This window comes from Amblyomma maculatum, unplaced genomic scaffold, assembly GCF_055883805.1.
Source record: "Amblyomma maculatum isolate TAMU_Amacu unplaced genomic scaffold, ASM5588380v1 scaffold_13, whole genome shotgun sequence".
NCBI lineage: Eukaryota > Metazoa > Arthropoda > Arachnida > Ixodida > Ixodidae > Amblyomma > Amblyomma maculatum.
The window spans coordinates 6,977,221-7,049,309 of record NW_028146738.1 but is presented as its reverse complement, the minus strand read 5'-3'; the positions used below and the strand labels follow the sequence as shown (position 1 = coordinate 7,049,309).

The 72,089-nt window shown below is 45.3% G+C and overlaps 1 protein-coding gene across 1 annotated transcript; it reads left to right on the top strand.

The window, feature by feature from the left end:
* The first annotated feature begins 15,125 nt into the window (after positions 1 to 15,125).
* LOC146172150 (uncharacterized) lies at positions 15,126 to 71,209 on the top strand. The gene is made up of 14 exons (XM_084585985.1): positions 15,126 to 15,148; positions 16,922 to 16,999; positions 17,542 to 17,809; positions 18,845 to 19,090; positions 20,835 to 20,914; positions 21,722 to 21,806; positions 26,514 to 26,598; positions 35,277 to 35,371; positions 38,726 to 38,787; positions 40,223 to 40,341; positions 41,480 to 41,553; positions 55,861 to 55,957; positions 68,258 to 68,431; positions 71,184 to 71,209. Exons 1-14 carry the CDS (start codon positions 15,126 to 15,128, stop codon positions 71,207 to 71,209), a joined length of 1,512 nt encoding a protein of 503 aa, XP_084442111.1.
* The last annotated feature ends 880 nt before the right edge of the window (positions 71,210 to 72,089 follow it).

Here is a 72,089-nt window from a genome sequence, read left to right as displayed (position 1 = left end):
GAGAGGCGTGTCTGTTGCGGGTATGGCAGCTGCCAATGGGCAGCGTTTCACCAGTGTGTGTTATTCCGGGGTAAGCAGTCGCGTGTCGCTCGCGCGTCCTCAACTTCGGAATCTCTCCCCTCGCATCAGTCACTCTTCTCAGCCAGCCTTCACGGACAGCAGACGTTCACGCGCGGTGCTTCCTGAATCTCGGCTCCGAGCTGTTCGCCACATCGTGAAGGTGCTTGTGCTCACCTCCGCGTCTTAGCTGGCGCTCGCTTTCAAGCACGTTTAGCTCTCTCTTTCTCTCCCCCTATAATCCTACCACATACCTTCCGGCCGCAGAGAAAAGTGCATTGTAAAGAGGTGCATTGTGCCTGTTATCGTTCATTTCTGAAGATGGTTTAAGACAAGCTGAAAACGCGGCTGCGTAGCGCGTTTGCCTCGCATCGCAATGAATGATGCCGGGCCATCAGGCACTGCGGCGCGGGTTCGCCGTGCTTGACGTGCTGAAGTACAACGGCTAAGCAGTGCTACGCGCACCTACTTCGCATTTGAAGAACTATGCAAATCGGCCGTAATTTTTTTTTGGTTGGATAGCACGCTGAAAGCCTTCTAGCATATATGCGTGGACAACAAAAAAATGCGCTCAATTGTGTGCATGTTCCTTTTTTTTTTTTCAAAACCCCCTCAGCCCTGCAGGGCACCAAAAAAAGGGGCAGTATAGCTTTTTTTCAAGTAGCATTGTGTTCGAAACGCACTACTATCACATAAGCCTACCATGAAGCCGATTAAAGTAGCGATTCCAAGGTAGATCTTATGGTAGCGAAACTTCCATAGAAACTTAGCCTTCCTCTGCCTGGCAAACCAATGAAGCCGAACTCATATGGAGAAGGAAGGAAAACGATTCATCATATACAGCACCGTGGCACAATGCCAAGAATGTTCTACTTTTTCATCAAAGATGATCAAAGAAAGAAAGGGCTCGACCGATATTGTTTATAGACACGTCTCTCAAAAAAGCTGTAGAAAGGCATTCACAGGAAAAAAAAGCAAAAACATGTTCCCATTACGTTCCAATGCCTCTAACCATGAACACCAGTGCCTTATCGCAAAGATACCACCCTTGCATGGTAGAGTATTCCACCAGGCCTTGAAACGTATCGAAAGGTGTGTTTCAGGACTTTTTCTGAGTGTACATCTCGTCAAACATTAGAGTACATGCACGCCTGGGTGCCGAAAACGCAGCTCTTTGCTTATACTAGTTCAAATAATTAAGGAAAAACTTATTTTCAAGAGAACACACCTTCAACCAGAGTTGCAGTGTCCTGACTTATGTTCTCATGAAATCAAATTATCTATTGCCCTTTTAGAATGATAGTGAAGTTCCCTGGTAAATGCTTTGTTGCAGCTGCTGCAAACGCAACCACAGCGTTTAACGCAGCTGAGCTTGAACCAATGCAGCAACTACATGACGCTATATACGTGCTTATATCATTTACTATCTTGGTCAAGGTCCTCTGGTGACGACGTTGTGCGCAATGCTGAAGTTTCTGGAGGCGCTCTTGAAGCAGCTGGCACTTCTTTCGAGGCTGGAGATGTTCCTCGTGGCAGAACGGGGGCCAGTACAGGAAGCTGCAATATGCATTAGAAGCAAGTGAAAGAAATACGTGCCAGACTGCATAACATCTGAGGTGAAAACCGAGTAGACACAATGACCGATAACGTAAGAAGTTGGGCGAGATGGTAGGTTTTCATGCTGAACGAGCGCGAAAGAATAAACACGAAAGAGAAGACAGCCCAACACAAATATTTGCGTTGTACTGTTTTCTTCTCCGTGTTTGTTCTTTCATGCTCGTTTTGCATGAATACATTCACTGAACCTCTCCGCTACCCGTATATCGCATGCATAGTACGCATTTTTCAGGCCGGTAATAATCAACCTTGTAAGCTCATGAATAAGAGCAATAATAGGAAAGTGAACATTAAAAAACACTATTGAACACTTCTATTACTATTCGATGTTGACAATTCACTTAGAACTCATGCACTTTATTTAAAGTTCTATTCGTGCAGTGGCGAGTGCAATGACGGCCTACAAGAGATCAAATTCGAAGGCAGGCTAGCCCCCGCCGCAAGAGGCGGTGACCTACCTGTCCCAGCCCCATCAGGGCCAGGATCAGCCCCTTTCACCTCCTTCCACTCCCCCCCCCCCCAACGAAGCCAGGCCATTCGAGCAGAGCATGCCGCCACTTGCAGCGACGGAACGTCTCTCCTGAAAAACGCTCACGCAACACCGTCCGAGAAGCTTTGCATGATATAAGCTTTACCGCAGCCAACACAATGACGCGTGCCTACGTCTGACACAGTAGAAATTACGTTCATTTTGTGTGCTGCTTCCAAATGGCAAGAAGACGACGTGACGATACGTTTCCTCCATCCGTGTGACGATACAATGAAGACACCGTTGAACCGCTATCTTCCCTTACGCCAGCCCATCATGTTCTGTAAGATTTCCACCGGGTATACAAGAGCAAGAAAGGCCGCTAAAAAATGTGATGCACTAAAATTTGTCCACAATAACAATGTCGCGTCCTTTTAAAGATATCTAGCAGCTAAAGTTTATTCAAATATGAACGTAAAAATGTTATTTGGTTTGTTACTCAGCAGTTAAAATTTTTACAACCTCATTCGAAGTCCTTCAAAGCGATTGATGTCGCTGGCAATGGGTTTCTGTCCCCGTTTTGTTCAAGTTGCGCGACCATGCGATGGGCCTTGGCGATTCCACGGCATTTCAAATTTGCTGGGTTTCACAAAAAGATGCAAATCCCTGAAAAAAAAGACCAAGATCTAAGGATAAATATCTAGAGTTGGTATTACTGCTGACCATTTTCTTACCAAGGTAGATCCCATGGTTGCGAAACTTCCGTAGACCTCATGAGGACAAACTGAGGGAGACATGAGTTTTTTTTTCACCGCCACGCCCTCTGCGAATGGTTCTAAATATTATAAAAAATCAAACAAAAAGCATGACGTCACTTTGACGCATGCTTGGCGCGTATTTCGATTTTCTTTTCTTCTCGTAGACACGAAAGACAAGGTCCAAGACGACGAAGACTGAACGATACTCGGCCAAGTCGGCGAAAGAAAAATCGGCCCTGAAACTGTTAAGGAAATTTAGTTTAGCAGAAAATTTGACAGCCAATTTAAGGCAACTCTTGGTGTTGAACAGTGTCTATTCTTAGCCGACTTGGCCAAGCATGTCATTGCGCACGACGCTTTCAACTCAGAGCTAATGCGAATAGAATAGACATAAGAACTGCAGAGACATACGAAGAGTAAGATGATGACAAAAATTAAAATATCTTCAAAATAAATATAAGCATGCGGTGTAGAAAGTGCAGCGAGATGCGGCAGCTGACATGACAGAGATAAATGATAATGAATGAATAAAGCCTTTATTTGATTGAAGGGATGACTCTCGGCCGCGGTTTGGGTAATTGGGAATTAGGAGGGGTGGGAGTGTAGCTTATCACTTCTTTACGGTTCTTCAAGCTGTTTCTCGTTGTTAAAAGATAACCACATTAAAAGCTCAGAAAAGGATCAAGATCGGCTTCTAAAAGCTAGGCCTTCCAGACTTGCAGTGACTGGTAGGTTAAGCTCCTGCCTGGATTGAGGTATGATATGTCGAGCGGCTTTGTGAATGCATTTTTGCGAGGCAGGGAAGCGCAAAAGCTTATAAGCTTCTAAATGAGCTCAAGATATGCTACCATCCACGTTGGATAGCAAACGGCGGCGAAGAAAGGAAAACAAAGGCGTAAGGGAGGGCGCGACGCGAGCCTCACTCACCAGTGGCCAAGGGTCTGCATGCCCCAGGTTGTTTTCACGCAGAGCATTTTAGCAAACATTGGTATGGGCCTGGCTTCTATATCTCCTATTGGTTTCTCAAGGTCTTTTGTGGATATAAATTATGGTTCTATATTTACATCTAATGTGAAGCACTTACCCTCAAGTCTAATATCCAGTCTCCTATGTGAACACCTTGAAAAGTTCCCTGATCACACTGTAATATCCACTAATGCGTCTGTGATTGCGCACAAAGCAGCGATTAGAATTTTTTCAGTCTCTTTCCTGGAGTTTTTCGGTGTGTGTCCCGGATTACACACCGAAGTTTCTAGCAGAGTTTATGGCAATTGGGCTAGCACTACTAAAAATTCCCTGCAGTCAATCAAAAATAATTTTTCCATCAGAGTCTCTTTCTGTTTTGTTGTCAGTGGAGCCAGCACGGGATGCTCTGTTGAGCCGCTCACTAAAATATTTCATACCGGGGTGGGTGAAAGAAATACGCTTCATCTAAATCCTTGGTCACAGCGGTATTTTCCAGAACGAAGCGGCAGATTTCCTGGATAAATCAGCTCTTGATGCATCTGTTTCATGTACCATCCCTAATATCACCGTTTTTGGAATGTCCCGCTTCCAGCGATATCAATACCTAGCCACTTCATGCAATGATCCTTTGCTACCTACAGCCGAATACCAACATCTCATATACTCATGGAAAGTTCGAGCATGTAAATCACGGCAGTGTGAGGTAACGATGACTCTCCTGAGATGCAGCCTTCCTCGCCTAAATCTTTATTTATTAAATGCAGGATCAGCCCCACAAACCTTTGTGAGGCTTACGGTGAGATTGAAACCATTGGTCACTTCCCTCTCGCTTGCCGAAGGTTTTCACATCAGAGGAGGGTGCATTTAGAAACTCCAATAGCACGCTTGGGATTTAGGTTGTCGGTCCCGCTTCTAGTCTCCTTCGGTGCGAGTGCGAAAGGATTGGCGTTGCCTGAAACTTGTCAGTACTTACATAACTACATCACAGTACGGACAGATTCCCTTGCTAATTATATTCCAAATTTACAAAATTCCAAATTTTTGCTTCATATTTTTTCTTTCAATAACTTTTTTGATCTTAAATCTTATGTTTTTGGTTAGTTGTTAATTACTTTATTACACTAATTCAATTTGTGTAGGACATTTGGCAGTCCACACTGAGCCCTGGCCAATCCACCTTGTGGGTATGTGCCAAATATCAAGGCAGAAGAAGAAGAGCCTACAGCGTTCTCCGCTTCAACGCGGCGTCATATGATTGGTCGGCTGCTGCTTAGCGGCGCTTGATGAGACGCGTGCGATGCGGATAGTACCCGCATTGTTGACCACGTGACCGCGCCTCCGAGACCTTGTTCCACGTAGGCTTTCAGAATCTAGTCAGCGTTCGTCTACCTCGAGAAAGCCCGATTTCTGCCGTCGAAGCCCTGCTAGGACCGGGTGAGTTATTTCCCATTCATCCCCCACGCTTGTGCTTCTCCTCCGGAATGTTATGAAACGTGGTCACGCTGAGCGCCGCAATCGAAAAGTAAAGAACACTGCTTTGGCGCTTAGTCAGGGGCCTGCTTCCTTGCTGTTCTCGGCCGTGGCTGCTTTGGTCGTCTGACACATATTTCATTGGACGAGAGGCATGCATGAGCGCCTCAAGCTCTTATTTTTGTCCTTGCTGCCGTGTAGAATCGCAGAAAAAGTATTGAACTCATTGTTTCGATTTGCTGTGAGCTGACGTTGCATTGGCGAATGCAGCACGCCATGTCTACCGCTGCGGCGAAGCGGGGAAAAAGAAAGAAGATGAAGCCCAGATTGTCGTTCGGCTCATCCAGCGGTGCCCCCAGTAACCTGCCCTCGTGAGTATGGCCGGCCGAGCGTTCTGGCAGTTTTCTCTTACGTTTGTCACTACACTCCAGTTAGGACATTCCGTTACTTCGCATGCTGTCATTTGTTTACAGAGAGCATGCGAGATAGCGTGTGGATTTTATACTGCTTGCCAAATTTTCGTTCACCCTGTTCTCCAAAAGACATGCTGCCGTCGTTTGAAAAGCTGGGGAAAGAGGTGATAAATCCGCTTATAGGAGATATTCACCGAGGCCGTACTACCTGATTGCGTGAGCTTCGTCCCGCCTCGTCCTCCATGTAGAAGGTCGCCGGTGGCATCGACACGCATCGTCTCGCGCAGTATCAGGTTCGCTGTCAGGTGCCCCGCATATATTGGAAGTGGTCCGTAAAGTTTTATCAAGCTGTTAAATACGTCCACAACCACTTATCGTTGTGGAGCCCTTTATGCAGATGAAGTCTGCTGAGGTATTTTATTGCTCCGGGACATAGCACTACATTTTCGGTGTTGCAACTAGGCATTCACCCGTGCAACAGCTTGACAGCAAAAGTGGCCGGCTACCCATTGCACGCAAATCGACTTGCAGCTCATTAAACCCGTTGTTAGCTGTTACTAAGGCAGAACAAATCTTGAATAGACAGCGAGCACATTAAATGCCCCAATTCCAAAACTGGCATTGCCGCGAAACGCACATTTCTAGTGGCGGAGGTTTGCAAACTGCTGATGGAAGCTTGCACAGCCATTGTTCCAATAGTGAAGCCAATCAATTCAATAGCTTAATTTAGATTACAGAAGGTAGAGCAAAAAAAATTTATTCACGCGCTCGCAGCAGAAACGGCACACCCAGACAGCATGTTCAACAAATTCAGTATCGGCAACGTTGCTCTGCTTGAAATGCACATAACCCACGAAACCTAGGTTTGTAACCACGCTATGTGCAGCGACAACGCTTGATACAGTTGTAACATGTCAAGTCAGAGGAGGTGGCAGCGTTAGCTAAGCGAACAGACACATCGCAATTTGCTCACCTCTAAAAATAGCACGCCAGGCATCGACATCCTCATGTACGTGTGGCTCCTGGCCTCGCTCACTTGCCAAAAATTTAAACTTTCATGGCTTAGTCTGTTTTAATTTCTTCACCTGTCGCAGAGCTTAAGACCGCATTTCAGAAGGCAGGCACCGATGTCGGAGAATGCAACGCGAATAAGTGGTCTTCTAGTACGCGGCGCACCTCGACGAAGTTACCGCGGTCGCATGAGCCGTTGTTTTCAAAAAGTCAGAAATTTCGTCGAGACTGTCTTTTTTCTTGTTCCACGAAGTCCTCGGGTGTATCCACTCTCTCACGTGGTTTTCGCTGGTGCAAGCAGAAATTCCGTCTAGACGCGAAAGGTCTACCCCACGGATCACTAGTTGAATACTGCGGATGGGTGCGGCTTCCGCACACACGACCACGCATACGGCGAATGCTGCGCCGGCTGCTAGCGCCTCTGGCGGATGACGTCACGTGCATACCGTCTATAATTGGACTCGATTTCAGCATGCAGCTTGTCGCTGTCGTAAACTCGTTTGATAAAAATGCGCAAGCTTACGAAAAGTTGTCAGTTAGCGCCTGTCCTGTCTACATCTGTGTTAGTTGTCCCCGACTTTTTTGCGCTCTGTCTTCAAGATTCCGCCCCTAGGTTCGTCGACTACGCCACAACTGTCGTTACTTCCTTTGCATGAAAAAACCCTTACTGCAGACTGTTCGTGTAATTTCAGTACACGACAGGAGTCATTTGATAGCTAACGCACACCTAATGGTGGTTGTACAGCTCTGCCATTGGCTTGATTAAGAGCGGCACTTATGGACTTCGTATCTTGAGGATTGTCGATAACACGAGCCTAAAACATGCAAAGGAGTTGAGACTGTATATATAGCGGACTGCCGCAGGAACATAAGCCCACTTTGCACCGTGACTCAGATGGTCTGAACTATTTGAACTGCAATTCCGGCCTTGAGTGACGTATAAACAAACTTTAATTCAATTAAAAATGCTAAGGCTCAAACAATAACTTATTGGGAACAGCTGTTTGATCGATAAACTGAAAAGTTTGAGTGGCTTGCATGGTATGTTGCTTTGGAACTGCATGTCTGAGCAAGCAGTGGTAAAGAGAAATAATGCACTGGCTTTCAGCACAGTGTTGGTTCCTCAGCATTAAGGTTGTTGGGGTTGATGTACAATAAGATATTACGTTCGCATGTTGGGTATCGATCGCAGAATTATATTAAATTTTGCTTCAAGCTGTACGAGCAAACCCTGCTGATGGACCAGATTACCGCAAGACGAATACTTCTGTGGTCGAACACTTCGCCTCCGATCGTCAGAGTGTTCGGATCGCATACTCGATAACCTGTTCTATTCTGTCTTGCCACTGGATGAGCACCACCCAGAGGCCACGTTGCTTGCATCAGTATGTACGTCGGTTGCGGCATCTTCATTGAAATGGGTCAGTATTGGGGGTCTGTGTAAACGACTTCGAAGCTCCTGGAAGGCTTGGTCTTGATCGCCTCCCCACAGAAAGGTTTTGTCTTCTCTGGTTAGCGCTGTCAGCGGTTCAGCTATCAAGGAAAAATCGCGAACGAAGCGTCGGTAGTAAGAACAAAGACCCAGAAATCGCTGAAGTATCTTTTTGTTGATGGGGTGTGGAAAACTTGACACTGTGGTAGTCTTGTCCGGATCAGGGAGGACGCTCTGTGCAGTAACAACATGGCCGAGAAAACGTAGTTCCTTGAAAGTGAAGTGGCATTTCTCAGGCTTGATCGTTAGTTGGGCGCTTTTGAGTGCTTGAAGCACAATGCGCAACCGGTTCAGGTGTTGCTCGAAAGTAGGCGAGAAAATAACATCACCTAAGTACACCAAGCACGACTGCCACTTCATTCCTGACAAAACCGTGTCCATCACACGTTGGAACGTGGCCGGCGCAGTGCAAAGACCAAACGGAAGCACTTTAAACTCGTATACACCATCGGGCGTCACAAATGCAGTCTTCTCTCTGTCTTTGTGATCCACCTCGATCGGCCAGTATCCACTTTTTTGAGGTCTAATAAGGAGAAGTACCTGGCGTTGCGTAGTCGGTCGAGGGCTTCATCGATCCTGGGGAGCGGATAGACGTCCTATTTGGTCACGATATTTAGCTTTCGGCAATCGGCGCAGAATCTCAACATGCGACTTTTCTTTTTGACAAGGACCACTGCCGACGCCCATGGGCTCGTCGAAGGCTGGATCACAAAATCCGCAAGCATTTCATCCACTTGCCTTTTTATCGGCTTCACGTTCCTACCCGGTACGGGCGCTGGCATACCGGCAACGTGGACTCATCGGTGATGATGCGGTGCTTGGCGACAGGAGTACAGCCGACCTTGGAGCCCGTGGCTAACCAGTCTGCGAAATCGGTCTGAAGAGCCGAGGAAAGATTCCTCTGATCAGGCGTCAAGTCCGGGCTAATTTTAACGGTTTGAAGAGCCTGACAAGATGCGGCTTCTTCTTGAGGATTGGCCCCGGTGGTACATAAATGAGGCAAGGCAGTAACGTCATGAAGGAAGGGAACGGCCCTCTCCTTGGCGAGGTGCCGCATCTCCTTAGCCAAAATTAGTCAAGAGGACAGTAGCAGAACCGCTCTGGAGTTGCACTAGTCTTCGAGCAATGGCCAATTCCTTCTCGAGTAGAAGCGGGAGGTTGCCCATCCGCGATGCCCTCGTAATCGTGAAATGAGTAATGCCTCATAAAAGCCAGGACACTAGACGGTGCCGATACCCTCACGTCATCGTCAACTAAAAGCAAGGCGTTCAGTCCCGGATCCTCGTGCTGAATCCGCGCCACGGCCCATTTGGTCGAAAATGTCACACACGCTTCTTTCAAGTCAATGACAGTGCCGTGGGTGTGCAGAAAGTCTAGGCCAAGAATCAAGTCTTTCGAACCCTCAGGAAGTACGACGAATTCTTCGACATACAAAAAAAACACGGATGCTGACCCGCGCTGTGCACTTGCCTGCAGGGGCAATCAAGTGACTTCCCGCTGTGTGATTTTTCGGGCCGGACCAATGCGTCAAAACTTTACCATATTGTCGAGGGAGACCATGACTCATTACTGAATAATTGGCACCAGTGTCGAGTAACGCGGTGGCATGAACTCCTTTGTTATGCACAAATCGGAGGTAGTATCTCGGATGCTGTCGCAACATGTCCCAAGTGAAATGTTGTTGTACCGATCGAAGGTAGCACGTCGGATGCTGTCGCTACCTGCCAACAGAAAACTCTCGTCCGATCGGTCTGACGATGACGGAGGATCTTCACATTTCCCGACATCAGCGACCCTGCCTACGAAGGCTGCTGGTATTAGTTTTCCCGGCGCGGGCTTGGAGAGCGACGTCTGGAATGGTTGGGGCTTGGTGATCGGTAGCTTGTCGGGGACGTAGACCGACGCTTTTGGTAACCGGACGTGCTGGGATACTGTGGCGCTGTAAGTTTGCTAGCGATCTCAGCAGGCCGTTTGTGATTCCGAGGGCAGGGATCGTTCGGTGCAAAACCCCGCATGTCGACAAGGAGGTACGGGCACGTCCGGTGGAGGTGACCTGCTTCATCACAATGATAGCGGAGGGGCCGATGGTTCCGGGTCCGCTATGCTCGATTTTTACGCGGTCGCTGGTAGGATGGCAGAGGGGAATAGCGAGGCCCCATTCGGCTTCATGCAAGTCTCCCATGCGAGGACCCTGCGGCTCTATTGCTGGAGTCGCGGCATTGACACCATGGTCCGGCGGGGGAGGAGACTTATGTAGGACGGACGCGTATGTAGGTCTCACGTCTAACTGATGGGGAACGTCAGGCACTTGCTCAGTTGCCATGTGAACCTCGTCTCGGACGACTTCCGCCAGTGAAGGAAAAGATGTGTTGGCAGGTATCCGGAAGGCTTCAAGTTCCTCTCGCACGACAAAACGGGTGAGGTTGCGTAATGAGCCCATGTCTCTGCCAAAATGCATAGGGAGTGCGTCGGATGCAATGCTTTTGACGTCGCGGTGGTATTGACGGACTCGGTGTGGCAGCGTTGTCTCCATGGTGGTAGCCTCGCTGAGAAACTCCGCTACAGTGCGCGATGGGCTGCGCACCGGTCCCGCGAAAAGGTCTTGCTTAACGTCCCGTATCAGGTGGCGCAGCTTCTTCTCTTCCGGTATTTGCGGATATGCGCGCTTGAAGAGGCGTGTCATGTCCTCAAAGAACATACGCACGCTCTCATTCTGGCGCTGACTGCGGGAGTGTAGCGCATCTTTTGCTCGCTCCCGGCGGTCGGCACTAGAAAAAGTGGCCTTCAAGTTACGACAGAAGGCTTCCCAAGATGGAAAATAAAGCCTCATGGTTTTCAAACCTTGTCCGCGCAGACGCTTAAAGAGTGAAGTACACGTTCTGGAGCATACGCTTATCGGTCCACCCGTTGTAACGAGCGACTGGCTCGTAGGTCTCAAGCCAGTCCTCGGCGTGCTCGAACACATCGCCATGAAAAGACGGAGGTGTTCGCGGCTGATAGGATGTGCTTGGGAAGCCTCCTCTCAGATGTCATTGCAGCATGTTGTACAGCCGTCTGAGGCTGCGTCGTCCTGGTAGTGGCCGGAAAGGTCCCGAATGCAGGGGGCTCTCCACTTAGGTGGCGGCCGATGCGGTGATATACCGGTGTAAGCTCCGTAGTGATAGGTTGTTTACGCAGGACTGGATCGATAGCCGGCAAAGCCTCCACCTGACTTGTAACAGAGCATTACACAGAAGGCACCGAGGAACAGAAACACCGACTACCAGTTAGGTCAGCACGGGACTGAGCAGTCTCTTTTTGTCGTCGTTTCCCAATCGCCCGTACAATTCTCCGTCGTCTTTGAATGGCATGTGTCAATATTGCTGACGTTAGTTCATTAAAACTATAGGGGCCATATTGATGCCTGAGCCAACCATAACAAAAATTCCGTAATAAAGCTAAAGAAACCATGAATAACGGTTGTATAAGTAGAAAGCGAATATTTGCAATTGGCATTCACAGATTTGATCTAAATGCTGCATATTCTGTCACTTGAACAGAGCGATGCTGTTACTGCTGTCTCTCCACCTTTGAGAACAGTGAAAACTGCTGGATCGTTCGAGAAGGCCGATTTTCCCCCTAACCTTCAGAGTAAAAGAGATAGTCTAGCTGTATGTAGTGGTTGTTTCTGATCTCTGATATTATTAGATATGGAAGAGGAGCGTTCGTGCAGAATGCTTGCTTCTGCTTGTATGAATGGTCTGAGTAACCCATTTTCATGAATTGTTCTTTACAGGATTTAAATTGCAAGAATGCGCCTTATCCTGCTTGGCAATATTTGAGTGGTATAATAATAATAATAATAATAATAATAATAATAATAATAATAATAATAATAATAATAATAATAATAATAATAATAATAATAATAATAATAATAATAATAATAATAATAATAAATTTGAATTCGTTCACAGGAAGGGAAAGGCGCAGTATCAGTCACAATTGCTCTGTGGACACCTGAACCGCGCCGTATGGAAAAAGAGGAAAGTGGGAGTGAAAGTAGAAAGAAAGAAAGGGGAGCCGTAGTCGAGGGCTACAGAGTAATTTTGACCACCTGGGGATCTTTAACGTGCGCTGACATCGCACAGCACACGGACGAACTTCGTAGTGGTCACCAGCGATTATCATCTAGTAATGAAAGAAAGCAGCGGTTTAATTTTGTGCCACGGTTTGCGCAGTTCAACAAATATATTTATGATTCGTAGATTAACAAGGGGCAAAATGCACTTTTTGTACGGCACTCTGGTGTGCAGTTTAGGATATCACGTGATCACGCTAACCACCGATGCGGATGCGCAATTTTTTTTTTTTTTAATTTACCGTTTGTGAACATACTGTAGCTAAATTTACTATAAACCGCATATATTAACAGGCGTATTTGATTTATATTTAGCGTTACGTCGGTTTAATTGGTTTTATTTTGTCCGGTTTTGTTTCAAGATGTAGCGCCGCGCTTTTCATAGCGTCCTCCGAAGGAAACTCTAAAAAGAGATCGCCAGCGCCTTGTGTCTGCTATGCAACTCCATTTGAATAAAAGTCTCAACTCGCTAAAAGAGCGCTTAGGTAAGAGTTTTCGCTTGCTCGTGTGACACGGGTATTAGACACGCTCCAGTGTTATTTGGCAGCCTGCTATATCTTGCCCAGTCACGATCATGTCATCGATGTAACATCTGGCATGCGGGATGCCGCAAAGCACTTTGTCCATCATGGACTTGAATACTACCAGGGCACTAGCCACACCTGTAAGGTAGGCGCTGACATTCAAACAACCCCAGGCTAGTGTTTACATCAAAAATGATCTGGAACCTGGAGTAAGCGGCAATTGCTGGTACGCCGAAGAAATGTCTAGTGAACAGAATAATTTTCCTCCTTTCAAAGCAGTGTACATATCCTCGGGCCTGAGTAGTGGGTAACGATCTGTTTTCAATGAAGTGTTTACGGTTATCTTATAGTCTCCATATAACCTGGTACTGTCATCTTCTTTTAAGAATGACTAACGGTGTAGCCCAACCGCGGCGCATTACTGGCTGCATCATGCCTGTTTCCACTTGCTCCAACAATTTTCTAAACCTTTTCTGCAATGCAAAGGGTACAGGTCTAGCGCGGCAAAATACAGGAACTGTACCACGTTTCAGAACAATTTTTGGTTGCAACTTGTATATTGTTCCTAATTTCTCAGAGAACACCGAAGGGTACTTTTGTTTAAGTGCCACCTGTCCAATTTCCAGGCAGTCAAGTCTGAGATGTTCCAGGCAATTTCGGCCAGGTAGTGCTGGTAACCTCTTTTTGTTTCCCTTAACAACAACGACAGGTAGCGCCATGCTATTATCCTTGTACTGAACAGCTACGTCACACTGCCCTTTTAGTTGTATCTGTTCCCTTGTATACGTGCGAAGCGACATTTTGCATGGTTCGCCTCTTACGCGCGAAAAGTGGGACTGGTACACTAGCTCTGGAACGATTGTGATGGCTGCTTCAGTGCCAACCTGCATATTAAGGGCATGCCCCTCAATGTTAATGCCCCCTTCATAACATGATCGGGTTGAGTTAACCAAATGATACAGTTCATGCTCAGAGTCTTCGTCGAAATATTTGAGCAAGTGGGTGCTTTTAAATTTTGCCCTAACTATGCGGCACCTTTTTTTTCAAGTGGCCTACTTTTGAATACTCATGACAACCGAGTTTTTGTAACAGAAAACGTCCGATGACTGTGCCCTGCCGCACCTATCACACCTCCCGCTCTTGCCGCCTCGCCTTCTCTTGGGCTTAGGTTGCCTCGGCTAGGGATGCTGTAGAACTTTCACTACGAGCACTAATGCCTCGTGTTCTCTTGACCGCATTTGCCCACTGTCTCGCACCGCTAGTTCTCTGTCAAGGGCGATTGGGCATGCGCTTTGAAATGCCATGTTTCGCTCCGAGTACAGAGCACGCCGAGTCTCTTCATCCCGTGTGCCGTCAACCAGCCTGTCTCGGAGGGCATCTTGTAAGAAGTCGCCGTAGTCGCACTTCCTGGCTAAGTGATCGACTACTGTCAAGAAGACGGGGAGGCACTTTTCGTTGGTTATCTCAATTGCCGTTAAAAAATGCTTTGAGCGCTTTAAGTACGACTCGAAGTTTTGCGTGTTGGGGTCGTATTCTGACATCTTCCCCACTGACGGCATGTTTAAAGAAGCCCCAAAGTTCGTTGGGATGCCATGGGCGATGCTGCCCTCTGAACGCTGAACGAAGGTCAAGACGATGCTTGCATCCGTGAGCGTCTGCAGGCTGCGGGGTAACATGAGGGAGACGGTCTTCCACCCCGCCGCCACTGCGCGGGAGCAGCGTTCTCGCTAGCGAACCGCGGAGGGAACAAAAGGACAAGGAAGGGTACGACACAGCGTTAACTCCAGTCCCATTTATTGCACATAAAAAACATACAGAGCATGACGGCTAGCTATACATCAACAAGGATTTCCTTGGAAGGGCAAGGCTACGTAAGAAACAAGGACTTCTGACTCACCGGCTGGGGAATGGGGGTGCGACTTTGGCTGCGGACATTTGCATGCGCCGTAAATATGGCGGCCGGGATCTCCCATCCGCGCCGTGTTCTTCGGACAAAGCCATACCACGGCGTCTGCCGCGGGAGGCGGCGAGAGCGCGCGGTATTTACTCGTCGCTTCGCGGTTGGAAACCAGAAGACGGGCGGTCGTGCACGACGGGTCATCGCGTGTGTGCTGCATACTCCGTGCCCGCTATCCTCTCCAAGCGAGAGACAACTGCTCGCGTTGCCGGCTAGATCCAGAAGCTCTCTGTGGGCTTCTCGCGTACACTTCTTGGTGGTGCACCCAACGATGGTCTCCTCCCCCAAGGGGAGGTATTTACCTTCTCTTCCAGCCGGCGCTTCCACGACGCTCGTTGTGGTGGGGGTGATTGGCCACGGCGGAGAGGGACACAACTGGTTTTCCACAAGGCGGTAGTCGTACCCCGAGAGCACCACTACTTCGTTCCTTTTTCCTGTAACGCAGAACGAAAGCCAAGGCGATGCTCTCCTCCTGAAACACTGAACGAAGGCACCGCTCGCTTGCTCGCTCCATCCGCCGTCTGCTTGTCCCATCCTCGTCGCCAGTTGTTATAACGTCAACAGCGAGTCATGCCAGTGAATGAACTGCTTTATGCAGTGCTGGCATCCATATACTCATGTGTGAAGTCACATTAGTCGGACCCAGCGACGCAGTGTTTTAGCCGTCGTGCTGCATTATCACATAGGTCAATATCGAGCCCTCCACAATGGCACCTCTCATATTCAATCCATGAAACTCTATCAATTTGTACTGCTTTCTATTCCCAGCTTATTTGAAAATATGGTTAGATTCGGTGAACTGTGTTGGCATGTACAGGTTTGTTGGCATGTGTTTGACAAACTGCAATTCAATACAGTGTATGAGCAGTGTGTTGATGAAAAAAGGATGACATGCTTGATTTCAGGCTTTCTACTGTTGCTCGTAGTCCTGAACACCAGGACATTTACTAAGTTTTGGTGTAGGCAGAGAGTAGGGGCGTGCGAATAATAAAATTCTCAGATACGAATTGAGTACAGATATGGGGCGAAAAAATTCCCTCGATTATCGAATCAAATATCTGATGAATGAAAAAAAAATCAAAATAGCAAGCATTGCTAGTCCTCTTTATATCATAGTTGACATTTGTATCCAAAATAAAATTAAACTAGATTCCTACAGAAGCATATGGCGCACTGAAAAATCTTGCATCCGAGTTTTAGAGGATTTCTTATTCAGTTTCTTTTAGTATAGTATGAACCAGCATGAAGCCGGGTCGAGTTTTCATATTGCTGCTGGATGCAGTGAACTCTCATTACTGCTACCACGGGACCAGAAACAATGCCCTAATTAACCGAAAATTCGAATTTTCAAATGGGCCTAAAAAAGAACAGCTTGAGGTGCATAACAGTAACTTTGTGTGATGAATAGGTTTTGCGCTTGAGGTGAAATTTCAGTAAGAACAATGTTTTTTCTTGGTGTCATGGATGGCTTTGATTTGCATGCATTTTTTGGGAGGCCTTCGTAAGGTCCCTCTTCACAAAACTGCATTGTCGCATGTTGAGGATGCTTAGCAGCAGTCAACGCGGTCAGGTATTGCAGTAAGGCTTCGTACTGTGAGCGATACAGTGTCTTAATTCGAAGATCACGAGTATCAGTTTTTTGACTGCAAGTATGAATCGAACAACAAACATATTTGATTGGTACTTGAAATATTCAATATTCGCACCCATAATAGTACGGTTCAAGCTCCAAGAATTGGTTGTGGCTGTTTATTGAATAGGCTGATTTTTATTCAGTGGCTCATTATTGATGTGAAATTGCATAGGGTGGAATATCTGTACACATTGAGTTAACGTTGTCGCTTGTTCTCGGTGTGCGCCTTGCGAACATTGAAAATTGTGCTCTTCAGAATGGTACTGGAATATTCATGAACAGCTCGCACGTATTGTCGTAAAACAGCACAGTGGGGCGTCTAGCATAGTTTTTCCAATGCAGGCCAGAATGCAGGTTATAAAAACGAGTTCTGTTCTTGATGTTCCGTTGCTGAAGTGCCTGGAGTTGTGTAATAGGCACGGTCTTTCTTGCAGTGTGGAAGATGTACCAGCAGTAGATGAAGAGCCAGAGTTGCAGGCTCTAACCGATGCGGATGTGGATGATATTGTCAGGTAAGACAGGATCTTCCGCTCAATCTGCTTGTCCTTTCATCGCAGGAACCTTGGCGAGGTTAATCAGGTTCTGTGTCTTCTCTTGACTGCAATTTAAAACGTGGCCATGCTTTTTTACCTGTTAATGCGTTCTGGGAAGGAACAAGAAACAACCAAAATAAATAAACGAGCATGGAGGGTGCATTGGCTAAAGACATCCACCATGCGTTTCACAAGTTCCTTCTGCAACTGCATGAACTCTGCCATGTCTCTACTGGGGAGTTTGCAAGTTTCGTGACTGGACAGTGGTAGCATATAGAGTTGCATGAATTGGAGTTGTAACGGGGGTGATGTATTGCAGCGTGTTCATGTAGATTTGCTCATTGTATGTTGTTTTGACCAACGGACATTGAAAACTGCCGATCGCTACTTTATAGTCTTTAGGTGTGAGCACACGGCAGCTATGTCATTCAAATACGAGTTGGCAAGGGCTTGCTGTGTAGTATACGAGCGCATTACAAGTATGCAGCCTGACCGTATGCGGCTTCATATTGCTGCTGCAGACGGCTACGGGACTTCCTGCAGGAAACCGGGCCGTCCCAGGAGGATGACTTGCTGAAGGTCCTGAGCCCCCAGGAGGCGCGGCAGGTGCTGTCAGAGTACAGCACGCTGGCCAACTTTGTGGACCGATATCCGGGATTCCGACAGGTGCACGAGGAACCCCTCTCCTTCCTCTACTACCAAGACCATGAGGACGACACCGATGACTGCACCATCCCCACTGCTGCTCCAGGGGGCGCCCACAACGGGCTGGAATTGTCTGCGCGCAAGGTATGGGTGCATGTGTTCTTGCTGGGTCTGGGTGATGGAGTTGTCGGGATGTCATAAATTAGTGCTAAGGGATAGGCACATGAGGACCTTGGTTCGAGAATTCTTTCTGCCTACATGGAAACATTTTGCAAAAAAGATCTGGGCAGAACCTGCAGCCGACTTAGCATGCCAGAATGTGTTCAGTTTCTGTTCAGTATGGGACACACTGTGATTGGATGGACGCAGAGAACTCAGTAGTGACTACACACTAATCACTACGAGGTGGTGGCTAGGGTGGAGCTAAGCTTTTGGCGGTGTCATTTTGATGTCATTTTCTTGTCGGTAATCTTGTACCTGAACAGAATGACATGCACTTGAGAACAGTATTTTCAACTTTTATCCATCCTTCCATCCACACCACTGGGAAATTGCTGTCAACTTGGCCGCATAAATTCAATAAATAGGCCACATTTACTGGATTAACACTAAATTTATCGGGAAGGCTCATGTAACCAAAGCAAAATAATGAACCTGTAACGAAAACTGGATTAGTTTTGGCAGGGAGGAATTGATCCGCAGAAACAACTGTGACAGATACGTACACTTGTTTATGAGACGTTACATGTCATGGAAAACAAATGTCGCCCTTACGTAAGGGTCACTTTCCAAATTTAGAAACCATTGGTGTCACACACACACACACTCACACAAAAAAGCTGTTTCATGTGCGCATAATGTCTGCTGCGTAATGTGATGCACCACCTCGCCGCAATGGTTAGGGCGCTCAACTGCTGTGCCCTAGGATGCCGGATCGAATCCTGGCCATAGTGGCCGCTTTTCGATGGAGGCGAGGTGCCCGTTTCTGTGCGATGTCAGTGCACGTTAAAGAGCGCCAGATGGTCAAAATTCTTGAGCCCTCCACTACGTCGAGTCTCTCATAACTCGAGTCATATTGGAATGTTGACACCCCTAAACCAAACCAAACCATTATGGTAGTGGTTGGAGGCTTCGTAGTTCGGGTGCAGTCTGACGGTAGTGCACTGGTGTGCCGGAAAGATTGACCAGGAGCTGAAGCAGCCCGTGGAGGCAGGTGATGGCGGATATCAAGGTGCGCGGGCCAGTCCGTGCAGCCGCACCTCGTACGAGTTTGCTGAGGAGGATGGCGTCAAGGAAAAGGAAGTCTGTGTCAAGGATAGTTGCAGCCAGACGCCATACCAACCTCGCTGCCTGTCGCGAGCCATGCAGGCTGTGCAGCTGACATGCGATGCCGCGACCCAGACCTACATTGCGGACCCTGCCCAGGTAACTACATCAGCGAAGAAAAAGTATGCTCATATTGATATTGTACAGCGAGGCTTTTCTGCAGGCTAGGCGAGCTTTCTTCCGGACAAGTGCGATGTGCTTTAGCTTATTCCATTAACACTTCTTTTGGGCGAGTTGGTTCATTTTTGGAAAACTTGTTTTGTTTTGGTTTGTATATTGGTTTGTATCCTGGCTTATGTTTCAGACATTTAGAAGCGTTAAATCTTTACCTAAGGCTAATTTTCAGTGGCTGAATTTCTTCAAACATGAAACTTGCAACCAACGCAAAGTAATGAACCTTTAACTAAAACTGGTTTAATTTTGGTGGGGACAGATCGATCCGTGCTTTTTGGATTTCAAGGTGGTCATGTGGTCACGTTAGTTCAATCTTAAAAAGGCGGATCAGCTGAGTGTACTATGCTAACGGGAGGACCAGAATTACATTTGCAAGCTAAGAGAATTCGCGGGATAAATGTGATTACCTTATGAGCCCACAATAGCTTGCGAGATGGTGTGCGATTGCTTTTGTACGTCCAAGGATGGTCGTGCCGCAGGACAAGCGCTGCCGCTGCTTTGGGTTGGAGGCGTTTCGATGTCGGTGCCTCCGCCACATACTTCTTGACCATGGATGGGCTGGATAGGTGTGAAAAGTGCGCGAACTGGTGTCTCTGGTCTGGCTCTGCCTTGTCTAAGCGCCGAGAGAATGACATCCATGGCTGCATTGCACTCAAGCCGCTCTCTGCAGGGACACGCTTCGGCGGTTCACAAGTCTCTTCGTGCTGATAGTTTGGGGTTGGGGCGCTGCTGCATATCAAGCCGGGGATGACCATAACTTTTTGAGTCTACAATAGATCATATCTTCATTGGTCTGTGGCAGAACGGAGATCGGTCATTGTTACCTACACCCCAAATTCTAGTATTAACTAGGCTGGTCCAGGCTAGCGCACTGGACACTTGGTCAAATTTACCTACGAGATTTCAGATGTTCTTCGAACTGTTCAGAACTTCTCATTATTGAAGTTGTGCTTGCACATATTCAGGGTTATTTACAGCCACATTTTCTCTCTTAAATACTACGGCTACTGATCCTACTATGCTACTGTGGCAGCATTGATGGACGAGGAGCGAATAGGTATGCCAAGCACACGTACCGATGTGAGCTCTTAAATATGCCAGCATTTACCGAACACTTTACACGACCAGATATCACCATAAATGCAGCCTAAAAAAGCGGCGCAAAGTTGAGTTCGACTGCCTCTTTGGTAGCGGTTTAAGCACTTCCCTCTAAGCATAATGGTGCAGAAAGGATGTGTCGGGCCTTAAGACCTTGCTGGTTTACCATACTCTCTGGGGACAAAACAGCTAAATGTGTTAATTTTCTTATCAGCCTTCCGGACCACCTTCTAAGTTCTTTTTTTGGGGACCTCTGTTTTTCGTGCGAAAACAAAATGTTCAGGGTCCTGACATGCAAGTGTCGAAACACGTGACGCAACTTGTACTACAAATTCATCATTTGTGGAAAGAAGCATTACGTGGCAATGCAGAACTCTACACTGCGCCGACATTGCCACGATTACCAGAATGCATTTCACTGGCTGTGGCATAGCGCAGCTCCCGGTGAAATATCTTTTAGTACTATATCATGATCCAAAGCTGTTCAATTGGGGAAAATCCTCCTCTGGTATCCTAAATAACATTTTTGGCCATTAACTGGGATGTTTTGCCAACGTTTCTTCTCGTGCAGCTGGAGCTGATACTGAAGGTCCAAAACGATGAAATCTCTAAGCTCCAAGACAGGCTGGCGGTTCTGCAGGAAGATCATGCGTGAGTGTCCATTGAGCGTGCTGAATAGTTCCATTGCAGAGCAATTTTCTCACCTCTGCTTGAATAGTATGGTGTTGTGTTTTCACTACCAAAACCCTTCAGTACGATACCTGTAGTAGTATAATGTAGCAGCTTTCATAACCTATTGAAAGTGGTATGAAATGCCACCTAAACGGATGCCACTGTGGTCTTCGTACGAATTTCCACAAATTCTTCCAGCTATAGTACCCGCCGTGGTGCCGCAGTGGTTAAGGACTGCAGTGTCCAAGGATGCGGTATCGAATCTCGACCGTGACAACTGCTGTGCGATGTGGGTGCATGTTTAGGAACCCCGGATGGTCGAAATTTCTGGAGGCCTGCACTGTGGCATCTCTCATAGCCTGAGTGGCTTTGGGGCATTAAGCACCATAAATCAAACTGAACCATCAAGCTGTAGTAGGAATAGTAGTAGTAACATTAGAATACATTTATTTGGCAATAAATTATTAAATATTGGCCAAGTATGTTGATAGCCTGGATAACTAATCGAAGGATGGGTCGAGGAGTGGGTACATAAGTGGGTTTGAAAAGTGAACTGCCAAAGAAATGTAAATATGTGCTGAACAGTTTGGTTAGTAAACATATGCTAAAATGTTTCGTTTGGTACTTTGCCAGTATTTATTTAGCATGAAAGTGATATCTGTCGCTGCGGCAACATAAGCAGCTTCCGGTTGTTTGAAAATGCTCATTAACCACCGGTGGGACACGGCAAGGAATTTGACTTGGCTTCCAGGTCGTCATTGATGGATATTGTTTTTTCCTTTGCAGCCGCGAGTTGAAGAAGCTTCATCTCCAGCTTAAAGAGCTAAAAAACAAGCCACTAGTAACAAAGTCACCATCACTACAGAATGAGGTCAGTCTTGTTTCTTCTCTCTTTCATTCTAATCTTTTTGTCGTCTTGGGAGTAGGCAATCTGTGTGTCATCTGTTCTGCCAGGCGTCCTTTAACTAGGTCATTTGCTGGCAGTGGTGCTTACGTTTAAAATGTGCTTGCTATCTGAGGTCATAGAGTGTGAGGGTTCTGACTTGGCTCGGACACTCCTCTCAGAGCCGAGAGCCAGGCCGCTAGCTCAGACCACAGTCGTCGTGAAGAACGGCACGCCGAGGCACAGCCAGTCGGCCAAGCCATTTATTGGGAGTGCCCAGTTTCCATCGTCGGTCACAGCAGCATCCGTGCACTCCGGCGATGCGGCGTTGTCTCTGGCGCAGACGCTGTCCGCCGAGATGCGAGGGGAAGGGGAAGAAGGGGCCGCCTGGCACGCTACGCCAGTTCTCTCATTCCCGCCCTCTCCACCACAGCCCTGGGGGAAGGAGGCCAGAAGGGAAAAGATGAGGGGTCCCTGGGAAATAGAGAGAGGGTGTTCCCCGCTCTGGTGCAGGCGAGGGGAGTGTTGAATTCCCACACCCTTCCTCTCTTAATGGTGACCTCTACCTGGGCGCTGTTTTCCCCTTTGAAGCTGCACGGCTGATCCCTCAGCAGATCCATGTCGCAGGACAGGAGTTGGGACTCGGGTTGGTAAGCTCTGTCTCTGGCACCGCGGCAAAAGCGAGGACAACCACCCTCCCGTTGGGCTGGTTCTGCGTGCAGACCGCACATTCGACTAGTTCTGCTGAAATCTCCGCCGCCGCTGTTACGGCGGGAGACAAGGGGCAAAGTACCCTGACCCACCATCTGTCGGGCCGTCGGTATGCCCACAGTGCGCTGCTCGCACACGGTCACGCCAAATTAGGGCAGCAGGCTCCGTTCCCTCCATCCACCAGGCGCCTTGCAGAGCTCCGTGTACAGGAATCACGCCGGCCTGCGTATCTACACGGGTTGAGTTCTTCTCCAGCCAGGGTTTAACGGGCATGCTCCAAATCCCAGACGGCAGAGGGAGAGGTCATTGTGCACTGGCATCTCCTCAGCCCTCCCGTTCGTGAATTATTTGTTTGAGCTCGAATGCAAGCTGTTCCAATAACGTTTGTACACTTGTGCAGCCACGGGGCGCGCCGTCTAAACATCGCCATCGCCGTCCGAACTCAAACGGTGTGGCCCGTACGTGCGCCCGGAGTGCCGGTGTCATAAATAAGGCCAGTGGGCGCGCACGGTTCGTATGAACATGCTCAGCACAGGCTTCGCGTGAAGGAACGTCGGCGGCTTGAAAATCGACACCTGCCGGGTAACTTTAAGTAAGACCTCCCGTGCTCTTCCGGTTGATATTCGGCTACTCCGCCTACCTTCAGCACTGCAACCTCGCGGAAAGGACTGTTTTTCCTTATATCCGCTAGCGCACGAACTCGAGGGTCTGGTGCTTGTCTGTCGCGAGCTCAAGTTGCACAAGCAGCTGATGGCACCGGTGCTGTTCTGTGCGTGATCTCACGCTATAAGCATTCTGCTTTCTTTCAGCGATCGCGCTTACTGAGGGTGTTTTAATCATGCCCACAGAGTAGCTGTGCGCGGGGTCTCACATGCACAGCATTTGACAATCCTTCAGTGATTTCGCTGGCTGTGGCTGCTATAGAGCCGCGGTTTGCGTGATTGCACGTGTGCGCCATTTTCCGGCGGTCGCAGCGAGTGCGCTGGCTTCGGGAGTTGCAGCGATGCCCGTAGAGACTTCTCTGGGGTTTGCTAGCTGACGCTCCATTCAGCGCGTGCAGTTTCCACTTGAACAGTCACTTTAAGTGTAAGATGCTGTTGGCATGGGTCCATCGATTCCGCCTGACCTTGGGATTTTCAGCTTGCAGCCACGCAACAATCTCAGCAACCTCTAACGGTCGCACCCATCTGAGCGCACTTCCTAGAGCGGCTTTGTATTCAGATTTCGGCGCACGCTCCTTTACGCGAAGCTTGTGCCGAGCGCATCCAGAATGACCGAGCCTGCCGATTGGCCTTATTTACGCCAAAGGCTTTGCGGGCGCAGGTAAAGGCCATGCCGTTTGAGTTCAGGTGACGAGAGCGGGAAAGGCGATGTTTAAACAGTGCGCCTCGTGGCTGCGCCAGAATACAAAGATTCTTGGAGCTGCTCGCATTCGAGCTCGAACGAATACCCGGACTCCAGAACGCCAGTTCAACCTTAGCTGGAGGAGAACCCGGAAGAATGCGGCCCGTGTAGATAAGAAGCCGGCGGGGTTCCTGTACACGGAGCTTTTCAAGATGCCTGGTGCATTGAGAGAGGAAGCGTGCTGCCCTTATTTACAACCTGCGGGGTGTCGGCGCGGCAGGGGGAGACCAGCGCACTGCGGACGTACCAGCGGCACGTGACAGTATGGTATGCCAGTGGACTTCGCCCCCTCTTCATCCCCGTGACTGCAGCGGCGATGTGATGGCTGCCATCCTCGATTTGGACGCGGCGCCAGAGACAGAGCTTACCAACCCGAGTGCCGACTCCCGTACGGCGGGATGGACCTGTTGAAGGACCACTGCCGTACGTCTTCAAAGGGGGAGAAACAGCGCCCAGGTGGAGATAACAATTAAGAGAGGAATGGTGCGAGAATTCAACATTCCCTCGCCCGCATGACGCGGCAATCCCCCACCTTATCTATCTCTCTTTCACGGGGACGCCTCATGTTTCCCCTGATGGCCTACTTCCCCCGGAGCTGTGGCGGAGACGGGGGGAGTGAGAGGACTGGCGTAGCGCATCAGACGGCTCCTTGTTCCCTCTTACCTCCCATCTCGGCAGACGGCATCTGCATCCGGAGAGACGACGCCGGAGCGCACGAATGCTGCTATGGCTGAGGACAAAAATTGGGCACTCCCAGTAAACAGCTTGGCCCACTGGCTGTGCCTAGGTGTTTCGTTCTTCCCTATCGCCGACGTGGTCAGAGCCCCAGTCCCGTGAGAACACTCACACGTCAATGCCGAATAGCTTGTGCGTCTTGAGGCAGGCGTAAGTTGCCGCTATACTGTACCGTGTGCCGAGACAGTGAACAAAAGGCTGGCAATAATTCTATTTTTTGAGACAGCTATGCTTTTTCTCTTGCACCGCAACTTTTAAAATTGGTGTAGCAATATCACGGTATTATCATGAACATAATATCATTTTAAAGGACACTAGTATTGGGAGACAACGTGGAAAATATTGACTTATTCTGGTTCTGGATCTTACCGCACAAATTTTCTTCAGCCTAATTTTTTTATCTCCGCAGGATGTTGTGTTTATGCTTGCATAATGTCTTAATTGTAGTCAAATTAGTGACAGAGTGAAGGTGTGAGAAAGTGGTTCAAAAATGTAGATACAATTTTCGTGTAGATGTAAGCCAGTTGTTCGCTACTCGCGGTCGCCAATACTGTTTAGGGTACATTTGAGGCTGTTTTGGGGATAATTTTTTGGTATGCAATTGAGAAGTTCCTGATAGATTTCAAATCTATTTCTTGAAATTTTATTTTTTGAAGTTTTTAGTGATTTTATATGCGCCTTAACTCTTTCTTTGTCATTGGCACCCCCTTTTTTGTTCTCCGCTCTGCATTAAAAAACACGGTGAACATATTGTTCTAGATTTCTCTGCGCTAGCTTCGAACTTGTGCAGCTTTCGAAAGTGGTTGTAATTTTTTGGCCAAGCATCTACGAGTGTTGTTCGGTTATCAGTTGTAACTTAGGTTTATCATTTCCTCACTATGGATGCTACGTAAAATCTAGTTGGTCTCCACTTCAAATTGCGTATTTCGGCGATATACGTGGCAAGCTTGGTCTGTAGATAACATAAAAATTTCGTCTCGCTACCACCGTCACTCCCACATAACCAGTTTCGAAGCTTTGAACTTGAGGCCCACAGCGCAGTTGTTGCCTCTGCATAAATGATATGCTGCCTCCTTGAACGCTGTGCTGAACAAGCGCCGAATGCTTTTTGGACTGGAGAACTCGTGACTAAGCATGTAGCCAGTCGTAAAGTCAAACGTGTGAACATGGAATGACCGCGAACTCAACGAATGATCCATGTCTGCTGCTCCATCAACCATCAACACTCCCTGGAAGTGCCGCCGTGTCACGTGACCAGACGTGACTGACGTGCAAAAAGGGAGCTTCGCCGCGATTCTAACAGTGGCTCTTCCGTAAACTATCGACACTCCCGCAGCTGCAGTTCGTGCTGTGTAATTAAAGTTAAAGAAATATTCTTCCCGACAACAGGATAAGCACGCACAGTAACTGAATGTTGTACTTGCTTTGGCTAACTGTGCCACTCTTTGGTTTCGATTGTAAGTCGACTCCCCAGCTTCGAATTTACGAACTTTAAAAAAGTGTCGCCTTACAATTGTTTAAATACAGTATAGGCCGCTTAAAGTGACAAAAGTTTGTGTCTGGCCCCTTTGTTTTCAAGCTCTACCTACCACTCTGTCAAGAAGCACTGAGAACAGTGCTCTTTTTGTGTGCAATCGTATGTTGCCGCTGTTTATTACCCAGCATGTAGGGGACACTAACATGCTGACTTGCAGTTGTCTATGTGACCTCGTGTCTTAAGCGAACCGAAAATGAACTGCCGTTCTCGTTTGACGAGCTGGAAATAAAATCCAAAACACCAAAAGGACTGAAGGTTAAAACTTCGTGCCGAGCTACGTGCCGTAGGAGCTGGTTCATTTTTCACAGGCCGACCAGAAGGTGAATAACCACTTCATGGATGAAGAGGAAGGAGCGGATGAAGACGAGATGCATAGGGGAGCTGTCGCTATCAGTAAAATGTCCCTGTCCGCGCCTACTTCCATCAATATCCCGCTATCGATGGTTTCACGATTCGAATTTTCCCGTTTTAAAAGCTCTCCTTGACAAGTACCGTCCTCCTATGGGAAGTACAGGAACTCTTTCAGTTTTTCCATCGAGCCGCGCACGTTCAGATGATCTCCGGGGTCGGGTGATCGGCGCTCCTTGTTTTCATCATGGCGTCGACGTCGTGCGCTCCTGCTGAATGGAAACGGGTGTTTCCGCGACGTTGACGCCTTTCGCGGAAACGCCCGTTTGCGCGCAGCAGGAGCGCACAACGTTAACAGCAGCAGTGATGACTCAGAAGATGAATTCAGCTTTTCAGACTATAGGACAGGCAGTGAAACTACGTCAGAACTACCCGGAACATCGACAGCCAGACCTCGACAAGTTTTGAGTTCGCTCCCCAAAAATGCCCGCTTTTGTTGAGCACTGATAAGAAGAGATCAATGTTCTGAAGGTCAGAACTGTTATCTGCAGAGTGACGTCTTTTGAGTTGTATTACTTGGAGCCAGTAGCGCAGGGAGTCGTGTTGTCCGCTAGAGGACAGCCAGTGGTTGAAATCGACACTACTGTTTTCTTTCCCAACACAGCAAATACTGTACACAGAAAGCTAGTATTTGCTGCAATTTTGCATTGGCCCTGTTGTAAAAAAACATATATCTTCGTTTTATTTGTATCAAGAAACTAATCGTTTTGTGTGTTTGCTTTTACTACGATTTTCGCGGATAGTTTTTTTTAATCACTTATTCAATAAGTATAATGATTGTCACTAATAACCCATTGTAAAGAATAATTTCTCCTCTACAATTTGATACTAAACGCTCCTGTACCTAGCATTTTTGTTAAGGAAAAAATATTAATGACACCACCCCAAAACCACCATTTTTCCCGCGGACAGCAAAGTATTAAGGAAGCAGAAGACTCTGGAGATGGGGGGGAAGGCCAATGCCAGCTGCCACCCGGTCGACCGTCATCCCCATCGCCGCTGCTGCGTGGGAAATCTCCTCCAGTTCGTGCTGAACCCGAAAATTTGAAGAAGGAAGTTGTGTCCGTCTGGCCCAACCTGAAGCCCCGCTCGGAAAACAACGTCGGGAGGCCAGGTGGGCTCCAGTCTCTATTGTGACAGTGTTGTGAAGTGGCATTCAGGCTTCAGTCTAGTAGCTTCGAATAAACGTAGCTGCCTTGGGAAGGTTGTGAAAATCGGCTTGCCCACAGGGTATAAATTTGAGGGTTTTGCAGGTGCCGAAATTTTCGAATACGAATGTAGCAATTAAAATACACGATTCCCTGGTTGCTATGTTCGACATTTCGACAAACTGTGGTTATGTATGATATGTCATTACTCAAGCCCAAGGAGCCGTGAAAGTACACATAGGCGAGAACCCGAGAATCAGGTCGGCTTCCAGCATTGATATCACAGTCCAACCCATATCGCCTCTCGAGCCAACAGCCGCTTCGTTGTTGTTATCCCTAAGCGTGGTAGCCACGCAGTGCTACGCACGTGGCAATAAGTTTTGTGATCAACCAGACATATGCAAATGAGCGCTCACAACGTTGCAAAACTGGTCAGCGGCGATCAGCCTTTCCAGTTTCTTTCCTGCAGTGCCTAGGTGCAACTTCAGCGAGCCAACATATGAGGCACCCGTTCCCGTGGAAACAAGAGTTTATGCGGAGAAACGCGGCGGCTTCTTTTGCGGTTTCTTAGTGACATAGGGGTGAAACATTTGATAATTACAACTACATTGAAAGCTCAATTCGAAATAGCACCATGGCTGGTGCGCCAGCTGGCGGCGCCGGAGTGTAGGGGTTGGTGTCAGCGGCTGCATCTGCCTGCTCTTTTCTTCCGCGCAAGTGCCGAAGCTTGCAACTAAATACTCGTTAATTTGACCCATGTTAATTCAGAAGCACGGATAAGTATTTATTTGTGCGGTCCCAGCCGGACGCCCATGAATGGTTATGGCATCGGATGGGCGCCACAGGATTTCAAATGAAAAACCAAGTCACTACGCAGGAAAAACATTCTTTTTTTTTTGTAAGTCATTCTTCCACCCATAAGTCATTAACAAAAGCACGCGGTCAGTCACACTCATGACCCTGGCTTTAGGCTCCGTTCGCTTCAAAAGTCGTTTGCACTGTCACGCATTCCAATGGTTGTTTGGCAGTGGAGGTTGCCAGCTTCAGACGCCACACGATGAAGTGAAAACGAAGCCTGTACAACCGGACGAGCACTGGCATTCTGCCCTGCCAAGTTGCCTCCCCCCACCCCTTCGCTTCCTCTTTCCCGATAGAGCTGGTGTGAAAAGATAAACACCCCATGATGTTATCGCTGTGCAGCATCTTAGTGAACTGCCAAGTAATGTGCGGTGGAATGAGACGGTGACAGTACAAAACGGGCACGCTAACGAACGGTTGCTTTTTTTTAAAGTTCTCAGTGGCTAAAGTGGGGGTGGGTTCATTATGCAGGACGCTCGCTACGCGAGTAAATACGGTGTAATTTACCGCAATGCAAAAACGGTTCTTGTTAGTTGCTTCTTTTATTTTTTTCGGGGAAGCACCCCCATAAGATAACCGGGTCCTTTTGGGGAGAGGAGACCACTATTATTGTGATGCACTGCAATGTGGGTAGCGGAAGCCTCTGAGTGTTCCCGACAGTGTGCACAATGCGAAGCACTTCGAGGGGAAATACTGGGATGCGAGCAGTTCCCTACTGTAAACAACGTTTTTTTTCCTTCTAACTTGAGGAAAGAATTAACGAGGATTTACGTATATGGCAGAGATATGACAGCTCCACTCTTTTTCTGCAGGTCCATGTTGTAAAATGAGCCGGTATGCCAAATCCCGTGTAAAATTATTCCTGGATAATTTAGTAAAGTGTACATGAGCGATTTAAAAAAAAAAGTGACAATATTCGCTTTTTTTTTTTCATTTTTCACTGAATGTTTTCTTCCGTATTCGTATTTCATTTGTGTTTGGAAATTTAGATATTTGCGCACAGTAACATATATTTGAACGTACCTAACATCTTTGCACATCTTTTAGGGGCATTTGTGTTACGGTTACCTAGTTCCTTGCCAGGAACGTGGCATGCAGTTCAACTAAGGATCATTCCATGCTAGCTGATCCACACTTTGGGCTTTGCCATTTTCAATTTCTTCTTTAAAAATCATGGCCTATTGTGTAACTGTGACCGATTATTCCAGTTTCTTTTTGGCGAAAAAATATTTTTACGTCTGTTAACTTTGCAAGCAGTAGCCGAATGCAACCATAATTTGTAAAAATTACATATTAGGCACAATTATGAGATGAATCATTTTCCTCTCAAGTAGAGCACATTGTGCTTTCATGTGTAATGAATAGAACGTTTTTCTTATTTTTGTTGATACATTATAAGGTGCAGAAAAGAATGCAGTTTCAACTTTTATATATTCTTGCAGTAATTTCAGTTATTTGGTCAAGTTGTTGAGGGTGTTGTAGTAAAAATGTGAGATGGTAAGTCTGCATAGTACAATTCGAGGACGTTTATTTCTGAAAGTTTAAATCAGAAAAGTTCTGTTTAGGAAAATAATTTTGAAACTTGTGTCCTTGCAGTCAACCATGGCGTTGCTCCGTGCTAGCTTTTCATTGCAGCACACTTGCTGTCGGCTTCAAATTTGCGCAGAACCAGCACTCCTCTAATTAAATAAATTGGTGCGCTAGGTTTGGGCACTGCCAGCTTCAGCAACAAAGAAGTTTGCTAAGGTTATTTATACAAAATATAAAATGGTAGCGTGGCAGAGGATCTGGATATACCCTGCATGCTTTTTACACGTCCTCTATGACACTGGTCTCTGAATTTATAATAGTTCTGTAGGCATAGTATTTTCAGAAATTGGGAGGAAAAAAATTTTTAGGAACGAGGTCAGGGCGAAAAAGTCGCAAAAGTTTCTTCTACCCGGAAGAAAACACTCTGTCTAAATAAAGATGAAATTTTTTTAATAAAAGAAGTTTACAGTTATGGTTAAAAAAATATTTTTAACACTGTTTTGTGCAAATATGTTTTGTTACCGCTTGTAAACTTAAAATGGCAACCACCACGGCTTGGAAAACATTTTAAAAGAACGTGGGATAGCATTTGTCATGGTGACAGAAAAGACCACAATGTGCAGTCTGGATCAGTTGTTATGGAATGACTCTATATTGAAATGGCTAGGCTTAATGACTCCCAGAGTGATGGTATGCAACATGTTGCCTTGATGTCAACATTATCTGCATGTGTATCAAACAATAGCTGTACGTATGTCTTGGTGATATAGAAACCTTTAGGTTTGCGGTCGCAGCTCACAGATTTATATAAGCGATTGTAAACAGTGCCAGCCGGCTGGCAAATTTTATGAACTCATATTTACCGGATTTGTACCGTCAGGATTTTGCTCTCTTCCTGCTACAGTAAAATCTTGTTACAAGAGACATGATTACAAGAGACACTCGGTTATGAGACATACTTAAAAATGCTTTGGTTGGTTTTCTTATGTTTGCCATGGTAACATCGCATACAAGAGACGTGATTACTAGAGACACTTGGCTTACTAAATACAAATATTGTGGGCACCTAGAGTAAATTCGTAACTCTTTAGAAAACGCATAACCCAGACACACTCGCACGACGTGGCCGACTTCGTACTAACTCGCATGTTCTTCACATCTCATAACCTTGGCTCGATTTCATTACATGCTGTTCGGCAGGAGGATTTCGCACCTCGCATGGTTGCTACTATTGTCTCACTGCTCCGAAATTTCCGTCATTCTGCTTCTATAGTGTCATTCGCACTCCTGCACTGATGTTTTAGTTGAATTTACGGTTGCTTGGATTTTCGATCCAGCTTCCGCAATGCCAGTCACTTCGTACGCCAGTAGTCGGACCGGTCGGACTCTAGAGTATTGTCATTTAGATGGAACACTTGCGCTCGACGATTCATCCGCATAGTTTCTCATCAGACACAGACTCAAATCTCTAAAAGTCATGTTGAAGTGAGTCCAATATTTAGTTATCAAAAAAGGCAAAACAGTTAATTACATATATGTTACGTTTAACTTATACCACTTCAAGGGCATTGTGAGCAACAAGAAGGCTTGCAAACACAGATGGGCAAAGCGGCTCACTTTAGTGAGCAACTGCGTACGGCTGAGCTCACTGAATTTACCCGCCTCATTTGAATGGCTCGCTGTCTGACTTAAATCTGGGTCGCTAAGGAGAGAGCAGTGGTTCTATTGGAGAAAGCCGGCTCTCTCTTTCTCGTTCATTGATCCGCGTCCACTCAGCCTCCCAAACCGTTCCATTGCAGCTGGGTGGCTGGGTGCATCTTCCGCGGCTGTGTTAGTGGTGCGACAAAACAACTGCTTTTCCGCCCTTCCTCATAAAAGTCGCAGCTACTCTCTCGCTACAACACTATAGCCTCGCCTTCGGCTGTCTTTTCAATTGCTCTTACCAAATAACGATTGAATCGTAGTTTAATAAACGTCAACAGTGGTTCTTTTGCCCTCTTGAGAGCCAGTTCGCCCTTTCGTTCCGTGAGCCGTGTATAAAAAGAAACAGCGGCTGTGATTATTCAAAATTCGGGTGTTTACGAATACTAGCGAAACGCACGGTCATTAAACTGCGTCTAAGTTGCAAACGTTCAGATTGCTGGTAAATGCATAATCACCTGCAAAATAAAGTCGGTCTAGATGCAGTTACAAAAATTATTAGAAGAGCTGTAGAAAATATTAAGAGTGGAGACAAAAAAAAGGAAAAGAAGTGATTTTGAGAAGGCAATAGCGCAATTGTGGATGCTTTTATTTGCCGCTTCTAGGTGGCGCCCCAAGCCATAAGTACCTAAGGCTTCTTTATAGATAGAGGAGCCTACGTGTAAGCGGGTGGGCGCGCCATCTAGCGGAGGCATCACCATCATCATCAGCCTGATTATACCCACTGCAGGGCGAAGGCCTCTCCCATTTTTCTTCACTTAACCCGGTTCTGTGCTAGCTGCATCCACTTGACCCCTGCGAACTTCTAAATCTCATCCACCCACCTAACTTTCTGCCGCCCCCTGCTACGCTTTCCTTCCCTTGGAATGCAGTTTGTTACCCTCATCGACCATCGGTTATCCTCTCTCCGTACTACATGTCCTGCCCATGTCCATTTCTTCTTAATTTCTACTAGAAGGTCGGTAACTTGAGTTATTTCTCTGACCCACTCTGCACACTTTCTATCTCTTAATGTTACCCCTACCATTTTTCGTTCCATAGCCCTCTGGGTTGTCCTCAACTTAAGTCGAACTCTCTTGGTTAGCCTCCACGTTTCAGCCCCATAGGTGAGTACGGTAAGATGCAACTGTTGTATACTTTCCTCTTGAGCGATACCGGTAAGCTGCTAGTCATAATCTGCGAGTGCTTGCCAAATGCACTCCACCCCAATCTTATTCTTCTTGTTAATTCCTTTTCATGGTCCGGATCAGCGGTTACTACCTGTCCTAAGTAGACATATTCGCCTACTACTTCCAGTATTTCGCTACCTAATGTAAACTGCTGTTCCTTCCCGAGGCTGTTGAACATTACTTAGTCTTCTGCGTATTGACTTTCAGGCCTACCTTTCTACTTTTCCTGTCTAGGTCATCAATCATTATTTGCAGTTCATCCCCCGAGTTGCTTAGCAAGGCAATGTCATCAGCATATCGCAGATTACTGAGGTATTCTCCATCTACCCTTATCCCTAACTGCTCCCATTCCAAGTCTCTGAATACTTCCTCTAAACAAGCTATGAGTAGTACTGGGGAGATTGTGTCTCCTTGCCTAACACCTTTCTTTATGGGAATTTTGTTACTTTCTTTATACAGAACTATGGTTGCTGTGCAGCCACTATATCTTTCAGCACTTTCACGTTCGGCTCGTCTACCCCCTGATTTCGCAATGCCTGCATCACCGCCGAGGTTTCAACTGAGTCAAATGCGTTTTCGTAATCAATGAATGCTATGTATAAGGGCTGGTTATATTCCGAGCATTTTTCTATCGCCTGATTGATGATATGGATATGATCGATAGTAGAGTACCGTTTCCGAAACCCTGCTTGATCCTTTGCTTGATTGCTGTCTAATGTTGTCGTGATTCTATTAGCAATTATCTTAGTAAATACCTCATACGTAACAGACAGTAAGCTGATTGGTCTGTAATTTTTAAGGTCCTTAGAGTCCATTTCTTGTGAATGAGGATAATGTTTGCATTCTTCCATGGTTCCGGTACCGCCGATTGCACCAGGCACTGCGTATACAGGGTGGCCAGTTTTTCTAGCACGATATCCCCACCGTCCTTCAGCAAATCTGTAGTTATCTGATCCTCTCCAGCTGATTTCCCCCTTTTCATAGTTTATAGTGCTTTCTTGACGTTGTCCTTCGTCACTGGTGGAACGTCTGACTGTTTTTCCCTACCGCAAATCTTATTACGGTCCCGACTACTTTGGCTACTGTAGAGGTCTGCATAGACCTCCTCGGCTACTTTGACTATCTTTTCCTTATTAGTGACGACGTTGCCCGCGTTGTCCCTTATCGCATACATCTGGTTTTTGCCTATGCCCAATTTCTTCTTTACCGTTTTAAGGCTTCCCCCGTTCTTTACAGCATGGTCAATTTTCTCCATGTTATACTTCCTTATATCGGCCACCTTGCGCTTATTGATTAGCTTTGATATCACGGCCAATTCGATCTGGTCTGTTGGATTGGACGCTTTCATACTCTGGCGTTTCTTAATCAAATCTTTCGTCTCCTTAGACAGCTTACCGGTATCCTCTCTAACTATCCTACCGCCTACTTCTACCGCGCACTCAGTAATGATGATGGTAGTACTCACTTCCTAACGGCATGCAATGCCGCTCGCGGATTTCTCTACGACAGTTTGTTTTTGCTGCGTATGTCAAGTTTTCACATCGCCGTCTTAGCATTTTATCTTTCATTAAACATAGAGAAAATTTAGTGATAAACATCTACCGGGTGGCGATAAAGCTATTGTATCCAATGTACCGGCGATAATCGTTATATCTGGATCACTTTACAATAAGCCAATGAGAAAACTGGTAAATCCGGAGAATTTATTCATTATAAGCGATGTATCGTTATATCTTGTATCGTTAACGTGGACTGCACTGTAATAGCTTTACATGACAGCTTGCACTGCAAATAGTCCCACACAAAAATTCTCGTTTTTGTAGCAAAACTAAATGGACTTTTCAGCTTTGATGGCTCTGCAATGCTTGTTTCTGTAGCATGTGGGGAATCAGAGTGTGCATTCAGTTCGAGCGTGTTAAATTTAGTAGTTGTGACAGGGATATAAGCTTGCTTGATATCATGCCGTCGCATAGAACTTCAGCAACCACAAGGTACTGCAGGCAGACAGTAAGCTATCCCACGCGGTACTAGATGCCAATTGTTTATGCTTTGTGCCACACACAAAAACTTGTTTCTTGGGTCTCTCTCGCTGTAGGTTTTAGGGTTTGCGTTTAAGGAGGAGACCTCTTGCATGTGTGGTCTCGCATGTGTGATTCTATGGCTGGTATTACCTGTAACAATGCTGCAGATGCATTGTTTGGAATGTATGCTTCGGGCCTCCTAAGCTGCCCGTTACGCGTGCTTTGTATTGCAACAGAGGGGCGGCGGGTTTCTGATTTCTGGGACCTAAACTGGATGTTGGAGAAGGAAGCCTTGTATTCCAGCTGTCCATCCTCTCCGACTAAGAGCAGGGTGAGCATTTAGCCTGTTTTGTTTGGCTTGTGTGGATAGACTGTCTTTTTTGGTAGAGCTTGTTTTGTCTATACATCAGTTACGTTTTTAGAAATAAGTTCTGTAAGCTCGCTCTAAAATATACGCTCTGCCCATTGGCTCCAGCGCACAGCACGCTAGAGTGGCAAATAAAGACCAGGCTATGATTTATTACTTGCAGCAGTAGCATAGTGCTCTTATGGTGTGTGCAGGGGCCAGTGAAACCGGTCTATTAGTGCTGCTGCGTGATCAGATCTGTCATAGCCATGATTATTTCCTTTCAACTTCAGGGTGGCAGTCATACAGTCAGTCTTTTTAGCGCTGATGAATCCTAGAGCTAGTGCTTTAGTAATGTTTCGAAAATCGAGCCCTAGTGGCACGGCCGCTCAATGGAGGTGCACTTTGGTGCGGCCCGTCGCGTCGCCCGGAAGAACCGTATTGCGCCTAGTTCTCATCGCCACCGCGGCGGCGCTACCGCTCCGTGACGAGTCCGGGTCGTCCGGGCGGAGAGCGGCGCGGAGCGGCCGTGGCTGTACTTTCGTTTCAGCGTCTGCGCGGTCGGCGCTTGCTCAGATTAGGATTTATGAGCGGCGTTTCACACATTATGTGATGCTACGTGCAAGTTTGCTATTTATAAGGGGGATAGCAGCATGTCATCATCGCTGGGATTTTCCAAGTCATTCGTGGACTTCCGTTTACAACGAGAATCGAGGCAGTCGTGCGCTTCGCTGAGTGGGCACCCATTTAGTTGCGTTTCAGCCACTGTAATAACGTATTACATATTACAATCTTGTAATTGGGACAAGGTTTGGGGCCATTTATTCAGCGTGCACTTTTCTGGAAACTTACAATTCCGGATGTAGCGTTCTATATTATTATTAAGCCTGTTCCTCCGTTTTCACTGGAAATAATATTCAAGTGGCTACCACCACCTAAACACGATAGCTAACACAAACTGTTACAAACTGTTGCAAAAGAAACAACAAAAGACAGAAACAACGACACGCCCGCAGGCTAAGGCAGTTTTTTTTCGTTTGATTATGAAGCCGCGTGATGCACAGAAGACACGCAGGCTTATTTGACAAGCGAAGAACTTTCTTCGAAAGTTTATGTGCAAGCGTGATTGTTTTCACTGTCAGAATTATGTTGCCTGTCCTGTTGGTGAGCAGTGGTCGCATTGGTTTGGTTAGGTCCTTAGTGTGACTGCGGTCTTCTCTCTCGCAAATCAACTCCGGAAATGGCACGAAATAGGGAAGAAGGGTTGAAACCAACATGTTGCACAGCTTGCTGCTTCTACTGACCTCCGGGCACTTCATCACCTTGCTAACAAAGGTGCATGGTGATTTTCAGATACCTTAGGCGTCCATCATCAAGAACTTTGATAAGTCCAGGGGTTTGCAGGAATCAAGGCACAAAATTAATAAACGGATGGGGACTATTAAAATAAAATTATTGAGACTCTAAAGTAAGCACTCGAAGATATTTAAACTTTGGTAATATATAAATAACGAAGACAAGGGCAGACACTGAAAACAGAATAAATAAAAATGTTTCATGAGATTCTGTAAAAATATGTATACCTTCTCTTCACATGGACGTGCAAGGTAACCAGCCAAGAAAGCAATCGGTGCTAACCCTATGTCAGCTGCTGGCTCACACCACACATGAATGAATGAATGTAAGCTGACTCGGAAACTGTCTCGCAGCAGACGTGATGGCAGTGGGCAAGGTACGACTTCTATAATCCCGAATGCCAAGTTTGATAGTTGCCTAAATGATGATAGGTGCATCTGCAGACTTTGATGCTTGCAAGATGCCAACCTGCCCAAGTATGGCAAAATGTGTATAATCTCAGTCGATATTCTTTTTTCGCTAGTGGTACCTCCAGTATTTTTTCAGAGGTGAAAGCAGTAGCCTTTGCGTCAACTCTGTTGTTCCCGCCATTCAATTGCCTTAGGCTGCTAAAAAGCGATACTACTAACCCGCTGTTGAGGGCATGCTTTAGGGCGTATCGGAAACTGAGAATAAGATTCGGTTAAATGCAATGCACTACACACAGAAGACATTGCTGTAAGATACTTGATGTGATCAAAAAGGTACTGAATTAGCGCCACTGTTGATCTGGTTGTCATGATTGTTGCTTCGTACGTTTGCTTGGTTAGCCTTTGCATAGAAGTGCCACCTTGGACCTGAATGTCTTCGATATGGCAAAGTCCAACCCTAACCAAGAGAGTCGCTCGTCATCTGACAAATAAAGCAACTCTTCTTGGTGTTTCCACGGCTTCACTGATGTGATGTTGTGCAAGGCATACCATTTTGATATCACTGTCACAAAAGTGATCGTAGCGGAGCCATCTTGAAACTCACATGATTTAGGATGACACTGGGAGTTGTCCAGGAAGAATTGAAGTGTAGCTATAACAAGTGGCGAAAATATATCTATTGGCCTGCGCGCTTTCATTTTTTCAAGGGTGTTTGGCTCAACATAAGCCCACGTGAGTAACTTAACTTGTAATGTGGGTAGTTCAGGAACACGGAGGAGACGGCTGAAGGAAGCGGGATCTTCAGTTTTATGTTGTTCCTGTAGTCTTCATCTGTAAAGTACAGTGAGTATACCAGTGACTTTTCACCGGCTCCCAACGGCTCCCTTTTCCGTCCTAGCCCCCCCGAGATATGTTTTTCAGCCATGCTGCTCGACGTTGTGAATCGCATGGGAACTCATGGTAACCGATCTTCAGATCTTTTCTTGCATTCGTGGTGCACAGCGGCACACAGCAGTTGCCTGGCATGGTGCTACATGCGCTTAGGACGCTGTTGACACAGGCACCGATGGCACGCATGCAGAACTATCAGAACCACGCGGTTATGCTGAGTAGTCAAAACGAAAACAAGCGCCAACACATCCAGCGCGCTCCTTCCGCGTCGTCTGCTCGTTCGTGCCGGCGGAGCCTCGTCATGACTGGTGGCGCCCTCACGGAGAATGACGGCGGAAACTGCAAATTATCCCAATACGCACTTCCGCAGCCATTGAGGCGCGACGCGACGGCCCGCACCAAGTGCGCCTCCATTGAGCGGCCGTGCTAGTGGGCTGTAGACCAGGCGTAGGCTAGAAATTAGGCCATTTAATCACCACTCTGCACTTAAACAGCTCTGCTCTTTCGGTAGCGCTTTCGGTCAAACAAAATGACCACTCAAAACACGCAGCTGTTGATCCAAATTTTCATTCGGGGTGGTGTAGTTAAAGCGAGCGTGGGCTAATTGCATTCATTTGTGCATTTTGAGCAAGCTTGTGTGTTGTATTGAAATATTTCTACCACGTTTCATTTCTTTTTACAGTCGGAGAGGCAGATAGAGAAAATAGTACACATGGTGAAGGAACAGCAGCCCAACTATACAGTGTGAGTTTTTTTTTGGTTTCTTCTGTTCTGTAGCTCTTCTTGGCGGTGTGGTTTATCGGCTGAAATGACTTGAATCAAGCCAGATTAGTCATTGCCATAGCATATTACAGTAGAATCCCACTACAGTGAACACGGATATAGTAAAATCTCAAATATAGTAGGAAAATGTAACTGAAGTCCCAATTCGTCTTCCATAGACTGCAGTGTGTTTGTCACCCCTTTATAGTAAAGTGTGTCTGGTCGCGGCAATGTAGTTCATATAAAGGGCATCATCGCATGCCCGCTACCTAGAATCTAGAGGCATATTTTTTTAAATAAAACAATCGCACTGCGTGTATTTTATTTACCTTTACCACCAGGTTCGCCAGCTCTGAGGAGGAGCCAACGTTACCTATGCCTTAGCAACGTAATGAAAATCATGCGTCGCTTAGGGTAAAAAACTAAAGCTGGCTACGGACGTGGAAAGAAGGCTGCGTGGTTCGTGGAGAAAGTAAACGAGAGTAAAATTGCGGTGAAAAGAATGCATGGGAAGAAACGGACAAACAACCTCAGCACTTTGCAGTGCGAAGTAGGAGGCAGAAATGGCAAAAAGTGGAGATGCGACATGTGTTTTGGCCCTCTTGACTGTCTCGCTCAGTTCTCATCTGTTGATCTCCTGCCTCTTCGATCACGATTCGGCCCCATGTTCCTCCAAGGCTCTGGTATTCACATGAAATCACTCAATTATATCCGTAGCCACACTGCATTCATGATTAAGAAATATATCCAGAAGATGTGAACAAGCATTGAAAATTGCGCAGAGAGATGGTTACTGAGTTATGGGGTGTGTTTAGATTTTTTGCCTCCATAGTTCCTGCAATGTGCTAAAGTATCAATGTTCGGCTCACCGATTCATCTGCGGCTAAATCGGCTTGTGTGCTTGTTCAACAATCTCTGAAGTTTTTATTATGTGAACACAGAAAAAAAAATAAGTTGGCTTGTGTAAATAGATTACCTCCTTCATTGAGACCACTTTTAAGACAAGATAATGGTTTTGCAAGGTAAAAAAGAGTACTGAAATACAGGTATCGCCACCACAGCTGTTCTCGAAAATGTCTCCACACGTGGGAGAATTCGGTCGATAACAGATGATGTGTCTTATGGTTTCAAGTCGAATTTGTGAAGTAGGCTTTTGTTTTGAACTTGCCTGTGGGCTTTGCATGCTTATGTGGTTTTGTTTTTAGTTTGCCTCTGTCTAAAGGCTTGGAGCAGTAGAGGAAGTCCAAGTACACTTTTAGACTTTATATTTTGGCAAGAGACTGCATATATTCGGTGTCGTGTTTACTGGTGTTGTGTGATGTTCTCAAGCATGGAAATTACCGCAGTGTAAAGTAGCGCGCACTGACAGCTCCCAGCTGCTGCTCAATGCCAGTGCTGTGTTTCTGTGCGCGTGCAGGCATGAGATCCGCAGGCATGTGGACGTTGTGCGCCGCCTACGGGGTGGGTTCTCGCAACTGACTTTTAACGAGATTGCGGCCCTGGTGCTCAGCCACATGAAGTCCACCACCACGCGCAGTAAGTGGCCACAGTCCACCGTCACTACACTTCCGCAGTAAACATCCGTCCAGTTCATAGACGGCAGGTTTCCACATGTGCTCTCTATTTATTCATCTTATCTATTTCATTATGCGAATGTCCCGCTGAAACCGACCTCTTAATTTTACCCCAGAACCAGACTGTAGTTGAAGACAGTAGTAATGTCTGTCTGTCTGCCTTTATCTGTTCCTATCTATCTTTATTTGTTCTTATCTGTCCACCCGACTTGTCTGCTCCAATTTGCCTTCTTTTAGAGTCCATTAATATTTATTGACTTAAAAGGATGATGACAGGGTCGTTCGAGGTATTGCAGTTTTATACTTCTGTGAAGTATATGCAGGTCTGTGATTCTAATCGCAAATATTTAGTGCCTAGCATGTGGCGCATATTACAATAATGCGATAGAAATCGGAATCTGGAAACTCCCACCTCCAAGAGAGACCGACATTTTGAAATGCTCATGTGGCGTCGAAAGAAAATACGCGGGGGAGCGTTGTCTGCAATTCAGGCTGCGATATCAAAGGACATAGCTCTTTTTCTGTTCTTGACAATTGACAGTGGTCATCCCTCATGCAGAAGTGCTTGATGGAGATGTTACCGCACAAAGGCGATATGGAGTAAGGAATATTTTCTTCAGCATAAGGCACTGTCACAGTCAGTGGGCTGCATGGTTAGGTTGTTATGTTCTTTACCTTATTGATGCGTTACTCCTGCGACGACACCAGCACAACCAATAGTCGCCTATCACCATAGTGTGATGTTTTTGGCCCCGCGATGCAGATAGAACTAAACAACGGATGGTCGCCCGATCTGTTTTGGTTGAATCTGAGGCAGAGTTAGAACTTCACTCGATTAGTTAACGGCCTGAACAGCTGCGCTTCTCTGTAGCTTAACAGTGTTTATCAGCCAGGACCTTAGCCAGATTTTTGAGCCGGCGCCGAACTGTCAGCGTGTGAGACAAGGAATACCGGGAGCAGCGGTGTTCGGGTCTAGTGTTTTGGCGATTACGGAGCACACATTCACAACTTTAACGGTTGTAGGCGTCGAGTGCAGGTCTGGCAATAGCAACCCCAAATTTGCGACTGCTAACATCACAAAGCGCGTGCACATTAAGCAGGAAGAGTTTATGTGACTCTGTCTGACAAGCGCAAGCCGGCAACTGTTGGCGCCACCTTTGAGTACCCGGCGCAGGTAGGGTATGCAGCATCCATGAGGCTTCCTTCAGCGCAGTTGTAATTTGTGATCAAACAAGGGTGCAACCGGTGCAAAAAGAAATGGTTTGTTTGGTTGTGCTAGCTCAGCCCACATTTTACGCCGTGCAAATGAGCAGCATATATCCAGTCATAACAAAAGCTATGTAAACAAACACGCTGTGGGTGCAGACGTAATTCGCGAATCGGCAAATATCTGCGGGAGTTTCGGGCTCCCACTTTAAATGCCAAATGGTGGATATTTACGTTGAAGCAGTCACAAGTAACGTGCTGGACAAGCACCAGAAAAACGCAAGGTTACGCTCGGAAGTATGTCGCAGTCGCGCGCGGCTGCGGGACAGGCGAGATGGAGACGACGGCAGATGGGAGGCCCTTTTTCGGTGCAGGCAGTAAATCGCATTCAAATCCTGGTGGGTATTGCGATGACGGGACTAAAGCGGCGCATTCTTTACCAATGCTTTACCAGCTGAAAATATTTAAGTTTGACTGACACGCGGATATAATAGCAAGTCCAGAGGTACCGCTTGATACAAAAGTTTTGTCTGCTCCTCTGATGTCGCAAGGTGTGCTCTCGTGTAAATATATGCTTTTTTAGAATTTCCTGTTAGTTTTTGTGCAACAAAATCGACGGGTAATAGCTCGGAAATCAGCAGCACAATGCCAACCCATCCCCCTTTCGTTGCGCAGAAGGCGGAAGGATACTTTGGACATGTACCTTTTTATAAGCGGGGCCGATTGCTGCTAAACTAGGTAACTCTCATAACATAAAAATATACTCCTGATTGTATGCTCAAATAATACAGTCTGAGCGCATCAATTTCGGCCTCCTCGACGATCTCTAGACGAAGCCCAAAACAAGTCCGAAGATCACTAAGGTCACTTATTATGGTGAAGGCTTCTCCAAGAAAGAAAGAGAATATGGAATAAAATATTTTTGCTGAAGAAAAAAAGAACCGCGTGCATGCAAGAGTGCAGCCGACACCGTGAATAGCAGACGACATGGGGATGATATCTCGTCGTGACGCTAGCGGCCATTGGTTGACAGACCTGGATGCTGTTTAGAAGAATAATTCTAAAAATTGATTTTAAACCTATCTACAGATTTACAAGGTTGTAAGTTGACTCGAATGTAAGTCGACCCCCCCAAATCGGGAAGTCCAAAAAAAGACATACTGGCGTTGCACGGAAAGCCTGCACAGTTGCTTACTAGTACTTTGATGCTTTTTATGCTTGCAGACCACTGCAGTTCATTTCAAATGTTGCATAGGGCATTGGCAGGGGCGACTGGTCATTTGCCACACAAAGGTAGCGCACAGACATATCGCACACGTGGTATCATCCAGTTTAGTAATGCAAGATGTGAAAGTGCCCAGACGAAATGCGTTTAACTGAGATGGGAAGTGAACTTTCAAATAACCTTTTTGGTCTCTTCCCTCCTCCCCTTAACTACAGAAAAGCGCTGAATGCAGGACGTCGGCAATGGAGACTACAGCTCCAGAAGAGCCACCACCTCTGTGTGCCGCTACTCCTTCATGGGCCTCTGAGCTGCATGCAACCATGCCACATTTTTTCCATTGTGCTTTATACTGTTGTAGTCTTAATTGTGTTTTTATTTTCTCGTTTGCTTCCGTTTTTTTTTTCTTTCTTTTCATCATAAATTTTTTCATCATAAAATTTCGTCGGTCTTAACTTGACAGTGTTGGACAAGGGCAGCTGCTTTTGCTGTACAGGCAGTGGTGAAACTGCTGCGCCATTTGCGCCAAATTGGGCCAGATCAAATCCTGCTACATGCTGCTACAAATTCGATGTGTCTGCCTACTTCTGCGCCATGGCGGCTCCAAAAGTTGCTTAATAACTCTGTCAACTGCAAAACCGAACTGTCGCGAAACCAAAACTGACATCTGCTGGAACCGATCGACATAATGTGTACTCCTCAGCCAGTGACAACGGAAAAGAATGTTTCTTGGTACGTCACAATAAGGTCTGTCACAGCAAAGGAATACCCCACCGCAAAACAAACAGCTACTACAACGCACAATTCCCACGGAGTGCAACCTACGAAGTTGCCAGGAGAGCGAAGAAAAGGCAGCGGACACCGCTCCTACAAGGGGTGGTTTTAAGCCAACCGACAAAAATCCCTAACCCCCGAGGGGCGCCCTGGAAACCGGTTCAGGCGCCCGAAGGCGGCTCGTTTTCACAATATCGCGGCCCAGAGGGGTGGGTTTCTCCCCCTTGTGTCCACCCTCTTGTCGAAAATATTTTCTTCCCCATGACTTTGAGGCTTCGAATCCAGAACGCAATGCCAAAAAAAAATGTTTTTGGAAAGAGTAACTAATAAGGCCGTTACAGCCACTGCAATCACCCGATTCTGTAGTGTTCCCCTCCTTCGGTTCCTTCACAAAGGTTTTTCACTCTCCTGCCCGGTTATCTAGCCTCTGCAAGCCAAAATCCCATTCCACCTCCGTGTTTGGTGGGAGGTAGGGCGTAGCACTCTGCTTGTGCAAAAACGAAACGGGCGAGGGAGTGCGCGCCACTGCATTTATTGCGTTCAGTCCGGCCGTGGCGAGGGAAAAGCGTGCAGCAGCGAGTTGTGGACACAATTATTGGTGTACGCCCATCCTTCACCCGTCAGTCAGCGAGACGGACCAATGAACGTCTCTACTCTGACATCAGCCTTGCGGCTCGGCGGGCCAGCATAGATATGGGGAAGCTAGTATCCTGAAGGGGAGGCTGAGAGAGCTTTAATTTGCATTTTTGCTGCTTTGCGTTGCGCGTATCGCCGTAGCATTTTGCACAGAATATCTCCGGTACCTGATCGAAGCATTGGGCTCCTTTGCATAAAATCTCATACCCTGGACAGCGGCCCTTTAAAATGTACAGTAAGGCAGGGCCTTACCATACGGAATGCGCAGGCTCTTCGGTAAAGTGAAATGTATGTCAACAGCTGTGTAAGTTCACGACTCACTGGCCTCGCTTCGTCGTGAGAGCTAGGGTTGAGGACTTTTCGAAGGTTTTCGAGTTTTTATTTGGAAACATGACGTAGTGCCCACACATACATGAGCATTCCAGAAGTACGATTGTACACTGCTATATGATTTGTTGACATGGCAGTTTGTCGCTAATAAAGAATCTTACGCCTCCAGAATGAGCTCGGAGGTGTACGTAGTGTATGTGCCGCTTTTGATGGTTCTAAAGAACAAGTTTGATCTGCGGCAGTATTGTCACTAACTAGTGTGCTTTGGCACAGTGATCTAGTTCATGTTATGTTATGTTGGATTGTCCTCACAGGCAAGATTTGTGTAGGCAGTACTTTGTTGCATTTATGCATTATGGTGAAGTGGTGGTGCGCAATTATTTTACAGTGAAATTTACTCTTAAATGAGTCAAACACTAGCACGAAGGTCAAATATTCCAGACATCTATAAAGAAACTTCAGTTTTTTGGCTGCCTGAGTCATGAGACAATCTGTGCCCTCGCAATCGGAGGTTGTGGGCTGCTTAGCAAAGTGCTGTTTTAGCCCCCATTCTGTGGAGGGTGCAATCTGTGATATATATGTGCCCATGCATGTCAAGCTGCCAACTCATTGGAAGAAAGCCATGGGTGATTTACGGCATGTTGTCGTTATATGTACTTCAAGGAAATAGATGTTTGGTACTTCATTGCGCTGTCTGATTATTTTAAAGTGGCTGTTCCTGTGTGGGAATAGGATATTGTTGCAAAGGTGTAGTTCTTTCATTGATTAGTACCGTCATGCTTGTATTACTTTATTTTTGAGTGGGATATACTATGAGTTTATGTGGAATATTTATGGGTATGTGAAAACGTTTGCTAGAGAGTGTGTAGGATGATTGCAGTACCAATTTCAAAAGTTTGTTTGCTTTAAGTTGCTCATAGCTAAGAACGACGCCCATTTTGTTTAGTGACCACAGTGTGAGCTTGTTGCGGTTATTGCGGAGTTCAATTTGTGGGTGCAAGTCAGTCCAATGAAGAATCCATTTCAGTACCATGCTGTTCTTGTTTTTCACCTATAGAACTGTCACCACCATGGGTCAAGTTAGAGCTTTCAGTTGTCCGTAGGAACCTCTTTAGTTGTAGGGCTGAATTGCGCTAATATTCGGAATTCAAGGGGCCAGAAAAATGTTCGAATTATTGAATAACCCCTAAACTACACTGCAAAACCTCTCTGCCAATTTATTTAGAGAAAAGCAGAGAAATAGTCTAATACTTGTTACTTGAACTCTGTGTGCTAGCAATATTTTATATTTCTGTTGGGAATCTCCATACGAGTGTTCCAGAATGGCAAGAGCCTCTGCGGCCTTTCTTGCAGTGTGGCATGATACCAATAGAAGCTCCTCGCATGCAGTGTCGTCAGATGCACAGAGGGCGCATTAAACGATTTTGTCCTGTTTCTGAGCCAGCTATACGGCCCCACACTAATTTATGTGGTCTGTGAAAGTTATCAGCACACCCAAGAACGGCACGTTCGTCACGAGCGCACACTGCCTCAGCTGCGTCAAGCTGCGCAAGGAAGCAGTGCCGAAACAGTTTGCCATCATCTGCCACAGCGTAGTACTATCCCACTCATAAGCAAAGATGTGTGCAGTACTTGGCAGTGACACTGCATGCGTTTTTCAAGCCTCGTTGCATAGCAGCATTGTTTTCATGGAGGGTTGCGGAAATTTTAATTACCTGGGGTTCTTCAATGTGCACAAACTGCCCAGTTCGTGGGCACCTTGCAGACCCTGTATAAATTGGAGGTTTATAGGAAGGGAAAGCCACTGTATCTTTCACACTTTCGCTAGCCACGCCATATGGGAAATGAAGAAGGTAGACTGCACGCTATTAGCCCGAATCCCTTCTACGCTCAATGCACATTTTGTAGTGCAGAAGTTTCATATAATGGGCTTGCCAAGGAAACCAAACGTGGGTAGATCGGAGGTGGCCCTGTCAACTTACGACTTAACGGCACAAAGGACCTTGGTTGTGAGAGCTTGAACAGTGGCCTTAGCCAATAGAATCCTAGGCTGAGGACCTGACCAACCCCACCACTAGCCCTTAGATCATTTTCCTCAAATAAATGTTTTACTCTACTGCAAAGGTCGGAGTGAAAGAGGTACTGTAGTAGAGGGCTATAGAATAGTAATTTTCCCCACCTATACGGACGTTTACGTGTGGTGACATCGCTTTGCTGCATTCTCTATGCTAAACCGCTAAGCAAAAGCCTGTCAAACAATGCTCTCTCAAGTCTTATTTAGTTTATGTGCAGTCATATTACGTGCATATAAATGGAACATAAAACGTATCTTCCAACATATCAAAACTTCTTTAACTTATCACACGTCAACTTGTGCTTTAATTGCATTTGCTCGCATTCGCATCGCTGAAAAACACATGAGCCGCCAAAACATGTGGGATACTTATAAAATGTACAAAATCGCGTATTTCAACATCTTTTTCAGTGTGTATTTTGTTTTAGCCCGAAGAATTATAGGTGTTTACTTGTTAAAGAAAAATAGAACGATACCCATATCTTGCAGACCGTTTAGATATGCAGTTGCTTAGGTCCAATGAGCCGTGTCGGATAAAGGGTATTTATTATTCCCAAAATTACAAAATTGTTTAAGTAAGACAGTTTTCTTCAGAAGCTGAGCAAAATCTGGCGATGTAAGTGCTTTGAAAATATCGGAAGTGGAACCTAGGTTTAGATCATAATCTACATTTTAAAATGAGTGCAGAATGGCATTGATCCTCACCTGCTAGTGAACCGGGCAAATTCTCTAAACAGAAATGCCTCAGCGCACTATGCTGTACACTAAAGCAATGACAAGTATTTTACGCACAGAAAGTGACATAGTATCTGGTACTGTTCTAATACGCATCAGATGGCACACAGCGTTTTGCAGGCATAAGAGGTGCTTATTTCACTAAGGGCACAGTCAAAAAGTAATCACCGATATTTTACATTAATTACAAATTTCTGAGGCTTGCATTTACATTATAGCAATCAGATTCACCTTCAGAGCCGATCATTTTCATTTAGAGCATTGCATTAGAGTCCCTGAACTGCAAAGGTACAATACAGTCCAAGTTGTCTTAAAAGGTGGGTTTTGCTGTCTTCACCGTTTTGTTCATCCGCATGAGCCAATGACAACTTCAAATGCAGTACACGCATGAACCTCGGCGAAGAAACGTTTTAAATACACCACGTTGTGTAATTACATGCGTGTCGTAATTTCTGACAGAAATCGTATTTGGTTGGCAGTGTTTTTAATACTTAACTTGTTTGGATTATTTGCGTGATTCGATCAGAAGAGGTCGGAGTTTGGTTTCTATCGTATGCGGCGGCAGGGAAGCAAGACGAGCCGCTGCACAACAATGGCACTGGTGGCGTCATCTTGTCCTGTTTGCAACCACTCTTTCACAGGAGAAGATATGCGAACTTTTTTTGGAGGAAGATCATTGCAAACTGCACAAGATGGCGCCACCAGTGCATCGAGCGGGCACAAGCCTTTTTGTCTTTCCACGTCTGCCGCATACGATAGAAACATCTATCTTCTTAAGATCGATTCAGGCAAGTACTTAAAAAAAATTTGGTATTAAAAATACTGCCAGCCAAACACCGATTCTGTGCGGAATGTGGGCTTCAAGTATTCCGTGCATCAGCTGGGAGAAGCAATCTGTCGCATAGGGTTTTCACTGAAACCGAAACAAAACTGATGGCCATATTTATTTGGTGGTTGAATTGAAGCTGTATTTGTTTATTTTTGAATTTCCTGAACGATTCATGTTTTCAATACATATATGGTTGATAAATTTCGGTCCCAAGGTTGAAAATTAGATTCGTACTTCGTTAAATGGGTCTTGCAATGTGCAATGTGCAAGAACGGGAATGTGTTGAAGCTGATCGAGGTAGTGGTACAGTGCGTGGAACGTGTACCGTGCACCGGCAGTTTTCCTAGGAAAGGATGGCGCCGTTTGCGATGTCTGCCGCCAGTCGCCACTTAGGGGCGCTCGCAAAGTAGGTGTGCGTAAGCACACACATCATCATCATCCAGCACACGCTAGCAGACGATTTGACTTTGCAGATGACCGCGCTAAGCGCAGCCGCCGTTACCGTCTGATTGGGTGCGAGTAACTTTTTGGTGCGTGTTCTTTGATGCGTGCATCGAAATGGTCGTTCTTCATGGTAATGTTCAAGAGTAAGAATCTCCACGGTAGAGCGGCCTTCTAAAGAACGAACATGCTTTGTGCCGATGTCTGGCTGTGGATATCGCTCTAGCAACGAAAACATGTCTCTGTTCTCGGCGCCGGCGAATCCTCCACAAGCATCAAGAGAACAGATAGAAAGCGGTCATTGAAGGCGGTAGTCTACGAAAAAGATTTCGAAAGTAGCTGCATTGAGAGCACATTCCATGTAACCATGAATGGCGTCCTTAACGAGATTCCCCGCGAGAGAACTCGCCGGAAGCATGACACGGTGCCTAAAATATTTGATGATTCTCTAAGAACCTTATGCTTCCCAGAGCAACGAAAAGGAGAAAAAAGTTGGTATGCGAGCATCGAGAGCGCGATCGATGACGGCGGATGTGAAAACCAGGTGGATACCCAATTTCCTATTCACACTGCAGATAGAGCATGTTCTGGACTGGAGGATCAGCACACATCATTTTTCAAGCCTCCAGACGCTGCTGCTTCTAACTGCGAATATTGGCACCCATTTGAGGGTATCATAATTCTGGCGACATATGGATGAAAGTGCCCGCGTTATCAGTTGATGATCTGACCTTCGGTTTCTATGAAGTGGAAGCAAATAACTTTGCCGAACTTTTCGTTGAAAAAATGGCAAGGTTTGGAAAACCATTCCTGAGCGGGGCTCCGTCGTAGCGACCGTATATGCACAGGGAAACCAGAGATACAAACGAGTACCTAAAATTTGAAGGGAGGCAGAGCTGTTGATTGTTGAAACTGAGAACTTGTAGGGATGTAGCCCGCTGCAAGGAACTACAGATCTTACAGAGAAATGTTTTCGTAGAAAAATGTTCTTTGGTTGCAGATAGAGAGGCAGTCCTGCGTTAAGTGCATCTGCCAAGGAGGCTGCCACAAAACAAACAAATTAGGGACTAGAAGACCACAACAAGTAAGAAACCAAAGCGTAATATCTCCCGTTAATTAGCAAGAACAAGAAAACAGCTTGCCAATACACAGGCGCAAGTTACTGAAATGAAATGAGCTAATCGACCTCTCACTGAGCAGCCTTAGACGAAACGATTAAGCCACTTTCCAAAAAACAAGAACTGACAGTAAGAAACTGTTTTCTTGCTTCAAGAAGAAACTCAGTGAAAGGTATAACTTATGAAGATGAATGGGTTGCTGAATGGCTGCTGATGCGCAATCAAAGCCCGAAGTTGAATCAGTTTCTCAGGAGACAAAACATTATGGCTCTACATGGAAGAATCTGTTTGTAGAGGTGCCTGCAAATGTTCAAAGGCAGTTTTGGGCTGAATCTAAAGGTATTCGCTGCTTTGCAAGAGAAGACGAAAACCATGGATAAATACAGCTGCTACGGAGGACTAGTTCCAGATGCGATCAAATTGTCGTAACACCTTAATGAAAAATCAGCGGGTGAGTTGCAGTACTGTATCTGGGAAATTACGATTTGTTATACGGCACTGTCTCGTAGATTCCAAAAATATTTCTGCTAAAATTATTCGTCCAGGTAATAAACTAGAAAATTCTGTGGTAATAATTCCTCATATAGACTTGTTAGTCCTCGACTAGCGTTAGAATTTTAGTAAAGATTGAAGTGTCTGCCATATTGTTTTTTCCTTCAAGAGGCACTGAAGTCTTTGTCGACCTCTGCAGTCACACATCTGTTGAGCAGAAAGGCGTGCAGCAGACTATGGAATGGTTGTTCTCTTTCAACAATGCACCGGTATGCTGCTCTCTGCCAATATATTACCGTGAACTGTTTAAATATGTATTTGTTCTTGTTCTGCAGCCGCTGGCATGCGGCCTTATTATTGTGATTCTGGCGTGCTTATCAATTTTGTATTCTGTGTTTGTTCATGCTCGTTGTTGCGATACAACTCGTTATCATTTTCTTTGTCGCGAACGATGCGCCGAGATCTGTCTCGAAGATTCTGATCACTAGCATATGTTTCTACATTGTTCCAGGTTGTGCTAGTAGCAGCTTGCAAGTTTATCTAGATTGTTCTGAGCAGCCTTTATATTGAGCGTTGACGAGTGCGACGGGCATTCTTATTTTGACGATCGACAAGCACGTTTGTTGCTATCGCCGCCGTCGAGTTGCTTAGTTGTTTTGCGGGCGCAAGTCAGCCCGATAAAGAGTTTCTTCCCTGCACTCCAAGACTCTTCATTTCTGCCATCGACCTTGTCTCGACCATGTGACAATATGCTGGTTTAATGTTCAAACTATACATATTCGCCGCACAATACTTGCCTTTTTCTGGGAAATGGAAGTATTTGCTTTATAAGGCTATGTTACGGGAGATACCTTATTGCCCAAAATTGTTGTGGAGACTGTTGTTCTTGCCGAACAAGCCGGCTTATTTGTGGACATAATAACTGTTTTGATGGAAGTTGGAACCGGAGCATGGGGCGACATTTTGAAATACACGGCAAACTTTTTGTTTTTTAAGTGAATTGTATTTCTGAGAAGGAAACAAACATGAACTTGTAATCATTTCTGAATAAACATATAATCTAATTCTTCCAATGCTTTTTTGTTTTCGTTAGGTTCTTCCTGCAAAGTAAGAAACAGGAGGCAACTGTTTTTTGCGTCTGATTTTCCCCACTTGATGAAAATGTGAGGAATGGATTTATCTCATAAGGTTTCCTAACTCCCTCTGGGCATGTGCATTCTGGCGTTGTCGAAGCTGCTTGGGATATCGACTGTGAGAATGTCACACTTAAACAATGCATAAAGTTATGAGAGCACACAAGAAACCAATTTCCTTCGAACAATTGAGTGGACCTCAAGTTTCAGATTTTTGGTGATGACGTAGTAAAAGGGCTGTTTCTTTACAGGGATCAAGAAGTGGCTATATGCAAGAATTTTTAGCCCATAATTTCATTAGAAAATTCAACAAACTAATTCGCATAATGACTTCTAGGACAATTAAGCAAGGGCTAAAGCTTGGTAATGCGAATGCAGAATTTTCGAAGCAGTTCCTAGAATTTCTAAATGAATAAGAAGAACATACAGCACCAACGGGAGCGGGTATCTTAGCTGAAAACACGGCTGCTGGATTAAGGTTTACAGTAAAGAGTTGTGTGTTGTGTTGAGTGGGGTTTTTGTGGCGCATAGCAACTAAGGCTATCATGCGCCAAGAGCAAGGTTAATTTATTTTGTGAAAATTGGGAAACTGGGTGTGTTTAAACTACAGTTTTTTAGAAAGTCTTCTTTTAGGAAACGGGTTTTGTTCGCTTTTATGGGGTTTAAGCTGCTAGCGCAATGATGTGGAAAATATGAGGTTTTAATTTGTTTACTGATGCACACTTGATTTATTCTACAGTTTGTGTAAGAGATTTGCTTCCCTTAGAAAACTGAACACACACGACAAATCGAGAAGTCCATCTTCGCCTAAAATCAGTTTTGGGTTTACATGAATGTGTTTTTGTAAAATACGGTAAAATATTTTTTCTTAGTGTTTCGAGACCTACGCATGAGAATAATACGTGGTTAATAGTTGTTTTCAACATTTTTCGCATTGTGGTTTGTATTTTTTGTCAGAAGAAAATTATGTGTCCTGTGTGTGTCAATTGCGGAAGCGGCATAGCATACTTCTATGAAACGTTCCTGATGCCGGCGCGACATTCATTATTTCAAAATGGGCTTTACTAAATGTAGTTTGTTATCCACTCTGCCAGAAGACTGCCATTTTTCTTTTAGTTAGCGATGTACAAGTTTCATACAGTCTTTGTAGGGTATGTTTATACTCTTGATTGGCTTGGCTTGTCACGGGCTTTAGCAGCACATGTGTCTGCTCTCTCGTTGCCTCTAATGCCCACGTGGCTCGAGATCCAGCAGAAATTTGTTATATCCTCGAGCAACAGCTGTTGTTATACTGTATATTATGTCTCCGAGTAAAGGAGCGGCTGTATTTCTTGGATTTAGAGCTGTGAGGACGGCTAGGGAGTTTGTGTAAATATTGCTGTTTGTAACATTCTCTTTATTCTTTTCTCTACGGCAACCAATATGACATGGAATTTGGCGGTGAATATAGATGCAAAGTGTGGAAGTCTTATTATTTCCTCGCAGTCACCTCGCACAACTGCACTTCCCGTGTCCATAGCTGTGTTCGATCCATCGGTATACAACTCTGGGAAGCTTCCGTATTCTTCCTGAAGTTTAAGGAATTCTTGAATAATATGCTCTTGTGGGGTTTTAGTGCTTGGAAACTGTGTGAGAGTGAGGTCACATATTATGGGAAAATTGTACCATGGCGTTAGAGGGCTGCTGTTTTGAGCGATATCCGTTAATGTGTCCAGAATATGAGTTTGCAACCTATCACTTCGAACCGCATTATCAATGGCCTCGTTGACGGAGGTCTATTTGTGAAAATGACTCTGTAGGGGAAAGTTGTGACTATTGAATAGCACAGGTGTTTTTTTTTGTGACTTTATTTTGAGGACATATGCGCATGTCAGTAAAGCTCGTCTATCTTTCAGTGAAGGCTGGTTAGTTTCCACGCAGAGGCTATCTACAGGAGACGTTCTGTACACACCACAAGCAAGGCGAAGGCCCGAGTCAAGCACTTGGTCTAATTTCTTTAAATATGATTCCCTAGCTGATCCATAAAATATGCTTCCATAGCCCAAGCAGGAGCGCACAACAGAGCGATATATATGCAAAAGGCATACCCTATCAGATCCCTAATGTTTACTTGAAAGGGCCTTCGCGATGTTTAGAAATTTGGGGGATTTCTACTTTAGTGCTTGTATGGGGTGGAGAAAAGTGATTTGTTTTGGTAAAAGTGATGCCCTAAGAATTTGTGGTTATTGTTTATGGGTAATTCGATTTCGTTTAGGTGTAAGGTAGGGGTGGGCTGGATTGCCTTGTTTGAGCGAGAACATAACTGCCATTCTCTTCTGCGGAGAAAATTTAAACGCATTATCACTGGCCATTTCGTTAGCTTATTTATTGTTATTTCGACTTGTCTGTCACATGTGGACATGTTGTACGATGTGTAGGCTATTTGCAGGTCGTCCACATAGAGTGAATACATTATGGAAGTTGGCATTATTTTGCTAATAGTATTCATTTTTACAACGAAAAGTGTTGTGCTTAAAATGCACCCTTGATGTACACCATTCTCCTACAGAAAGGTTGTTGACAAAGTGGTCCCAAGATGTACTTGGAACGATGTGACAGAAAGTCGCCTAAAACCTTTAGCATTTTGCCAGGTATGCCTAACTTTGCCAGGTCGCGCAATATCCCAAACCTCCAAGTTGTGTCATATGCCTTCTCAAGGTCAAAGAAAATGGCAAGACAATGCTGTCGGTGCATAAAAGCCTCTCCGATAGTGTTTTCGAGAAGAATGAGATGGTCAGTTGCCGAACATCCTTTTTTAAAACCACACTGGGGAATATTTAAAAGTTGGTGAGATTCTAAATAAAGTCAGTCTGATGTTTAAAATACTTTCAAATGATTTTGCTGAGACAATGGGCTTATAACTACCAGGAGATGTCGGCTCCTTTCCAGGTTTCAAAAATGGTATGACAACAGCTTTTTTCCCGCCTCTGGCAATTTTCCTATGACCCAGATTTTGTTAAAAAATTTTAATAGTGCCCCTATAGCAGGTTCGGGTAATTGGGCGAGCATTTCGTAGTGATATTGGTCAGGACCAGGTGCAGTCTGTTTACCGGGCGCTAGGATATTTTTTATCTCTTGTAGTGTAATTAAGCTATTATATGATTCTTTTGTACCACCAGTTGTTGGGAGTTTTTGTTTCTCTGCCGTTTTTGTATTTTAGGAATATTTGAGTGTGGTGTGATGAACTGGAAACTGCAGAAAAATATTCACCTAAAATGTCGGCCTCTTCTTGTATAGTGTCTGTACTCCAGAAGCTGTTAGAAGGGGAATGGTGAATGGAGAGTAGCTGCCATTTAGCTTTCGAACCTGTTCCCACATTTGTTTTGATGTTCTTGAGCTGTTTATTGATGTTACATAAGTCTGCCAGGAGGTTTTTTTGGCGCGGCGGCGGGTGTATCGGGCTTTGGCTCTTCCTTTTTACAACTTTAAGAAATTGCCCTGTGTTGGGTACCTGCGAAAAATTCCCCATGCCATGGTTTGGTCCTTTTTTGCTTCTTTACATTCTTTTAAATACCAGACTTTGTGATTTTGTTTCACCACTCCAGAGGACTGCGGAAATGTTTGTGTGCTGCAGTAAGGAGGCAATTTGCGTAAGCATCATTTAATTCGTCTATATTATATTTATCTGAAGTAACTTTTTTCTCATCTGGCCTTCTCTCGGAACAGTGCCCAATCGGCTAAATGCAGCTTCCAGCGGCGCGGCTTGGATGGGATGATTTGTGGTGAAGATGTTAAGCTGATTAGTACAGGTAAGTGATCACTTCCGTATGAATATCTAAAACGTCCCATTTAAGATCTGTAAAATAGAGGGTGAGCTGAGAGATAAATCAATACAGCTCCTTCTCCCTGAACTAGAGAACAGTAGGTTGGTTTCCCGGTGTTAAGGAGACATATATTATTGCACAGTATAATATCCTCTATGGCATCGCCTCTCGTATCTGTTTTCTACTGCCCCAAAGGACGGAATGTGGAATAAAATCTCCTACTATTAAAAATGGCTCTGGAAGCTGCTTTAAAAGATCTTCTAATTCTTGAATACTAAAGTTAAGGTGTGGCTCTAAGTTTATGCAGCTCACAGTTATTGTTTTAAAAGCCCGTAAGGTCACCGCATAAGCTTCAAACTTAGTTTTAAGTTTGTGTTCTCTAACTGCTACTCCATTGTTTACTATGATGGCAATGCCACTTGAGAGCCTGAGAGCCTCCTCTCGGTCGCGACGCAAGACTGTATAGTTTTTGAGTATGTTCTTATGTTTGGGACCTAAATTTGGTTCTTGCAAACACAAGGCTAGTGGTGAGTGAGTGGCCAAGAAGTATTTTATGTCATTCATATTAGTTAAAAATCCTCTGCTGTTCCATTGTATAAACGCCATTTTGTCTTAAATGAATAGAGAAGGCTAAGTTTTGTTTTCGGGCCCTCTGATTCGGGGCTGATCTCTATTTTGTCGGTCCAAGGAGCTACGCCGGCCGTCCGACTTCGACGGCACAGGACTGCCTTGGTTTGTGTTCATGGCGTCTTCTGACATGCTGGACGCCCGTTCAGACCGCACAGGTAAGTTTGTGTGAAGTTTGTGACCTGGGGACCTGCGCAGCCTGTTTTTCTGGTGGTGGCGCAGCGCTGGCCGCAGCCACCAAGGGCATGGATGGCCCTGCTCCCGGTTTACTGTGTGAAGCCTGGGCTGGTGCCAGGATCTGTTGTGGCTCATTGCCCTGTTGCGCCACAACAGAATAGGCAAGTTTGTTTTACAGAACACAATTTCGAGCGTCCCAAAAAGTTATGATCTCTTTGACCTTGATGGCAATGATTTCCTTTTCTTGTTTCCGCATTGGACATGTGCGTGAATAGGCAGGATGACTACCCTCACAGTTGGCACACAAATGTGGCTGAAGCTCACATTTCTGGCAATTGTGTTCACGGGAAGCACATATTGCACATCTCTGCTGGCTGCGGCAGGTCTAAGCGCCGTGACGCCGCATTTGAAGCAGCGGCGAGGATTTGGTATATATTTCCTGAGTTGAAGTTTCACATAGCCTATTTTGACTGATTTGGGGAGGATGCTTTGTGCAAATGTCAGGACTAGGTGCTTGGTTGAAATCTCTTTGTCATCATGCCTCATTTTTGTCCTATACACATCTGTTACGCTTTGTTCTTTGAGGTCCTCAAGCAGTTCCTCTTCAGTCAAATATCTTAAGTCGTCGTCAAAGATAACTCCGCGGACATGGTATGGACTAATGGTCACTGGGATATCGCCAAAAGACTTCAATGCGGACAGTTTTTCGTGGTGATGATTATAGAAGATTACCAATAGAAGGTCTCCGTTCGGAAGTTTCTTCACGTTGTAACCCGGAGCTATTACTTCTATCAGTGTCTTGGTCAGTATTAAAGGTGAGATTTGTCTAGCCGTTTTCTGAGCGTTGTCACTGTGCACTACATGAAATCGTGGGGACCTGTTTGGGTTTTTCAGGAAGAATTTGGAAGTTTTGTCGGTGCGACCCATTTTCGGGTTCGATCATGTGAGAGTAAAGAAGCGATAAAAATGGTGTTGTTGTTCGGCCAGGGTAGCGGCCACCCACCACCGAGCCCAACAAGGGGACGGGACAGGAGCTTCCAAAAAAGTCCAGTCCACGCCAGCCTTACACCCTGACTATAACCAAATATTGCATAACACAGTGTGGTTAGCCAACAAGGTCACCCCTTGCCGCCTGGAAAAAGAAAAATCCAAGAAAAGAGGAGACAGGACAGTTGTGAGAAAGAAGACAAGAAAACAAAAGATGGAGGGGAGGATAGGAAAAGGCGACTGCCGATTTATCCCGGTCGGGTCAGGCCGGAGGTGCCGTCTATGGGAAGCATGGCCAAAGTGGTGTGTTGCCTCCGCCAAGGGGCATAAAAGGTCCAAAGACTCGTCGTTGGCTCAACCACCAGGATTCCCTTTTTCCCAGACACGGCGATGCCACGCATGGCTAGTCGCGGGTGCTCGGTGTCCGTGGTGTCGCACAAAATCCGCAAACATCTGCTTTAGCAGATGCCCTCTACAGAGGTTACAGTAAAGAGCAATCTTGACTTGCTTTCATGCTTGTGTTCTACTCTAGCCCAGATAGTACAGAATGTGGGCCCCAGTAGGTCCGATGTAGGCAAGTGGGGCTGGGTCAACCATCATAAAACCTGCATTTGTCCCCGATGGGGCAAAAGTGGGCAAGCCCCATTTGGCCTTCCCCTGTTCCACCTGCATGGGTCTAATAGCGTTGTGTTGTGTTGTGTTGTGTTTTGTGGCACATAGGCAGCTAAGGCCATCATGCGCCAAGCTCGGGTTTGCGTATCTGTTTGGTGAAAGGAAGCGAGCGATTATTTTAATACACTAGAGTAGGTTTAGGATGTTGGCATCTTTTAAGAAATCAATGAGAGAAGACGTTTTAATCAGTGAATTTTCTCCTAAGAGTAAGCTAGGATGTAAGGGAATGTAGTTGTCATAGAACTGTCGGAAATGCTTTTTTCTAAGTTGATCGAGTTTTATACAGGATATTAGGATGTGGTTTATGGTGACCACCTCTCCGCAGTGTTCGCAAATGGGTTTGTCTTTCTTTGCTAGGATGAAGTTATGAGTCAGGTGGGTGTGTCCGATACGAAGGCGGCATAAGATTACTTCAATAAAACGTTCTTGATGGCTGCATGTTTTCCATTCTTCTATAACTGGCTTTACTAGGTGTAGCTTGTTATTAACTTCGTTATCCCATGCAGCCTGCCATTTTTGTCTCAGTGTTCTTTGTATGAATTTTATGGCGTCATTATGTGGAATTTTCACCTTCTGTACTTGAGCATTGGAGGCGGCCGCGGCACATGCATCAGCCCTCTCATTACCGCTGATTCCAACGTGGCTTGGCACCCAGCAAAATTTGATATTAAGTCCTTGTGTTTTTGCTATCACTAGATAATGGACTATGTCCCCTACTAAAGGTTCTATAGCATTTTTTTGATGTAGTGATGCGAGTACGCTCAGAGAGTCTGTATAGATGATACTGTTTTTGATGTTTTTGTTGACTATTTTATCTATTGCTAGGGATAAGGCGTAGCATTCGGCAGTAAATATTGAGGCACACTGTGGTAACCTTACTGTTGTTTCCTGTTTGTCTTCTATTACTGCACTGCCTACATGAAATATTGTCTTTGAACCATCTGTATAAAATGCCTTGTGATCACTGTATTTCTGATTTAATGCCAAGAACTCTTGTATTATGTGTTCGTGCAGTGTTTGTGATTTGCGAAATTGAGTTAATGTGAAGTCACACACAGCAGTGAAGTTGTACCAAGGTGGCAGTGGGTCAGGTCTCCGTGCAATATCAGGAAGTGCATCCAGCAAGTTGAGTTCCCGGCACTGCTCTTCAAAACGGAGTATGAGAGGTCTGATGGATCGAGGTTTATTGATGTACAGTGTTCTTGAGGGGCAGTTTGTAAGTATGGAGTAACAAATATGTTTCGGTAACGAGCGAATTTTCAGAACATATGAAAGTGTAAGCATGGTCCTCCTGTATTTTAGTGGCGGTTCGTTTGCTTCTACAGGTCTAATAGCGGCATTGCTCGGGCTAATGCAGAGCACATTCCTGCATCCAGACCACAAGATCCCTTGTCGAATATTTGAGGGCAATCCAACCTAAATGTGGGCTTTTTATGGAAAAGCCCTCATAGATCCGAAATGAGGCCGCCCCCATAAATCTTTGTGGGACCAACATGGGTCGTAGTGGGGCAAGAAAACGGACATACCCACATGCTGCCCCAATCGGCCCCTTGTAGGTTACTTGAGGGTAGGTGAAATATGAATTAGAGCTCAATTTGGGCCTGCCCTCGTGAAGCACAAATGAGACAGCCTTAGCTAAACCGCTTTAGGTCTCACATAAGCGGTAATGGGGCTGGAAGGCAGGCGTGCCCGCATGGTACTAAAATCTGTTCCTTGTGGGGAATTTGAAGACACGTGCAACAGCAGGTGGGCTCTAGGCCTTCAAAAACAACTACCAGCCCAATTGGGGCTGCCCACGTAAAACTGCTTTATATCCCACATGGGCCGTAATGGGGCTGGAAGGCGGAAGGGCCCGCATGATACCAAAATCGGTTCCTTGTGGAGAATTTGAAGGCACGTGCAACAGCAAATTGGCTTTTGGTTCAAAACCAACACCCAGCCCAATTGGCGCTGCTCACACAAAACCGCTGTAGGTCCCACATAGGCCGCAATGGGGCTAGAAGTCGTGCGTGCAATTGCGTAATCATTGTTTTCAACCTCTATTTGTATTAGATGTTGCCCTAAATTACTGTTATAGATGATTTGTATAACAGTTGTTACCATGTTTAGTCGGTTAGAAATTTACATGGCTTTAGTTCTCGCGCTCATGAAAATTGCGCTAAACATACTAAAACAAACTGATTGCTAACTGTTGCCCCAGGACAGCCTGCAACTGTCCACAATATTACTGTTCAGAACACACATCTCCGTAGCCGGTACAAGATGTACATGAAGTCTTTTAGGAAAGATGAACGCTATGAACTAGTGTAAAATTTAATATTGTGGCTGTTTACAAAGTGCAGACATGTATAAAATAATTACATAACTATGTGCATAAATATTGCTTTGGGAAAACCTGGACTAGGGCTTTCCATCAATTTCCTGCGTCGGACCCCTATGAGAATAATGTGGGCAAGCCCAAGTGCGGCTTGCGCTATCGAACCCGCGTTGGTCCTATGTCATTACTTGATGGGCTAACAGAAATAAAAAAAAAACGTTCATCCAGAGCGGCTGCCCAAATCTGTCCAAAGTAGGACCATCGGGGGAGTTGGCGGGATGTGCCCTTTTGGCAATGCCGTAGAAATGTGGGCTGCCCCGCAAGGGCTGCCTACATAGGTCGCTAGTGGGGCCCATCAGGGTTTTGTTGACAGCCACCTACAGGCCTACGTCGGCCCCTCTTGCAGTACCCACATTGAGCCCACCGGGGCTGTCCTGCATTGCCTACATCATACCCACCGGAGCCCACCCTTCATAGCCAACTTTGTGCTACCTGCGAGGGTTCAAATATCTAATGACATCTCGTCTCAGCCAAGATAAACTTGAAAATATGTTTGGGATAATACAGCAATCTTCAGGAAGTGATGATCATTCCACAGTGTCACTGTTCCTTGTAAGTGTCAACTTGTAATTCTATAATCTAACACAATAACCGAAGGAAGGAAACTGTTCACCACACGTCGTAAGTGCTTTGTTGAGCCCCGCTGACACTTCGGAGTCCATGCAGAAGCAGCACCTTTCAGATGCTGTATATGATATCTTGATAAAGGGAAAATCTATGATGTTGAAGACATCATTGAGGCCAATCTTGAAAATGATCACTCTGGGTACTCTGAAAATAAAAGCAACAATGCCTTAGTGTTCTACGTCGCAAGGTATGTGGCAAGGAAAGTGATTGTCAAAAATGGTATATTGCGCAGCCTACCCACCTAAGCAATTACTGCTGGACATAAACAGTAATCAAATGCTTAATCCCGTGTAAATGCTGTGAATATAGTAGATGGCGAAGTATTCATCGTGCGCATGCCAAATCGCACGCACGCACGCGAAGCGAAAAGCTAGGCGTCCGTGTGCTGTGCGATGTCAGTGCATGTTAAAGAACCTCAGGTGGTCAAAATTTCCGGAGTCCTCCACTACGGCGTCTCTCATAGCCTGAGTCGCTTTGGGACGTTAAACCCAAAACTAAACCAAACCAAACCAAACGTAGTTTAATTGCGATAGCAACGGCGGGAGCTTTTTTTTTTGTCTGCTGCATTATTCCCCTATCCCGCCCTATCAATGTAAGGTGCAACAATATTGGGGACATTTAAGCTCATCCTTTAAGAGTATGACGCGAGAGCATAAGTTACCAGTCTTCGTCTTCTGCTTCTGCTCCTCCTCCTCCTCGGCTGTTCAACGTCAATCGTGGCCTCCGCCGGGACCACGCGACGGCTCGAAACCTGGCACAGCGCATTGATACCGCAATAAAAAAAAAACAAAAAAGTGCATGCATGCCCAAAAGGGCATTTGCATGAGTGGTATCTTAGTCCGGAACCCTGCCAGACAAAGCCGCCACCAGGCCTTGACCCGTTTAATCTGAGCCCGTTCGAAAATGAATTTGGCCGCCTCTCCACCTCGGGAGGGGGAGGAGTAGCGGAAAGGGTAGGTTTTATTTGACATGCTCACAACATGTGGTAGACATCGGAAGTCTTCCCAGAGTGTCAAAAAGCCTTATTGCTACACAACAAAGTGTAGGTCGAAATCTGTAGGCGCGTCAGCTAGGGTTAGTTCGTCGCCCGCCCTACTAGCTAGTCCCTTCGCTGAGTAAGCTGACGCTCGCAATAATCTGTAAGAATTTCGTGAAACCGTACGGGTGGTTGCCTATAGGCTCGGTTGTCTACAGATGCGTCATCAGATCCTGCAGTGGTAGGTTGGAGTACAAACGATGCGTGTTGGAGACGGGTATCCGATTCCCGAGCCTGCAGTTTATAAGGTGGTAGCCTAACGGTGAGATTGCCGGCCAAATAATGCTCACACCTGGGTCGTCATAAGTCTGTAACGGTTACTCTAGAATTCAGGTCCGAGGCGACCTGGTGACCTCTTCGGCCTGCACAGAATTTCGAGCTCTTGATAGGAGAGCCCATTGACGTTGCAACATCGTATGTCGCACTTCTCGCTTAACACCTGCACATAACCCGCCACGTGTGCTGTGCGATGCCAGAGCACGTTAAAAAACCCCATGTGGTCGAAATTTCTGGAGCCCTCCATACGGCGTGTCTCTCGATCATAGCCTGAGTCGACCGCTTTGGGACGCACAATAAACTCCATAAACCAAGCCAAACCTATAGTAACATTATTACCACATAGCTAGAGGCAAGTATGTCGATCGTCGTTTCGGGTGTGGTGTACGCAAATTATAGTGAACTAGATAACGCATATATATCCTCTAACGTGCTTGAATATAGCAGAGTGCCGGGACTTGCAAACTATGACGCCCTCAGCACTAGTTGTGCACAGCTAGGTGCGCGGAAATGTTTATACGAATCACGCGTATACATACTCCTTTTGGCGATGCCTTGTTGTCTGAACGATATATATGCATGCTGAACTCGCATAAAAGCATAAAAGTTACCGTCAGATGCGCAAGGGAATTCAAACCCAGGAATTCCTGGTGGGAAGCAAGTATACACGCGCGGTCGCTTAACCACGTTAAAACCTTATCATTTTTAAATTTAATTATCTTGCAAATTAACGTAGATTTGTCCACTGCACAGATTTTTCATATAGGTGGTGCCATCTATAGCATTAATATTTGCCTGAATTATGCAAGCAATCAACTGATAAATGTTAATATTGCAGCATATATATGTCTTATGCACCTTCGTCACGTTAGCTAACATATCTAACTTGTCATGCAGAATGAGACCGAATCAATTACCGTTTCGTGGGCGACAGTTGGACGCGATTAGCAGTTTGAAAATATTTTGACTGGAGTGCACTTCAACAACTGCTGCAACTATAAACGCGCGCGCCATCAAATGAGCTGCTCGCTTATTCGCGCTGAAATATGGCGCACGCACGTGCAACACACAAACAACAATTTATCGCGTTAAATATTTGTTTGTGTGATGTACTTCCCGATTCGGTCAGAAATAATTCCAAATCCGCGTAGTCTATAGCTGCTACATCGGTTTCTTTTGGGTGGCCGCGGGGCTGCAGACTACGCAGATATGGAATTGATTCTGATCAAATAAAGCAAGTACATGACCCCCCAACTGCACCACCCGGTGGGCCTGCGGTGGAATCGCGATTGTGATTATGAGAAGTGGATAATGGACCATCGCTACACTGCCAACCTCTGCGAATACATAAGCGCAACTGGACTTCACTCCTTCTTTTAACTTTCTATCTCCTGCATCCCATTCCCCCTATCTCAACTTATCCCTTGTGGCAAACTTTTCGAAAAAAAGACTGCACCACCCGAACTTCAAACAGATGGCACTGCATGGAGGAAAAAAATGTGGCACTGTAATAAGCAAGCTGTTGCTGTTGTTGCGGCTGAACGAAAACTTAACGGTAGCTTAGCGTTGCAGTTAGTTGTTATATATAAATAGCATGCAGCGCCACTCCTGGAAGCTGAAGTACGAGCTATTGAAGCAGGCGTGGACTGCGATAGGATACTTTTTCCCTAGCTAGGACTTTAGCTTTTGTAGATTGCTTTTTCGCTTGCATCTGGCCTCACCGCAGTTCTTTTCTCCTGTGTTGTGTCACGCTAAAAAAACAAAAAACAAAATGTACTACATTTACGTGAAGTTCTTGGATGACAACATCAAGAAAGTGACAACGTCGCGGAATGTAAAGAACTTCCGCCCGAGCGACGTATTTGACTGTGACCACTCGGAAGTGTACAGCGTTTTTTGGGAGGGTGACCAAAACACAAGCGGAGGGTATTACGATGCTCAACTGTTCCACATGGCAGGTGAGTAGAATTGTCCTTTCTGACATGAACTTGAACCGCAAAGCATTGTCCTGCCCACCATACCACTAGCGTTCACTCGGGACATAACCAACACAAAGAATACCCCTAGCGTCCCTCGTTAGGGCACTATAATTGTTTCTTTATGTAGCAGAGACCATACCACTGTACCCCATCACTGTAACAGTTTGTAGCACTGTAAGGATGGGTGACTTGGATTTGTGCCATTGTGCCACGTATGCCCACAATTATCTATTTATAGTTATATATAATAGATAATTGTGCCCCTACGTGGCTCGCACTACCCTGCTACCGAAAAAGGGGGGGGGGGGTGCAATAGCAGCGCAATTACCTATTGCAGTGCGCCAGTCCCCTGCTCCCAGAATAGGAGGGGAGGGGGGGCAATAGCAGCGCAATTACCTAGTGTAGTGCGCCCGCTTCCCCCCTGAATCCCACAACACATGCAGTATAGGAGCACAATCACCTATTATATTATATTCCCGCCCCCCCCCCACTCCCTTACCCAAACGCCGCCTCCCTCCTAGAATCGGGCACAATAATCTATTATATCCCCCCTCCCCTCTTTGGGGAAGGGCTACAGAGCTGAGTTAACTTCCAGAGAAAGCGAGAAGAAACACATACTCTAGGCTTTCGCCCTTTCCCTTTAAAAGGGAACCCAATCGAATTTTGTGGGCCTCATATAACCCCCTGCATTATAGCAGGTGTGGAGAGAGGGTCGTGGGAATGCAGTTATCTATTGTGGGCATAATCCTGATGCAGCCAGGTCGCAGCTGCCTTCCCAGAGAAAGAGGGACACATCTTTCAAGAGAGAGTCTAGTCTAGCCATACATTGTGTGCATTATATATAGGAACATTTTCACATTTTTTTTTTCATTTTCCCTCTGATGATGCATGATGCTCCCCGTGCTGAAATCCATTGCTGGCTAAGTGAGGTTGTAATAGGGGGCAGACGGCCAAATTGTTATCTGTTTTAATAGGAGAGCATTTTCTGCTGAAAAAAATGGAATACAATTGGTACATAGTAAATTGATTAAAAAATGGCAGTCCACTTGGAACACTAAAAGAAATAGCAAACTACACCACATAAAGCCACCACAAACATTCCAAAGAATTGGAGTGGCTCTATGCTGTCTTCCCATAGGACACATACATTTAACACACTTCATTTTAACAAAGCAGGATAAGCCCTTGTGGGATTCATGTGCACAAGCTAAGTCATCCACATTTTACTGTCATGCAGAAAACTTGAAACACTAAGAAGAAAATATTTTGCACTGTTTTACAAAGAACACATTCCTTTCCACCCAGCATTGATTTTAAGTGAAATGCTGTTATTGATTTGTTCATTATTTTTAGGTACTTAAGAGACGAAAATATTCTAAACAAAATATAGGTTTTGAAAAATACATTCCATGAATGCAACACTCTTGACCTTGTGTTGGTGCATGATAGCCTCAGTTGCTTGTGCGCCATTAAACCTAATGCAATACAACACAGCTTCACAGAGGGCCAAACAAGCACTTAAGACAAGCATGCTCGCCTCTGTATGTCTTAGTTAGTAGTTTCCTGCAACTCAAGCTGCAGTCCAGATTTGTTGATGAAAAGTTACATGTGGGCTACCCATTTTATGTTACTTCTGCCGGGTGGATTTTCTTTCCGGCAGCGGCAGCTGTTTGGATGGAGGTGAAACACAGAAGCACTGTGGGCTGTGCAATGCTGCTGCACGTTTAAGATTCCCAGGTGGTCAAAATTATTCTGTAGCTCTTCAGTTGGGCACCTCTTCCTCTCTTCTTTCAATTTCTTTCTCCCGTCCCTCAAATGTGAGCTGGCCATTCCTTTGATGCCTCTAAAGCTGAAAAATGTGCTAGTGTACACCAGCACAGAACCAACAATGTTCCTTCAATTTGATTTCAGAGTCCAAAGAAGAAATCGACCGCTTTTTGGAAGACAAGGCAAACAGATCGAAGCTTAAGCGCAAGGGAAAATCAGAAAATGTGTGTATTTTAAAACCTGGCTAGAAGCTGAGCTGCATGTTCCTTTCAAGAATTGTGTTGGCAGTATGTATACACGAGTTTCAAGTGATGTCATGGTCTTCATAATGCAACCCAATTCATAGCTTCCACAGTGCATCAAAGCTGGTAATAAAAAAAAGAGCTTTAGAAAAATGCTCATAGTGCTGCAGCACCCTGGCCATTTTTCAGAGACATGGCATGCCTTGTGTGTGATTTCAAACTTGAGAGTCGCTGCATTAGGGCAACCCATGTATATGTAATTTTCTGTAATGCCACTACTTAGGCTTTGTTAATATAAATGATGTATGTGGATGTGTAAGTGCAAGGAAAATAAATAGACCATGTTGTGATTGCTTGAAAAGCTTATGAGTGATCCATTTTGCTTCCATTTGTTTGGCTCTGAGGCCTAAACCTAGCTTCAAATATGTGTGGCAGTGTATTGTGTGATATAGCTGTTTATGGTGACAGATCAGTTAAGTTCAATGCAGTAAAAAGCCACCTAGTGAGAAACTTTTGCTTAGTCATGAAAAACTTGTCGTTCATAGTTACAAACGCACTGCTGGAATTTTTCGAGACGACTTCTAAAGGGTTTGCTGCCAGCTGCTGGTACTCTGTCGAAACATAAGTGAGCAGTAGCTCCCATGCAGTCATCATGGAATTGCTATTCATAACCCGTGACATGACAACGCAGTTATGAATGAAAAACATGTAAAATACTTGCAGAAAGTCACTAATTGGGCAGGTAGTGGTCAAACAAATGCAGTCACGTTTTTCAGGAGCGAAGTGTAATGATGTTATTGTGCATGATGTGTATTTATTAGATTTTTACTGGTTACACCTGTGCTTCCCTTTTAGTCAAAAACAAGCACTAAGCAACTACGGATGGCAGCAAGGGAAACTGCCAATGAGGATATTAGAAGAACTGGGGAAATTCAGCAGCTGAAGGAGGAAATAGAAGAATTAAACAAGGAAAATTCCAAGCTTCGGAAATTGAACATGAAGCTGCAGGAGCAGCTACTCAAAAATCTTTCAGGTATGGTTGAGCCTTGCAATACAGCATGCATATTTTTATTTTTTTTGCATGCCACTACCCTTCAGTGATATGCATTTAATCACTGTATTTTCACTCCGAATTTTGTTGGTTCCATGCTGATCTTCTAGGACTTGGATACAAGTGCATGGCATTCCTCAACGAGGTTCAAAGATTTTTATTGCCTGCTTGTAAATGTTAGTGTGTAATACAGTTAATTTCAGCTGGCTAGCTTCGTTTGTTTTTAAATTATACCTACAAGAATGGTGTTGCAAAGGCAGCTATGTGTGGCATCACTGAAGGCAACAATAGGCGGCAGCGCCATATAATGAACGTGCCATGAGCACGCCTCATTGCACCATGCGGGGGTGAGCTGGGTGCATGCCTGCCGCATTGGGGCCAATAAGTGTGCACATTGGTAATGTGGGGTACTGTAGCAGTAGCTCAAATAAGGCTGCCGGCTAATTGGTTGTTTATTCGCAATGTAATTTTATTCTGAGACACATAAGGTGCAGTTACTAAGTTAGATCTGAGCTCATTGTCTTTGTTTGTAGCCTTTTTTCCTTCTTGTGGCGCAGTTCTTCCTAGGGTTACATGCAGTGCTAAACGTTTGTATGCACGTGCCAATGTTAATTTTCTCTTATCTTTCACTGCCGTTCATCGCTTGCTTCAGGGCACTCTTCCATGGCCAGCACTCTTCTCTTGTGCACATTATGTGCCACTTTCTTGGAGTGTGATCTGCACCTGCTCAGCAGGTTGCGCACTTGTGATATGCCCTTTTCAAACATGCTTATTGCCTACACTACTTTTTTGCTGACCGCAAGTGCCCCAATTTATGTCAGGGTCACAATGGGCAGACAATTGTACCCTCCTCTGAATATTTTGCCTACAAGGTGTGTTGCTAAGACCTAAGAAACATGGCTTTGAGTATGCAATCCTGCAATGATAGTCCAAGTGTACCACGGACTACCCCGCTTTATGCTTGTTAGTTGCCGTGTGTGAAAGAATGTCATTGCACATTAAAAACACATGCGTTTTTGAGAAAACAAGCGTTAAAAAATTCACATTCATTGCACTGCTCATGGGCCAGGATTGTAGCTTTTATACTTTGTCTCATAATGCCTACATTGCAGTCAAAACTCAAATTTCGGCTTCATGTTTCTCACGTTTACAATGCTGCTTAGTCTAAATGGCCGAAAGTAAAAGGATGAGATGAGAACATGCAATGAAAGAGGAAAAAGCATTGAATTTGGCCGACAGTATTTTAAAATGCAAACTTTGTCAACAGCCACAGAAGCCAGTGATATGGCAGTGATTGAGAATGCTGGTCAGCAGAGACCACAAAGGCCAACTACGCCTGTCATTGAGCAGCCTCCACTGCCCATCTGCCTTGTACCAGCAATCGACAGTGAACAGCAATGCTCAGCTCGACTGCAAAGTGAAAGCAATTCAGCTGAAGAAGGTACGTAATGTCATCGGGATTCTAAAATCAATTATAATAATTGTAATGCTTGATAACGTTTTTGTTAGACCTTTATCATACTGTGAATATCAACTGAATAAAATGCTCAGTTGAAAGCAAGTTCAATTTTTTATTGTACAAGGATGATCTTATGACAGTCGCAGCATGCAGTTGCTACTGCTCCAGCAATGTTGATTTTGATCTAGGATGGACAGTTGGGCTAGCTAGTACATTTCCATAGTGGATGGTACAGCATGAAGGCATCAAGCACACAAAAAGAGAAGCACAACAGACGAGCGCTGGCTCGCGACTAACTTTTTATTAAAATATGTTACATGATACAAAGAATGGAACCTTTGACCGGGCAAATTCAAGAGATCTTTTTCCTTCATCAGGCACGTGGAAAACCCTATTAAGCAAAACCAAACATACAAGCCCCCCCCCCCCCCCCCAACGGCCCGTTTCACCAAGGATAAATTATCACCAAACATTATCCAGAAAAGAAACCTCTTTATCGATAAGCACTAAGGAAGGCTGGCTGACACACTGCGACTGCTTCTCGCTGATGTAATAGGCCTCAGTTATTTCTCTAGTCGTTTTGTCCCTAAGGCGAAACAAAATCTTTGTTTTTGAAACCAAGGGGCAGAACTTTTGTTTTTATTTTTCCCTCTTTCCCACAAACACTACAATGATCATTCAGGTGAGCATATTGTGTGTCCGAGAGCGAATTGAGGTGTTCACGCAGACGAATGTTTATGCACCGACTCGTCTGACCTATGTATACCTTACCGCACGACAGCGGAATTTCGTACACAACAGCGTAGGCACAATCTACCAATCTCGACCTGTGCGAAACCTGGCATATAAACAGGCTACTGTTCTTTAGCTTTTTCTGGCGGTTCCTAATCGCGCAGCAGAGCCCGCCCAACCTATGCGGCGCCGAAAAAGCAACATTACTTCAAAACAAAAAAAGGAAGCAGTCGCAATGTGTCAGCCAGCCTTCCTTAGTGCTTATCGATAAAGAGGTTTCTTTTCTGTATAATGTTTGGTGATAATTTATCCTTGGCGAGACGGGCCATTGGGAGTGTGTGTGTGTGTGTGGATAAGGGGGGGAAGGGAGGCTTGTATGTTTGGTTTTTCATGATAGGGTTTTCCACGTTGCTGGTGAAGGAAAAAGATATCTCTTGAATTTGCCTGGTCAAGGGTTCCATTCTTTGTAACATCATGCGACATATTTTAATAAAAAGTTAGTTGCGAGTCAGCGTGGCGTCTGTTGGACTTCTCTTCTTGTGTGCTTCGTGTCTTTGCACTGTACCACCCACTATGATTTTATTCTGTGCTTGAAGCTTTGTTCTGCCACTTGTTTCGAAAATATTTTATGAATTCACAAAATGAGTGGTGAACAATACATCATTCTGCACTTTGCAAGTGCAGGTGTTCTTTTCCTATTTATGCGCCGACGGTGACGACTGCATCTCGGTGGTATGGCTGTTTACAAATTGATATCACGGTTTTGATGGTGTAAAATGCAAGCTGAGCTGCCTTAACATTACATATCCTTCATCGGCTCCTATGATAGTAACTTCACTTGTTTTTCGCAGCACGATAAGTACGTTAGCAGTGCGAATGAATTCAAGCTTGACTCTGGGAAGCACACTGATGCCGCATGTGACTGAAGCTTAAAGCTGGTTGCATATTCTTTGATGAATGTGACCAGTGCTTGATAATAAATTTTCTTTTCCAGCATTTTGTTCGGCTAGCTTTTGCAGTAATTAAAACAGCTTAAAAATGTGTTCTGCAAGAGTCTCGAACCAAAGCTGCTGGTCGCTTTCGGCAATGCTGTGCAGATCATGTCTTACTGGCGTTTTCACCATTTGTGAACACGTCCTGCTACTTACAAACTTGTCGACTTTGCATCAGTGCGGCAGAAACTTCATTGCGCCATGATTTTCATTCATTAAATCTTCCAATTTGCTTCTGCAACTGGTGAAATAACACTCGCGTGTATGTATGTATGTATGTATGTATGTATGTATGTATGTATGTATGTATGTATGTATGTATGTATGTATGTATGTATGTATGTATGTATGTATGTATGTATGTATGTATGTATGTATGTATGTATGTATGTATGTATGTATGTATGTATGTATGTATGTATGTATGTGTGTATGTGTGTATGTGTGTATGTGTGTATGTATGTATGTATGTATGTATGTATGTATGTATGTATGTATGTATGTATGTATGTATGTATGTATGTATGTATGTATGTATGTATGTATGTATGTATGTATGTATGTATGTATGTATGTATGTATGTATGTATGTATGTATGTATGTATGTATGTATGTACGTACGTATGTATGTATGTATGTATGTATGTATGTATGTATGTATGTATGTATGTATGTAACATGCACACATATAACGGGCTCTATTTGGCTGCTTGTTGCTGAAGGGGCTCGGCATAGACTATTTTGGTCTGAAAATAATAAATTTTAAAAATGTGCCCATATTTCATGGAAGAGCTGAAGCCAACTACTTTGCCGAGCTAATGCCGACTTGCTTTCTTGGCCAGCTCTATTTTATTATAGAAGGGGGGGGGGCGTGGACCAGCGAGACTTTTCTCATTTGTGCCTCATAGCATTAATTGCATCATGTTTTAAGTTGCATCTTCTACCTTGCAAGACTGATTTATGGTTTGCATTGCTTCTAGGCGCATGGCAGCCTCCTTCACCTCTGCAGACAAGTATGGTGCCGGCCTGGGCTGAGCTACCTGCAGCATCGCCACAAGGAGCTATGCCTGCTGGACATCCAGCACTGCAAAGAGTTCCCAATTGTTCTGAGACGGGGAGTGGAATAGTGATTGCTACTACATACACTGTCTTATGATATGTTCCAAAAAATGCTAGCTGCTGCAAGCATGGTTTGATTCGTGAGCGAATTTGTCCAAAAAAGCGAATCATACCCACAGTAAGAAATCACAAAGAAAAATACTCATAAAAAGTGTTATGACTAAGGCCTACTTTTTAGTGAAGTTGAACTAAACGGTAATTTGTGGAGCTATAAGGAAGTTATTCTGGGTGCCGTTATACAAAAAATTGGGGGGCAGCTTGATGCATCTTTAGATTTAGCGAAGGCTTGATGACATCTCATGGCTAAATGACCTTACTCCTACATCAACAGCTGAAATCTCAGGAACCATTATATATACGAGCAATCGATTGGCTGACAGCTTCTGAGGTTTTTTAATGTGCACAGACTGCAGTTTTCTTCACTGTCAGTAATGATACTAAAATTATTAGTAAGGCACATTGAATGGCCAACTTTCCATTGCAAATCCATCACTCATTTCCAGTGTTTCACTGCATTTTGCTGATGTCTTGGGCTCAAAATATGGAATATGAAGCATGTGCATATTAACAGGGGTTGTGATAATGAGCCACGACTGTGCTTTGGTTATTCATAATAGTGTTACCTGGGATGGTGCAGGAACAGTACATGGCGGGTTACACAGCTTGAAAAATTAAAAAATGGCCAAAACCTTTTTTAAATATCCATATTTGCTTATACGGATATTTTTCCTTAAGTAACAAAGGTTAAAAAATATTTAAGAAATTGTTTCAGAAACCATATTGGCTTTGCATATGG

What these genes read in the sequence shown, in the direction of transcription:
- LOC146172150 (XM_084585985.1), top strand. Translation starts at nt 15,126, where the DNA reads ATGGTCTCCTCCCCCAAGGGGAG. An exon ending in GTCTCCTCCCCCAAGGGGAG is followed by an intron (nt 15,149 to 16,921) that starts GTATTTACCTTC and finishes TCTTTCTTGCAG; the next exon opens with TGTGGAAGATGTACCAGCAG. An exon ending in GTTCTGCAGGAAGATCATGC is followed by an intron (nt 20,915 to 21,721) that starts GTGAGTGTCCAT and finishes TTTCCTTTGCAG; the next exon opens with CCGCGAGTTGAAGAAGCTTC.